At 39.2% G+C, this 61,940-nt stretch overlaps 2 protein-coding genes and 1 long non-coding RNA gene across 4 annotated transcripts in view; 1 reads left to right on the forward strand and 2 right to left on the reverse strand.

Annotated features, from left to right (window-relative positions):
* Art4 (ADP-ribosyltransferase 4 (Dombrock blood group)) overlaps window positions 1-13,300 on the reverse strand; it is a 16,137-nt gene extending 2,837 nt beyond the window's left edge. Inside the window, exons 1-2 of the mRNA XM_010638429.3 lie at window positions 12,769-13,300; window positions 10,111-10,819 (exon numbers count right to left, since the gene is read on the reverse strand). Of these exons, the coding sequence (XP_010636731.1) occupies window positions 10,111-10,819; window positions 12,769-12,951 (892 nt within the window). The 5' untranslated portion in view covers window positions 12,952-13,300. The remainder of the gene's footprint in view (window positions 1-10,110; window positions 10,820-12,768) is intronic.
* Window positions 13,301-25,252: 11,952 nt separating this feature from the next.
* Window positions 25,253-58,556, forward strand: LOC104872249. 2 transcript variants are annotated; one of them, XR_004518143.1, is made up of 3 exons: window positions 25,253-25,337; window positions 57,409-57,480; window positions 58,062-58,556. It is a non-coding gene; the product is annotated as an uncharacterized LOC104872249 (long non-coding RNA). The 2 variants fall into 2 exon arrangements; XR_783102.3 differs by lacking the exon at window positions 25,253-25,337 and adding an exon at window positions 37,684-37,877.
* On the reverse strand, window positions 37,390-40,772 carry Mgp (matrix Gla protein). The gene is made up of 4 exons (XM_010638430.2): window positions 40,630-40,772; window positions 39,211-39,243; window positions 38,161-38,236; window positions 37,390-37,754 (listed from the first exon to the last, which is right to left on the reverse strand). Exons 1-4 carry the CDS (start codon window positions 40,688-40,690, stop codon window positions 37,613-37,615), a joined length of 312 nt encoding a protein of 103 aa, XP_010636732.1. The 5' UTR covers window positions 40,691-40,772; the 3' UTR covers window positions 37,390-37,612.
* Window positions 58,557-61,940: the final 3,384 nt, after the last annotated feature.

Below are 61,940 nucleotides of genomic sequence, written 5' to 3' on the forward strand. Positions count from 1 at the left end.
TATTTCTGTTTGTTTTACAAATGTGTATTTTCTTTGAGTTTCATGGAAATTCTAATTGGAAAAAATATATGCCAAGAGTGTCTGCCTGTCTATCTATCTATCACCTATCTATATGTATACCTGCCTGCCTGTCTTTCTACCTCAGCAGTAACGTTAAGCTCTAGTTATTGCCATTAATAGCAGGCAAAGAAAATAAATAATATGTATACACCCACCTTTTTAAACTTTTGTGAAAGTTCGTGTTAATCTGGAACCCCACAGACAGGAATAATTAATACCACTTCAGCAGATCAATAATTAGAAGGGTTCTCAAACATTTTTTGTTTTGTTTTTTCAACATTGAGGCTAAAGATCACAAGGATGCCCAACCCAATGCTTTTCCACATTCCAATGAACAAGACAGTTGTTAAGTAATTCTAAATAATACTGCTTAGCAGTATAGCAGTGTAACAGAAAGATGATGGCTTTTGGAGATGATTAGCTTCTGTGTTGAAGCCCGTTTGACCTTGGCGATGTTAATTACTTTCATGAAGCCTCACTTTTGTCAACTGTAAAATGAGGGTTATCTCAAGGATTTTGGAAATATTATTATCCCTATCCCCAATACTTGTAGTATTTCTACCATCACCACCACTGGTAAGACTTACACAACTTTACTTGTGCATCGTATATGGTACCCTGACCAAAGTATCCTCCTAATAACCTCAATAGATTGATGCCATCGTTTCTCATTTGTAGATCAGGAAAGTGAGACAGGAGGGTTTAACCATTTCTGAGAGACTGCACAGTCACCAGCGGAGCCAGTATTTAACCTAGAAAATCTGATCCAAGAGATCATACATTGAAGTTCCTGAAGCATAAATCCTCAGCTCTCATTCTACTTACCATAGCTGCTGACCCCCTTTTCCTTGGTACCTGATCATGCTTCTGGGACACTAATTCTATTAGTTTTCTCCTTTCTCACCAGCCATTACTTCTTAGGCTTTTGTTATTTTTTTCATCTTGTCCTTTTAGATTGGAATGTGGTCCCCTCTTTATAAATTTCTGTGGAGAGCTCATCCTGTATTATCATTTTATGTAATACTGTTATCCCATTAACTCCAAATATGTGTCTCCAGCCTGGTCACAACCCTGGATTTTAGACCCATATAAAATGGACCTTTGAATTACAACCAGCTCAACATATGAACAACTTGGGTTATGACCAGAATTTTAGTTTTAACTTAAGAACAAAGTCTTAAGTTACAACCAGAACGCCAGCCTCTTGTGCTTCCAGATGGCCTCAGACACAGACTTAACTCTTAAAGAGTTCTGGGAGGAACATGACAGCATCCTTTCCTGTGTGGGGTTCATTGAGAAGTCCTGGGCCAGGGCCTCTTTAAGGACACTGAGATCTGCCTGTGCACAGGAGAGAGACTTTGAAGGGTGTGTAGAGGAGCCTGAGCCTTCACTGACCAATTCGAGTTACAACCACCCCCATGAACAAATTGAGTATGTAAGTAAAGGGTCCTCCGTATCCAGCTGTCAGTTTGACATCTTAACCTGGCTGGCTATTTCACATCTCAGATATAACATGTGAAACCCTTGCTCCTTATGCCCAGATCTACTCTACCCACAGGCTTCTTCATCTCGGTTAATTTCAACTCCATCCTTTTAGTTACTCAAGCCAAAACCTGGAATTGTCCTTCACTCTTCTTTTTTTCTCACTCTTCATGTCCGGTGTCGGAAATCCTCCTGCTCCGATCTTCACAATTTGTCCAGAATGTGATCAAATAAAACCTCCTCCACTGCTACCAGTACCATTTTTCATCTGGATGATTGAAATAGCCTCCCGACTAGTTTCTCCCTTACAACCTTGCCATACGACACAGTATATTTTCAACTGAACCTTCAGGTCAATTCTATTAAAATGCAAGTTAAATCTTCTATGGTTACTGCCCCAGATTGTTCACTGGTTTCCCATCTGACTAAGAGAAAAATATTACAAGTGCCTTTAGGGTCCAAAATCATTCCCATCTTCACTTCCTATTGCTCCCTCAGTCCTTTCCATACACTGGTTTCCTTGCTACTGCTCCTGACTCTGGACCTTTGCATCTGCTGTTTCCTCTTCTTGGAATGCTCTTCCCTCAAATACAAGAATAGCAGTTATTTTTCAAATTGTGGTTGTGGTCCATTAATGAGCTATGACATCAGATTAGAATGTCACAGATATTAATGTTTGATAATGCAATAAAAATTGTTATAACAGAAATTACAAAAACTGTACTGCATTTATGAAATAACTATTGACATTATATAAGATTGTGTGTTTTGTATTTATGTGTATGTGAACCAAGTTATAAATAGTCACAGTCGATAGGCTTGAAACTAATGGTCACTTCAAAGTAACATTTGCAGGACAAATGAATCTCCTGAAACGAGTTTGTAGAGAAAATTGTCCTGGAATTCTCATTAGAATACATGGGAAAGGAACCTACCTACTTCCATCATTTATTTTTTTTATTTTTTGGTACCAGGGATTGAACTCGGGTCCTTGTGCTTGCTAGGTAGGCCACCAAACTGCTGAGCTAAATCCCCAGCCCTACTTCCAACATTTAAAAACTGTATGAATAATTTTATGCAAACCACTTTACCCTTTTTGAATCTGTGTTCACATCTGCATAGTAGGGTCAACAACCCAATCTGTAGGGTGGTTGTGAGAATTAAATAGATAATATGTATGAAAACATTTTGTAAACTAAACCACTATAGAAATATCACTTTGGAGAACCAAGACCTGTCATGTAAAGGTACAAGATCCCAATAATGAATATAACTGTACTGTATACCTAAAATGTACCAATAAACTCAATTAAAAAATAATTTTAAAAAATCACTTTGCTAGTGAATATTAACCTAATTTTGTCATTTTAGCCTTAGGGCATAGAGCCCAGAAGGAATGAATAATTATTATAACTCATTTCATGAAGGATAAATCTGAATTACATCATACTGTTGAGAAATGAATATCCATGCTCTTGAAAGAAGCAGAAAGGGTAAAGTTGACATGGAGAATATCTAGTTAATATACTGTTTGAGGCAAATGCTATCCATAGCTGCTACCTGTCAAAATGTAGAGTGCTTCTTATTAATCTTTTAGATTATTATCTAGCAAAAAGTAGACACTCAAAAATAGCAAGCATTGCTTCTGCCATCTCCTTGTTCTCTTTTCACTGGGGCACACATTCGTCCCATCAAGTCATTCTGTCTTTGGCATGTGGATGCTACTCTTGGGTCCTCAGTGGTATCTGAGAGTGCGAAGAGATGAACAGATGCCAGCTGCTGTCACAACATTTCCACGAAGCAAGCATTAGTTCGCTTTATACATGGGGTAAGAAGTTCAGAGGTGAAGTCACTTACACAACAAGGCCACACAGCTGCTAACACATGCCTGGGTCTTTCTGGCTGGAAAGCCTATTCGTGTTTTACCATGCCTTGTGGTCTCTCAGATCCATTCATTTGCTTGTTCTTTCATCCATTCATCTGAGACAGGAAGTACAGGACAAGGCCAAATAGGGACAACTAATTAGGTGATTGAAGCCCAGAGTAGAATAAAACAGGAAAGAAGCAGGAAGTTAGCCAATTAAGCGTAAGGGTTAACAGTAGTTAACAAGTTCTGAGTGCTATTATATATGCAATATGTGCTAAGAGCCTTTTCAATACATTAATTCATTTTTTCCTCACCAGAATCTTAAAAGGAAGGTTTAAAAAAGGTCCTATTTTATATGCAAAAAAACCGAGGCACAGAAAGATTGAGCCATGGGTAAGTATTCATGTTATCACTATTTGTTTCTGGCAAAGTTTACATACAAAATGAGGCTACTACCAACAATTGGCTATATTTTTCCAGAAACATGTTAAGAATTTTGATTATGTAAAACATTTTATCAAATAATCCCTCTTCTTTGTGAATCCAATGATACAGAACAGAGAATGTATTTATGTGTCTGAAGATTTTTGGCACAGATTATGTTTCTGAGAGAAGAAGTATTCAAGGGCAAATAGCTAATTAACATCCTGTTAACGTATTTTGAGTCTTTCAGTAAGCATGAAGACATGTTTCCATAGTAACCAGAAGAGGTCATGTGAGAGGTGGTAGAAGAATTAGGGGAAAGAATTAGCTTGAAGAATTAGCTGTTAGTTTAGAATAACTTAAACAATTCCTCTTTTGAGATGTACTCTCCTTAGCGTGTTATGCTACTAACCTGACCTCTTGACTCTCTGAAGGCAGCAGATTCCTGGGAACTCTTTGGACTTGACTTGCAAGTCAAAGAGACCAATTTTAATATAAATTAAAAAAACTAGGGAAGCCATGCTCTTTATGGTAGTACCTCTTCTTTGGGGGGCGGTTATAGAAGCCCAGCTCATTAATTTCAGGCATCCTTATTTCATCTTTCAGATTAAGAGGAGCAGGAATGGTTTCACTGGGATCACAGGGACTTTTTGGAATACACAACAGCATGTAGCTTTTGTTAATAAAGAAAAAAACGGAAGGGAGGAAGGGTCAGAGTAAGATAGAGACCAGAGAGAATGAGAAAGGGCCTCCTGAGAGGGCTTGAGTTCAGGAGGAATTGGTTCTTAGTCCTTCAGAACACCATCTGTGAATTCCCTAGGCTAGCGTTAGAGTGAGAAATGAAGAGGGCCAGAGCAACTATTCTCAAATCCAGGTCTGGGAGTCTCGCGACCTCACTCCTTCTGAGTGAAGGACCCTCAGACATGAAAGACCCACCACCTCCCTCCTCCTGTCATTCATGTATACATCGGTCCAGTACTTCTGCAGGAAGCTTGGGGTAAGTGGAATACTACTTATTAACTAATAGAAGTAATTTAAGGATTATTTAAAATGGCCCTAAGCTTATGATTGAAGATGAAGGAGAAGGAGAAGGAGAAGGAGAAGGAGAAGAAGAAGAGGAAGAGGAAAAAGCACTGTAGTGAAAACATTTTTAAAAAATCCATAGAGATAAGTGGATGCTGATTGTATCCAATCCAAAACTATATAGTTTTTCATTTTTGTTTTGTTTTTTGTCCTAAACTAAAGTGACTGTGCTAGCAACCAAGCCATGGCAGATGAGGATCAGGCAGGTAAGATCCAAGGAAAGGAAGAGCTAGGCTTCTCACTTCCTCAGGGTCCAGGCTCAAGGGAAAGAAGGCACCATTGTAGCTGAAGCTTACTCCTCTCCCACTTTCTCCCTCCCAGATTGGTTCATGGCTGTAGTGCTTGGAACAATGAGTCAATTCCAGCTTTGGTTGCTGCTCACGTAATGCCCTCTGACACGTCTCTCTTCATTTTAATTTACAAAGAAAATATCACATTGTATACCCATGGCATTTTATTCTGCCACTGAGAAGCTTTCTTCCTAAGGCTTTGCAGGTTTCTAATTGATAAATTTCTTTAGCTATGGTTACATTGCAAGTGATGACATTATAAATTAGTCATTTTATGACAACATGTTCTTACTCGATGAGGGGCAGAACTTTCTATAATGTTTTTCTTCTCTAGGTCTTCAAATATTGGAAGTTGCATTAAGTGGTCCTATAACCCAAGGCCAAGGTCACTTAGAGGTGTGATAGAGAATACTTCATTCATTCACCATTGTTCATCCACTCACTCAGCAAACACGAATGAGCATCTCTGTACCTGCAGACTAAAGTTAATGGCTAACCCTAACTGATCATTTATTATTATGTGCTATAAAATATATAGATGTTTATAATTTTATTTAATCCTAAGAAAAGCCCCATGAGGTTCTGTTATGATGTGAACGTGTAGACAAAGAAGCAGAATTTAAGCAACTTGACCAAGAACCTGTAGGTAATACGTAGCACACATTGGATATGAATCCAGTTGGGGTGGATCTGGGGTCAAATTGCCTGGATTACATATTTACACCTTAAATACTATGGTAGTCCTGTTCACAAGGAGCTTATAGAAAATGCAAGACTGATGATTCTGTGATTTCAAATATCTACTTAAGACCAACCAAACTTCCAGAATCTAGTAATATATGTGGCTATCACAGCCAAGCCTTAACTCAAAACTCAGTTAAAGTTGTATTTGCATAATGTCACCACTGGAAAGCCAAGGTCATTAGTTTGTGTGTGTGTGTGTTTGTGGAGGGGTTGAAACATTTTTCTCTGACATCAGTAGAGTGGCAGAACATGGGCACTGTTTCTGTTATATACCACTCTCCCTCAGTTTCACACTTATTAACACATTCTATGATTTCTTTCATTGAATAGATTTTATGGTTCTCATTATCTTAGTGGAAAAATTGTATGTCCCAAAGCCATGATGAGAAAGAAGGAAGTAATAGGCAGGTATAGTTTTAAAGTATCCTAGAACCTGGCTGTGAATGTTCTCATTTATTATCAGTATCTCTTTATTTTCTTCATATTCTACCGTCAGTTTTCCTCTTCTACCAACATTATTCTCCTGGGTCTGTAGGGAGATACTCATTCCAATAGTCTGGTTGCCATGCTACCAAGGTGAGAGGGAAGGGAATGAAAGTATTAGCAATTCACCTAGACCTCAAAGGGAATGCCAGTGTGAAGATCTTTACAGCCCCAAGATACTGAGAGATACTGAGCCTGAATTATAAACAGAAATAACGAGGGCACAGAGACAGATTTAAGCATATTTCAAAAGTAGATTCATCTCAACTGCAGTTAACTATGAATATGAATGATTTTCCATCTAGAGAAAGACATTCTTCCTCCTGGATAAAAAAGGCTCTAGAATAGCCCCTCAGTGAAACAAGTAGGTATCGACAATATAAAAAGGTAAAACAGAATCAGCTCCTTTCCCTTTTAAGAAACAGTTTAACAGCTTTTTTTTTTTGGTATTATAATATCTATAATTTCTCCTGATTCAGGTCACTTTTCACAAAATCCTTAGAGCTCTTTCATTTATTCATTCATTCATTTTGTGATGTTCCTTTACTTAAAGGCGCCTAATGACATCTTATTGCCTATAGCATGAAGTTCAAAAGTATTTTGCATGGCCTTGTACAATCAGGCCCCATATACCTCTCCTCCCCATATAAATTACCTATTCCCTTTCTTCTCCTACCCACTTCTTACATCCTCTCCATCCTATACTCCAGCCACCCAGAATGTCTGAGCTCCTGGAGAGACAAGCTGTTTGAAACCCCTGTGATTTAGTATGTGGTGTTCTCCGCTCGGAATGATGCTTCTCTCTTACTGAAAACTTCCATGTCCACTGCAAGCCCCAGAGGGTCCTTTACTGGAAAGCTTTCTTTAGTTTCTCCAGAGAGAATGAATAGCTCCCTGCACAGAACAGCCATGATTCATTGCTCAGAGATCTGGTACAACACTTCGAACTTCCAAGCTTCTACACCTGTTCATATTCTCAGCTCTTGTCAGACTAAAATTGCTTCCAGGATACTGATTTTGCTTTAATTCAATCTGTTTTGTTAGGGTCTCCTATCGTGTAAAAGAATGGTTAATAAACAGAAAATACATAAATCTTACTTCCTCTTTTTTGATTTTAGAACCCCTTATGCAAGTAATAACTATGACAACAAGGAAAACAAAGCAAAAGTGACTTTTTTTTTTTAGTATAGACTGCTGTTCTTTCTTTTTTTTTTCCCCCTCATGAGTTTATTGGTACATTTTAGGGATACAGTACAGTTATATTCATTATTGGGATCTAGTACCTTTACATGACAGGTCTTGGTTCTCATTTTTTCCCCGTGTCCCTGCCTTCCCTTCACTCCCTCCTCCCCTGCCTGTTTACAAACACTTCATTTCCATTTTTTCATTTTCTTATATTTTTTTCTTTTCCTTTATTAGCTTTCCCTTACCCTTCCCACTTTCCCCACACCTTTAGTCCCTTTCTTCCTATTTTACATTGTAAATTATATCATTAGGATCTTATGTACTGTTATAGTTTATTCACACCAGAGAAACTATTCGGTATTTACACATGTGTGACTTATTTATTTCACTTAGGAGTATATCCTCAATATGTATCCATTTTCCTATGAATGAATCTAATTTATCATTCTTTATGGCTGAGTCATATTCCATTTTATAGAAAAACAACATGCTCTTTATCAAGTTTCCAACTGATGGGCAAATGGGCTGTTTCCAAGTTTTAGCTATTACAAAATGTGCTGCTATAAACATAGGTGTGCATATATCTCTGTGATATGATTCTTTAAATTCTTTTGGAAAGATACTCAGCAGAGGGATGGCTGGGTCAAATGGAACTTCTAGTCCCAGCGCTCTGAGGTATCTCTATATTGATTTCCATAGTGGTTGCACCAGTCTGCACTCCCACCAACAATGGAGAAGGGTTCCTTTCTCCCACAACCCCGTCAACATTTGTTATTGTTTGATTTCTTGGTTGCAGCCATTCTTTGTGGGGTGAGGTGTAATCTCAGTGTAGTTTTCATCTGCATCTCTCGAATGACCAGTGATGTGGAACATTTTTTCATATATTTACTTGCTGCTTTTACTTCTTTGTCTGAGAAATGTCTGTTCATTTCAGATGCCCATTTTTGAATTGGGTCTTTATATTTGGGGGAGCTGATTGTTTTAAGTTCTTTCTATATTCTAGATAATAGTCCTTCGTCTGACCATCCTCAGTGGAGGAAAGATAGCCTCTTTAGTAAATGGTGTTGGAAAAACCGGATCTCAACCTGCCAGAGACTAAAACTGGACCCTTATCTTTCACCATGCACTAAATTAAAATCCAAGTGGATCAAAGATCTAAATATTAAAACAGAAACACTAAACTTGCTGGAAGATAAGTCAGGCAGAACTCTTGAAGACATTGGCATAGGAAAAGATTTTATGAACAAATCCTCAGTAGCACAGGAACTAGCAGAAAGAATCAACAACTAGGATTTCATCTTCTTAAAAAACTTTATTTTGCAGAAGCACTGCAAAATAAACCATCAACAGAACTAAGAGACAACCTACAATATGGGAAAAAATTTTTAGCAGCTGCTCCTCAAGCAAAAGTGACTTTGAAAGAGAAGGTGAGAAATGCAATATTTTATGTGCAATCTTTTCTGTCTAAAATTTCCCATATAGCATGGTAATCACCCCTTATGCACAGTTTTGTTTTCTGCAATACATTATCCACAATCATTTATGATCTGAGTTTATCTTATTGTGTTTTTAAGCATTTGAGACAAGATCTTGCTAAGTTGCCCAGACTGGCTTTGTGCTCACAATGCTCCCGGCTCCCCTTCCTGAGCAACTAGATTTACACATATGTCACCATTCCCCGCATCCTGAAGACGTCAAGTGGAAAATTCCAGAAAGAAATAATTTATAATATTTGAATTACGTATTATTCTAAGTAGCACCATGAAATTTCATGCCATCCTTCTCTCTTGCACTTGGGATGTGCTCCATCCCTTTTCAGCATTTCCACCCTCCACATGCTCCCTGCCCATCCGACACTCTGTGGCTGTCCCAGCTATCAGACAGGCTGTCGGCATCGCAGTCGTTGTATTTGAGAGGCCTCTGTGTAGTAGCCTAGCGCTGCATCACAACGCTTCACTGTTTGTTTCACCTCATCTCATGTAGCCACTATAGCCTCTCACACAATCCTAAGTGAAGGATGAGTGTAGCACACAGGTATTCTGAGAGAGAACTATTCCCACAACTTTTATTAGTGTATGTTGTTGTAATTGTACTGTTTTACTAATAGTTATTGTTGATTTCTTACTGTATCTAATTTAAAAATTAAATTTTATCACAAATATAGATACATAGGAAATATAGTATATGTGTAGGATTTGGTACGCTTGACATTTTCAACACATCTATGGAGGTTTCGGGACATATCCTGCACAGATAAGAGAATACCGTAGTACTGTTTCAGGAAGTGATTTTTCTAGAGTTAGTTGAAGAAAAAGAGGATAGGAGAAACCAATAAATAATGCTGTTTTTCTCTAATCTGTCAGTTCTACTGTTATTGGTGCACAATTCCCATGTTTTTGCCTTCCTCCAAGCCCATACAGCAAAAATAAGTTTTATAAGAGAGTAGTGATCTGTGATTCTGATAAAAATGGATCCAAACTGGACCAAAATTACCTTTTAGCAGTTGGCAGTTGTATGTGCTCAGGTTCCCGGCTGACCGCAATTGCAACCAATTTCCGTTTGGGTGGTAGCTTGTGTTTACAACTTCAAACAACTCATAGGGAGGGATCAGGACTTCCTTCTGGAGGGAGAAGTCTTGCACAGGGGCACCCAGGCAGCTAAATATGGTAAATAGCGTTTGTTCCCCCAACTTCTGTGCCTCTTCTCTTAGGAGGGAGGTGGAGATGAACTGGCCAAATCGGACAGTGTCACCTACGTTGGCTACAAAGTGGGCATCCTTCGCGGCATGGTGTACCTCATGGCACAGAGTGCGACTCTTAGTGCTGAGCTCCGTCCTCAGCAGCTGGATCGCTGAGGTCAGGTAGTAGTGTAGATATTTGAAATGGAATGAACTCTTGTACTTCTGCGGAGGCCTGGCAGCACTGGCCATGGCCCTGGCTAAGTCAGAGCGCACCTGGTTACTTGATGTGTAAACCAAGAGAGCCACAGCATGGGTGACTGTCATGTTCGCGGGGAGAGCTTTTTCTCGGCCCAGCCAGGATAAGTGGGCTTTTTGCCAGGCCCCGAAGTAATGTTTATGGGCATCTATTTCCTCTGTGAAATAATCTCCTTGACTTAGCTCCTCCATGACCTGTTTGCTACAGCATTGGTACTGATCATCAAAGGAGTTTGGGGCCAAATCAAAGTCGACTTTAATCGCAACCTATAAGTAAGAAAAGAAAAAGCTTGATTTGAATTATTCAAATCAAATGACAAATGTGGTAGCAGATTTTCTGCTTTCTATAGAACCGGGTCTTTCTCTTAGAACCAATATTTGTTGACATTTTACTCAAAACCATTTCTACATCAGTGACCTGTGCCTGAATTTAGTTTCATGTATAACTGAAAGCTGAAAAAACTCATCTTCCCAGGGAGGAAATAAACTTTTTTGCATCATTAGTGTTTTTGTATGCTGTCTAGTAGAAAGAAAAAATTAATAACCTTATAGTTTAATTATACTTTCTATTTCTCCTGCTACCCCTTTGTACTCTCTCAGGGATGTCATTGTGAGTGTCTCTTTTCTCAATGACGAAAATGTATGTTAAATCTTTGAACTCAATTGGGTAAAAGCATTGAAGTGATGGGTAATATATGGTTCTCCAAGGGGGACTCCATTAAATAACAATATTCATGTCTACCCTGATTCTGAAAAAAAATAAAATGAAGGTTGGAACATCTCTCTTCTTTGCTCTTTAGGTCTGCTGGTAATTAGCATGATAAGAACACATTGCAAAGTGAGGCTGGCATGCTCACTCAGTTGCAAGCAGTTGTGGACCCCAGAGAAGGTTCTTACCACGGAAGACCAGAAAATTCATTCCCTTTGCCATGGACTGACTCCCAGGAGGAAAGGCAGGGACCAACTCAGCATACTCAAGAATTTTTCCCATTGTTACCAATGAAGTAATCTGTCCATGTCTAGGGGAGGAGGGCAAAGGAAAGTTTGGACAGTGATCAGGAATGTGCCTAGGAAAGTCCCTCTTCTGGAGAAAAGATAAGCTTTTTTTTTTTTTTTTTTTTTTTTTTTTTAAAGGGAAGCCATTGAATATGACTGTTTGGCATCTAGTCTGTGTGAAATTGAAGATAGAGGTTTACTGGGTGTCATCAGTTCATTATTTAACTATTTGAAAATCGAAATAGGGGTTTCTTGGTAAAAACAATGCCTTTCTAAGAAACGGTGTTCATTAAAAGGCAAGATTTCTCTCCAATGTGAAAGATATTGGGACTGGAACTTAAAAACATTCATTTGGTACTTTTGCTACGTGATTTATAGTGACACGTCATCTGGTTTTGTGCTAACCACAGTTTAAAAGTAGGTCTCAGAATCTATGTAAGCCAAACCAAACCAAACCAAAAATCTGATTTTGTCAAATTTATAAGGATCTTCAAAACTTTGTTAAAATATTCCTAGCTCTCAAATATGTACTGTTATCTCTTAACGTTAGATTATTTTCAATATATAGACTTTTAAATTAAAATGCTTATAAATGAAGTTGGTCCATCTAATACAGATTAAAGTCAAATAGACTTAGTTTATTTTACATTATGTGTCTTGTAGAATCAGTATTTATAGTTATTATGAAGAATCAAGAAAGTGGGCTGGGGATTTAGCTCAGTGGTGCTGCTGCCTGCCTCAAAAGCACAAGGACCTGAGTTCATTCCCGGGTACCAAACAAACAAACAGACAAACAAAAAATCAAGGAAGTAATTCTATGCTATTATTTTCCATAAATTGATAAATTATAAAGAATTTTAGAGTTTTAGTGGTTGTCTGATAAGTCACTAACATTATTTGCCAAAATGTTTGAATTGAATTGGATCCTTAATGGCCTAGGGTTTGGGTCAGTGATGCTGAACCTTTTAGAGACCGAGTGTCCAAACTGTGACCCCCAAACCCACTCATTTTATCGCCAAGTGCCAACACCACACTTAAACCGGAAGACTGCAGTTTTAGTTTAGAACAAAACAACTCGTAGATTACCATTTTTGTCTTAAAAGAAGAACAAATAGCGTGCACACCATAGGTTCACCACCACCGGTTTGGGCCATTTGGAAGTTGTCACCAGGGGAACATCCTAGTAAATCAAGGGTCAGGGCTTCTCCATTGCCCCCTACCTCAGCGCGCCCCGAGGGTGTCTGCAGGCCACAGAGCAGCAGCAGGAGCGCCAGCTGCCCTCCTCGGAGCCTCATTCTCATCCCTGGACCCGCAGCAGCTGGGAGAAGAAGACTCTTGCCTCCGTAGATCCATGGATAACCTTTGTTGGTGTTAAAAGTCCTCTTCTTCCCTTGAAGCTTCATCCTGAAAGGAGCCCTCAGACTTCTCCTTCGGGGTTTTCTCTGAGTGGGTCTCAGTGCGAACCTTCTTCGTGCCTGTCTGTGCTGAGACTTCTGTTGACTGACGATCGGCGACTAAGAGCATTCCAAAAGGCAGAAATCAGCTCTGGGTTTCATCAAGTAGAAATTTCTCGGAGATAGCCAATGCATGCACCCGATAAGAGTTTACACAGTGAACCAAGTTAGCTTCCAATTAGAAAAAAAAAAATCCTTAATCTGTTCTGTAGAGAAGGTAATGCCAAAGGCATGTTCAGGGTCAGGCTCTGCAGTTCAGCTCTGATGTTTCCAGAAAGTCAGGAAGAGGCATGCTCTCTACCGTGTTTGGGGCCAAGTGACATTATCTGCAGCCCCAGGCTTGCATCATGAGTTATAAGACTGGCTCCTGCAGGGCGGCTGGGTGGTGCCATCCCAAGGTGGGCCTGCCTCAACTCGTCTGGTGCTGCTGATAGCGTCTGCTTGGAATGGGCTGCTACAAAACAACAGGACTTTTGGTGCTATAGGCAAAAAGAAATCTCTTTTCGCTGCTTTTCCCTGGCCTATTTGCCACTCTCCACTTCAGGGACTGTAGCTGCTTGGTTCAAAGTGCTCCTCATTTTCTCTTCTGAAAACATCAGACCCTGTATCTACTCTATTTCTGCCTGCAGTCAATCCTAATGATTGCCAGAAAACTGCCTACTTAGAGAGGGCATAAATCCAAATTAGGATTCAGTGTACAAAGTTATCCTTACATCTAGCACAAGTGTTCTATTACACACTCTCTTTCAGGAACCTCCCTTTCTAGTATAAATAGTCTTCCTCTATTTACAATCCTTGGGATAATAGGATTTTATTTTGCAAATATTTCCCATTTATAATTCCCAATTCATTATCTAACTGTTAAGGGAAACTAAATGCTGTTCTTGAAGATTCTGTTACTGATTTTATTACAATACCCTGTATACTTTTTTAGGTTAAATTTTCTAAGGATTGCAATAGTTTTGTCTCATTAGTAAAAGTTCAGGATATCTAAGAAAACATAAGGGATAAAACAAGATTACTTATAACCCATTGTTGGGGGAAAGCCATTATTTAGATTTAATTTTGGTTTTGCATACACATACATTTCAGAACCCAAACAATATAATATGTAGTTTTATACTGCTTTTTTCTCCTAACATTTTAATGTAAGGATGTTCCCATATTTTTCATACTTATTGAACGTAATTTTCCCTCCCTCCCTCCCTCCTTCCTTCCTTCCTTCCTTCCTTTTTGAGACAGGGTTTTGCTATGGAGTTCAGGCTGGCATCGAACTTGCAGCTGTCTTCCTGCCTCAGCCTCCTGAGGAACATAATTTTCTTGTGGTAGTATAGTAGAGAAACATGGACTGCACTCTCTCAGAAGTAATGATGGGAACATAACTCTTGAGAAAGCTATTTTGACTCAGTCCCTGGCCCTCCTACTTCCTTAACAACTGATTTTGGGTAAGCTATTTAACATCACTGTTCCTCAGTTTCTTCATTTTACACATCTCCCTAATCACATTTGAAGTGAGGTATTCCTCTGCCTTTTGGGGGGGTACTGGGGATTGAACTTGGGACCTTGTGCCTGCAAGGCAGATGTCGGCACCACTGAGCTAAATCCCTGGCCCTCTTCAGGTTCCTCATATGTTAAATGGTGACAGTGACTGTATTGCCAATGACAGTGCCTCACTGAAGTGCTTCTAATCTTTAGAACAGCAACTGAAACCCAGAGATTGTTTAATAAATGAAAACAATTTGTATTACTTCTGACCAAATTTATTTAATAACCATCTTATATTTAGAGTGTTTTCACCTTCATACTATAACACTTAACAATACATGAATATGTTTTGAACATAAATCTTTGTGTGTTTCTCACAATTTTTAAGGCACAATTCTAAAGATGTGATCATGGACCAATGGAATGCATACGTGTAGATTTAATAGCAACCAATAGCAATGCACTAGCCTTTTAAGACTAAAAATTATTAACATCTCTCACTATCAGCTGTTACTTTGGCAAATAAGGTATCATGGTCTGAATATCTGGCTTGTGGCTCTTGTTTTATTTATAATGCTGGGTGGATTAACTTAAAAATGAGTAATTTGTGTTGAGCCACAGTTTCCTTAACCTTATAGGGTTGGATAAATTAAATAAGGTAGCAATTTTCTTCTACTGTTTCAGGATCCTTTTTTATATTTTCCCAAATTTTTTTTTACTGTTTCAGGATCCCTATTTATATTTTCTCAATTTATGAGACAACCATGAAGAGACATTTTAACCTTCACTTTACAGATGTGGTTACTGAGGGCCTTGTGAAAGTAACCAGCTTCTCAGTAATCATACACACTTTTCTCTCCCTTAGATCCCACTGTCACCAAAACCTCTAAAGGAGTGTGCCATGTTATCACTGTCTGTACAGTTTAAACATTTCTTACCATGACCACTTCCAGGGTAAGGCCACTAGAAGGCAGCAGGAACATTTGCAACCTTTTAATGTCACTCCTTTGGAAAGAACAGGAGGGGAAGGAGCAGGGAAAGGGTTTATATTTGATGTGTATGCAGATGAAAAACATCATTTTTCTGACAATATTTATTATCGTTAAAAAGAGCATTTGAGGAATAAAAAACTCATAGAAAATCCATTACAGAAACTGGGCTTTTTAATAACTTCTTTAGGTAGCTGTTTAAGAAGTTTTGCTAATTTTTAGACCTATTTTCTGGGGATTCAACAATAATTAACCAGATAGGATCGCAGCTCCTGAGCTTAGGTATTGTAGATTAGTTTTCTTTCTTTTTTTTAAAAAAATTTTCTTTTTAATTGAGTTTATTGGTACATTCTAGGTATACAGTACAGCTACATTCATTACTGGGATCTTGCACCTTTAAATGACAGGCATGGTTCTCATTTTTTCCCCTTGTCCCTACCCTCCCTTCACCCCTCCTCCCCTCCCCATTTACAAACACTTTAATTCCATTTTTTCATTTTCTCATATTTTTTCTTTCCCCTTATTCCCCTTCCTCTATCCTTCCCACTTTCCCTACACCTTTAGCCCTTTTCTTCCTATTTCACATAGATTAGTTTTCTAAAGTCACCTTCTGAGGTTCTGAGCATGGGGTGAAGCAGTTATCAGAGGGTCTTACTGAGGAAGGAAATGTGTCTTTCTCCATTAGCCTGCAGGCTTGGCAGCGGCTTTTAGGAGCCCTTGTTGGGATCTTGTACTCCTTTGGGTCAGTGTCAACATTATAGGATGATTGAATTGCCTTGTTAGTCACTGAACGGCAATGATAGATGCCTTACAATCTGGTGATAAGGACAGTTTGGAATTATCTGCCTTTTAGTATATGCGCTGCTGAAATGAGCATTGAATTATCTGCATTTTAACTTGTCAGTCTTTTTTTTTTCCTCATTGAGTTTATTGGTACATTTTAGGGATACAATACAGTGACATTCATCATTGGGATCTTGTACCTTTACATGACAGGTCTTGGTTCTCATTTTTTCCCTTTGTCCCTGCCAATTTGTCAGTCTTTGTTTACTCCCAATAAGTTATGGAGTGAGCAAAGCTCCCTTAGTTATTTTATGTATTGTTATCACCATAGATCTCCCCCTCAACCTTGTTGACAGAACAACTTATGCTGCCTGCACCACACACAAAGCTTTGGACATTCAGTAAGTGTTTGTTGAGTGAATGAATGAATGAATGTTTCTAGATTTCAGTAACTGAACATTACTCATCACCTAAGGAAGTCCATTCATTCGGGGGCAGATAGGACAGAACTCCTCTTGTCCATAAGAGGTTCCAAGGCCCAAATTTATAGGCAGACATTTTTCCAAGGACCAGGACTGGGTCTGTCCATGGTTCTGGACATAATGGGCAGCAGAAGATCCAGTGTAACTTTAGGACCCTTTCATTGCTCCACTGGAGCAAGTGACGGAGAATACCTGACAAAGCAGTAACCATTTGTCACGATCTATTTTCTGAGGCTGTAACTGAACACTGAAACACTGAATAATTTATAAAGAATAGAGATTGATGTAGTTCATGGTTCTAGAAACTGGGAAGTCCCAGAGCATGTACAGGTGTCTACTAAGGACTTTCTTGCTACATCATAATGTGGCAGAGGGCATCCTGTGGTGAGACAAAGCTAGACTGCTGACTCTGGCCTCTTTTCTTTTCTTCTACAGCCACCAGTGCTGTCACAGGGGTCCCAGCCCTATCATCTCATTTCACCCCAGCTACCTTCCAAAGACCCTACCTTCAAATACCACTGGTACCACTAATATATAAGTACAGACATTAATTTTCTAAGGCTAATTTTTTGGAAGACGCATTCAAGCCCCAGCGCCATTTATTTGTGTAGTTTTACATTCCGGTTTTGCAATGAGCTGTGGGTCCAACTCTGGGGATTCAACAGTAATCAGCCAGGTAGGATCCCAGCTCCTGAGCTTAGATCTCAGCAATCTTGAAGGTCAGCTATCAGGGGTACAATATTTACGAAGAGATGCTGGTAAAAACTCCATTTTCTAAAACAAATGTGAAAAGAGAACACTAATCAGATTCATTAGCTAAAGAATGGGGATTAGAATTAAGCCATAGTCCTAAAACTGATGAAGATGAAAGCTTTGAAACTTGACATAGGCCTGGGAGCATTGAAAGTTACATATAATTCTAGGAAGGGGCTGTGATCCCAGATAAATCAGAGACCATGTTCCAGAATGGAGCAAACAGCAAGTGAGGACCCAACATCCAACACTGGATCCCTCTGAGGCTCTCATGTGAGACCGCATAAGAGGCAGTCTGGACAAAGGGCATGAGTGAGGCTCCTGAAGATGGAATGAATTAGTGTGCCCAGCCAGGGTGAAGCAGGATGGCCAAAACATGGGTGACAGGAGAGCAGTATTATCATATGAACACCCCTCCATCTCACACCAGTGAGGTAAGCTAAATCTCTAGGTTCTGGTTTTTAAAAAGTGTGTGTGTGCGTGCGTGTGTGTGTGTGTGTGTGTGTGTGTGTGTGTTATGCATATGATGGTTATTGTGGTCAGGATTTGCAAGGGCATAGATTTAATACAGGACGCATAATTTAATGGATTCATTTATAATATTCACCCAAAAAGCCAAATGCAGAGGAGTGCAAGAGATCTGTCCATACACTAGAGACCCAAAGAATCCAATAGAAGGTCTGGATCCCATGGCAATGTCCACACAAGTCCAGCTGAAAGCCTAAAGCCCAAGGCAACATCCTCCAGCCAGAGGCCCAGAGCCCACAGCAATGTCTCATGCAAGTCTGTATTGAGGACCTGCACCAGAAAGGCCCAAAGGACAGGAGTGGGAGCTAGAGAGCCTGCACTGGCAGGGGAAGGATCTGCGCCACCAGGCTGAGGGATCTGCTCTGGAGCCAGAACTGATGCTCACGGTGAAGATCAGGGTTTCCCGATGAGAACAGCAGTCATCCTGGGGAGTACCAGAGCTCCTCCCCAAGGAGAACAGCCACATAAGAGTCGGGAAACCAGCCTCAGCAAGCCTCCCCAGGCAAATCAAGAGCATACAATATTTTCTCCTCCAGTTCTCTTATTATGGCCATTGGCAACACTCCCTGGGTGGGTCTTCCACTCCCAGAACCACCTGGGCATTCCAGGTGGACCATTAGTTAATCCACTACATGGTATACAGATGGTATTTTGGAGGCAAGTAGCGCTTCACAATCGAGGCAGTCACAGGCAAGTAGGACTTTCTATCGTACTGTGTTCCTGCATTTTTCCCACTTTGCTATTTGGCTTAAAGCCCTGGTTGTATTTCACATGCCCTGAGCTTGTGAAGTAGATTGAGCCTTCTCATTAGCAACAGCAATTCCTTGTGTTCTGTGGATTAGTGGCTGTGTATTCAGTTACACACTTCTTGGTATAAAGGTTTCATATTCAGTAATCCCTTATAGATTTCTATTTTATGCATTAAGGGAAGATGAACTGGAAGGCCATCCTTTTTTAAAAATCAGGCTTATATCACACCTTGTGCAGTCAGTTCCTTCCTTCTTCTTTCTCCATGGAGTTCTTTGCTACTCTAGGCAGAGTAGTAGAATTCAGCAGGTTGAGTCTTACTTTCTTCTTGATGAAGCACAGTCAGTGAATGTTTTGGTGGCTCAGAAGTCGGCCCCCTGAAGCTTTCTTTTAACCCATTACTCTGTTGAAGAAAGCAGCTCTCATCTGTCTCCTAGATTCCTGGAACCACAAACTACTTCTGAGAAACAGCTACCTTCTAGTATCCTCATTCGTGGCTGTGTCTTGAACAATCTGTAGCTTCTCTTCACTAGTAAAACTTAGTCTTCTTCCTCCATGAGGCATTACTTCTGCGGCTGTTTCCGAGAGGTGGGGAGAAGGAGCCATCTTTCCTGGATGGAGTGGGAAGAAGGGATAATGAAGGGGTCTAAGCTTGTGACGTGGCTGTTTTCCTCTCAGGTTCTGAGTATCTAAAGTCAAATCTGTTCCAATAATTTAAAGATTAATTTTTTTCAAAAACTTATTTGCTTGAGATCATAATAGTCTATTCATAAATACAATATCGGTCTTATCTCTATATACTTCACCACCCTTCCTGCTCTGTGTTAACAGAGATTTTGCTTGTCCCTTGCTCTGAGACACGCTACAGTTCTTCTTATCTTGACTAACAATAAGCACCACAGACATAAATATGTTTTCTTTCTTTTTGTTTTGCTTTTTTGAGACAGGATCTCACTATGTAGTTGAGACTGACCTGGAACTCACTATGTAGCCCAGGCTGGTCTCAAACTTACAGCGATCCTCCTGCCTCAGCCTTCCGAGTGCTGGGATTACAGGCATGCATCACCATGCCCGGACATAAACACATTGTCTAATTAACACATTTTTTTCCCACTCACCAAAGGGAAAATGTTTCCATCCACATTATCCTCAAAGTGATAACATTAAGTAATATGGATCGTATTGGTTTCACCTAGTTCCAACTCATTCACTGTTGTTAATAACTAATCTTTGGAGGCCACTTCCCCACGCTGCTCTTTTCTGAAGTTTGAGGGTGCTGTCTGTCCTGTTTTCCCTTCCCAGACTCATATTCTGACACCATCATTCCCCCGAGGACACAGTGGTCAGACTTTCTGTCATCCTGGCCGTTGTCTACTCTCTGAATTCCAGTAAGGCAGTGACCCTTGCGAAATGTGGCCCAGGACACTGTGCAGGTGCCCAGCCTGTCATACCACAGGCCTCCTTTGTTTTGAAGCTCTCCTGCCACTGATGTAAGCTAAGGCAAAACAGCTTTTTTAGGTAATTACGTCATTCTTTGACTCACCGAATTACCACCTATTAGAAATCATAACTTATTCCTGGATGAACTTCAGTTATGAAATCGGATCTCACCAAAATCAGATCTCACAGATGGTTTAGAATCCTTTGGAGACACAGATCCAAAGAGAGTAGACATTCATTCTCAATCTCTTTTCAGTGAGTATTCATTAAAAAAAACTTTTGGACACAGATCCAAAGAGAGTAGACATTCATTCTCAATCTCTTTTCAGTGAGTATTCATTAAAAAGATTGAGGACAGGGCAAGAGAATAGAGAGATGCCTCCTTGGGGATGAAAGACAGATACAAATGACCATTCTATTCGCCCTGACTCTGCTCTCAATTTAAAGCAGGAGCATGTCGCTTTGGCTGGGGCAGGGACAACACGATCTGGTTCAGGAGGCTGCAATGAAACATAACAGAGGTTTGCTACCACTGAGGAAGGAGCCGGAAACTCTTCACCCAAGAGACCTCGTGTGAATGTGAGCTGCAGTTTGGTGGAGAGATCAGCAAGGAAGATGGAGAAACCAGTGGACCCGTGAAGAAACCCATTTCCAGGGCCCAGGCACAAATCTTTCCCAAGCTTGAGTCTGCAGCAGGAGGACCCAGAACCTCTTGCTCCATCCCACAATTCTAGCAGTGAATATCAGGCAGGCCACATCAGACAGCGGCTGAGAAAGGACCCGGCTGTGGACATGATCCCTGCCTCTGCAGGGCAGGTATACAGGGGCTGCTGAGAGCTGAGAGAATAGAAACACAGAGAACAGCACTCAACACCTTGCTAGGCACAAGGCAGCAGCAGCAGCTAGCAGCTGGAGGAATTTGAAATTGTGTTGTCAAAGTACTAGAGCAAACTAACCCTGACCCAGCTCAACTGCTAACCAGAGTGACTCAGTCCCCCACAGTAACTGCCCCATGGTTTCTGCACTAATTACTTGAGTCTTTACTGTTTTTCTACACACAACATCAAGCATCTGATCACAAACCATCACACACACACACACACACACACACCACCCATCAATCCATTGTTAAGAGTTGGAGCAATTCACAGAACCGTATTCAGAGCTGACGTAGAACCTGGAGCTATCAGATTTAGACACATACCCATCCCATGATTTCCATATTCTCTGGTTTCTTATGCTCTGTGTTTGTTTAATTTTCCCAAAACTTCTAGGTTCTAAAACTGCTAAAATTTCCTTCTGATCCCTGTTGTTTTTCCTTGTGGATATTGCAGCTATCCTTATGGGTCATGTTCTGTACGAATTGTAGTTCTATCATTTCAATATACTTATCTTGTTCTAGAATTTTACTCATTTTATTGTTAAAGTTTAGGTTCTATGAAGCTGGGTAGAGAGAATAACTTTTGTTTTAGATGAGCCTTTTGGGCTTCCCTGGTGATCTCAAGAGATCTCTTACTAAGTTCTTTATACGTTTGGTAGCTAATTGTATCAGGGGTCAATCATATCTTTATTTAAGTACATAGATCTCTGGAAGAAATTGGTAGTCTGTTTAGGGTTCATGCCTTGGTCTTGTTAGCTCAATGGATTTCTATTTAGTTTGTTATTGTTATTCTTGAACACCTTTTTCTAATGTGCAAATATAATTTTACTGATCCACCACCTATCGACAGGTTGTGTTTTGAGGGCTAAGGTGACTCTTGTGCTATTTTCTGTCCTGAACAGTAATGCATAGCCTTGTTTGCTTCATCTCCTTTGCTTCAGTTTTTAGTCAGTTCTACTCATTTATTTCTAATAGCAAGACTCATGGGTAACAATCCTGAGAAAATCACATTACCATTCCGATTCAAAATGCAGTGCAGATCAAATACTTCAATGGGATTCTCAGAGCATGAACTGAGAGGGCAGAAACTGTATCTTTTATTTGCTGCTCTGTCACTTCTGTTTATTTTTTATTTTATAGGACCGGTCATCAGGTCAGGTCCTCTTATTGTTGTCGAATATTTATTTTTTCATGTGTATTAGATATCTTTTTACCATGGTGAAAAAATACTGAGAAAGTCAGATTAAAGGAAGGAACATTTATTTTGGCTCGTGGCTTTAGTCCACGGTTGGCAGGCCTCCTCGGTACGGGCCTGTGGGCAGGCAGAATATCATGGTGCAAGGGTGCAGTGAGGAAAGCTCATCTCATGGTGGACAGGAGACAAAGAGAGACAGAGGAAGAGGGAGTGACCGGGAACAAGATACACCCTCCGAGGGCGAGTCCAGCGATTCACTTCCTCCAGTTGGGCTCTCCACCACCTCCCATTAATCCCAACAGATGATAGATTGTTAAATGAATCAATCCCCTGACAAGGTCAGCGTCCTTGCCATCCAATCCCTTCTCAAAAGCCCCACCTCTGAATGTTGCTGCACTGGGGCGAAGCTTTGGGGGACATTTCAGATCCAAACCATAAATATGCGTGCCAGTGAATCTAGGCCTGACGAGTACTCTGCTGGTCACTTTCTAACACAGTCTCTCATGATTCCAATTACTTTGCGAGTGTGAATTAATCCCATTTTTATAGATGAGCACCTTTAGTCTCAGATGGATAAAGCTTCCTTTCTCAACTTTGCCTAGGTAATACAGTACAAAGCGAATAGTAGGCTCAAACCAGGTCTTCTGACTCCCGGACATTGACTATTTGCACTACACCACACTGTATTAGAAAGTTGTAGGCAATCTTCTAAAACAAAAACTAATAATAGTTGCTAATATATATTAAGTACTTCTCATATCAGATATTGTGCTAAATATTATAGGCGGTATGACTGGAAAATACAGTGAATGTTTAAATTTAAAAATGTATCACAGCAAAAGACAAATTTCCATTAGTCACACTTAAAATCCTTCCCCCTTGCTTCGAATGCACACATGCCATCCTTTTTGCCCCTTTGTGAAGCAGTGCTGGAAGTCTCTTCTTGTGTTTGTAGTTGTCCTGTCCTGGCTGCTTTGATGCCCCAAGTTTATTAAAAACATCTGGAGTTCGTGGTTACTTTGATGGTGGAGAAGAGTCGGAAGTCACACAGTGCCAGATCCAACGAATACGATGGAAGAGGACGCTCGGTAACGTTTTCATGAGTCTGCTTTTCCATTGGTCGGCACTCGGCAGGAGTGTTCACCGTGAGCTCTATCTTGCTGAGTAAAGGTATTCAGGAAAGAGCACTTTCGGAACTGCTTCCGGAAGTGGCGAGAATGAAGGATAAGTGTGTTCGAAGTGAAGGGGTTTTGAGGAAGATCTGGCTGTTGGTTTTGTTCTCAATCTCCTGATCTATGACCCCTTCCCTGAAGTAGTGGCACTGGCCTGTTTCTTACTTATTTAGCAAACTTCTCTATGTTCAATTCTTGTCCATATGTAACTATAGCACCTAGTGGCTTCTTTCTGGCTCAGTTTACTTCTTTGAACTTGACAGTGTTACCAAGTTCACAGGGTTATTAAGTCCACAGGCTCTAATTTACAGGTTTAACAGTTCTCTGTTCTAGTCTCCAAATGTGATAAGAATGCAGTGAATATTTACATTAAAAATTTATCACAGTAAAAGACACATCACCATTGATCCCACTCAAAATACTTGCCACGAACACTCTTATCCCATTATGTTTGCCACTTGCTGAAGCAGTTCTAAAAGAATTGTGCAATTCCTCTTTCATGTTTTGAGTTGAGTGTCTCTATGTCCTGAACTGATTCAAAAATGTGTCCTTTTTGTGATCATTTTGACTTTGGGGAAGAGCGCAATTTGGCATGGTGCTAGATCCAGTAAATAAGGTGAGTGGGGATACACACCATAATGCTTTTCGGAGTCTGGCTTGCCAGTGGACGGCACTTCATAGTAACACTCACCGTATTTTGTTTCCACACCTCATGAGGACACAGAAGAGGACTTCCAGAACTATTTCAGAAAGCAGCAAGAATGATGCGATTTGTGTTTGAAGGAAGGTGAATATTTTGAGGAAAGTAATGGCAATGTGTCTTTTACTGTAATAATTTCTAAAAAAATTAAACATTCACTAAATGTTTTGATTACCCCTTGTATATGAATTCTAGGTGCAGTTTCAGCATTATGTTTAATTCTCAGTGCCAATATCTTTTTCAAGTCCCTGTATGGCCATACAGTTCTTTAAGAGAGGCAGACCTGGGTTACGATTCTTTTTTGTACTTCTTCTAGTCTAGTGACTCTGACTGTATTTCTTAATCTTATTGAGCCTCAGCTTACTGGCGATAATACTGTTTAATCTCAAATGGTCAGTATTAGGACTGGATGGACAAAGTATAAAGTGTTTAGAACAATGTCTATTACATAGGGAATGCTCAGATTACTGTTATTTTTACTATGAATACGAATAGTTTGGCTAGACTTAAATTGGTGCATTTAATCTTAGTACCATAAACTAATTATTTGATCAAACTAATTCCAAACATGTATTTGCCTAATAGTTTCTTGACAAACGAACCTCACTTTTCACTTGTGCATATTTTCAGTTTTATTCAATCAGCAGATGTCTGCTTAACAAAGAACTAGGGGAAAAAGTGATTAAACATCATGTAGGAAGTTGTTATTGATTTTTAAAATTTTAAATTATATAATTCCTGGAGATGGCATCCATTCAGCATTTTTTATTACTAATTTTTTTCTTTTTGAAAAAATAGTACTGGATGTTTTAGGAACTACTTTTTTTCTCATAGAGGGAAATATCTATAACATGTCTTGTATGTTTTGCAAATAGAGGCTTTGTGAATTCAATGCTCAATTAATTAAATGTATAAATGTAAAAATGTTGACTGAAAGCACAGTGTTATTGTACCCATGGAGAGAACAGTAAGAACCATACTTTAGCTGAAATGTACCATAAATTTTCTGGACTCACTGTATACTTTCATTGCTTCATTAATAGTATTTTTTTTCTTAATTTAAAAAATATGCTTCTAAATGTTGTTTCAGGCTGGGAGATCTTTGAGTAAAACCCTAATTGCTGTCAAGGAAAACATCATTTTCCAGCCAATGTACTATAACCACACAGTTCTACATTCATGTAAGTTGTGTACAAAATTGTACTGTAATATTGAGAAAGGAAAGTTTTGGTCAAGCTGGTGCCTCTGGATTTTGACTGTAGTTACATAAACATTGACATTTTGTGATTAATGGCCAGGAAAACAGCTATTCACAGCAGAAGTCGAACTTTAACATGGTTCATATACTGGCGTAGCAGACCAATTTTTTAAATGATTTTGATTTTAAATTTCTAGAGCCAGTGAGGGGAGAGGGAGAAAATGACACACATGGTCTTTTCTATTTTCTCACTGTTCCTAACTTTACTCAAATTCTTTAAAATAGGAGCTAGGCTTTCAGGCCACTGGTACAGATGAATCTTAAAAGGCACTTATCTATGAAAAAGATCATGGACTGGATTTCATGGGTCTGATTGCAGATTATTTACCAAGGGCAGATTTATAAGAAGGGCTATGAGAGGATGGAGCTGGTACAGGAATGCACTTTACCAAGAAGGAAGGAATGGCGGTGAAAAGCTGAGGGAAAGGGAGATGAGAGACACCAAAGAAACACGACTCTTCTGTTATTTTACATTGAATTGTTCTTTTATATAATAAATTTATTCATCAGACTTAGTTTAAAAGTACTGGATTTTTTTAGAAAGTGCAGAGATACATAAATTGGTACATTTTTACATTTCTATATGTAGTAGTTAAGAATCTACTATTTTAGGGCTGGGGATTTAGTTCAGCGGTTCGGTGGCCTGCCTTGCAAGCACAAGGACCCGAGTTTAATCCCCAGTACCCCCCAAAAAAGAATTTACTATTTTAAAGACTGATGTTAGAAGTTAAAACAAAACAAGAAAAAGAAATGATTTATGACCTAACAGTGGTTGACATGTTTACTTTTACAAATTCTATATATAGAAGTATGTAACAGTACAGATAAAAACATCTAACCTAGCTTAGGAATTCTTCTGCATGTTTTCCTCCTTTATACTAAATGTGCACTTAGTAGTTTAACAGTTCTTGTTATTCGATTCAGTCGTCATAATACTTAAGGTAGGTAAAACAGGTGTAATTATCTCTATTTTCCAGATATAGAAACTGAGGACAATAGGCTACGTGACTTTGCTAAGCAACACATAACTGTATCCCTCACCCTTGTTTTTGCGTGGAAACATGGTGCATAACCCAGTCTTTGTTGTGCATGGAAGAAGGCAGACAGCTGGCTTTATAGACAGACATATTGGCTCCATTCCTCTCCTTTCAGTATAGATAAAAATAATAGGATTTTAAGATTTGAAGTTTCATCTGCGTTGACATTTCAATAATTCTCTTTTCTTTGACTCTGCCAAATGTATCGTTCTAGGCTTAAACATATCTTGTAATGAGAAGCTTACTGTGGTACTCATTTTCAAATCTGAACTTCTTCCTTTGATTTTACATTCATTGGATCAAAAATCTTTCTTCTGGTTTGTTTTGTCCTTTTTTCTTTTAAGGATTTGTTTTCCTTTTCACACGTTAGACCTTTGCATGTTCATACCCATAAGTCACATACCTACTCCACTCCAAATCCAACAATATTCATTTCTTAAGTCATTGGTCACCGAGACTAGTGTCAGGTTCCTTTTCTTTCTGAGTTTATTCTATATACAGTGCGTTAATCTCCAGAACCCGTCTCAGGGTTGTAAGGGAGGGTCCTGAAGTGAACAAGATATAGACAGCCATTCTGACTTAAGGGACTCATGCCCTTGAGCTTCCTAGGGAGGGGTGGGTAGATTTGTGAGACTAAGGCATGAGGAGAGGTAAAGCCAATGAAGGGGTCTACTGAAAAATTTGGCCTTTTTTGTTTGGTTCCAGAGACTGGGGTATTAGGAGATACACGAAAAGGAAAACTACTGAAACTAAGCCCCAGTTAGGCTGAGGGAACTACAGATAGGAGTGAAGGTGATTTGTATTTCATACCCTTTCAGGAAGAAGTAAGCCTTTCAACCTGTCCTTCCTGAAAGCTGCGAGTCCTAACACATCAGCCAATGATGAGCAGTGAGCGCAAGAGAATAATGCGACCACTAGGTGGAGAACATCCTGAAGCCTCCATTTTAGTGCGTCACTCATTTCCTAATTTCCCTTGCCATTGAGGCCTCAAAGAAGGCATTTCAAAGAAGTAGTTTGATAATTCTCTTTGAAAGCCTAGGTTTATGGCTACCAGCATTAGCAGAGCCAGGGAAGATTCGTTGGTAGATAATCTAACTATGCTGTGGTGTGGCCAAGAGAAACCTGCAGGCTTCTGCAAATGGATACTGGAACAACTTTGTAGAACATGTAGGGCCCATTCTAGAGCTTGAATATCTAAAAATCTTAGTGTATCCTGTCAAGTTCTTATTTAGCCTCCACATGTTTGCTTTTAACATGAAGGAAACAAATCATTACATTGTTTGAAAGTATGTTTGTGTGCAGTAGGCAGGCACCAATCTGAATTATGACTTTGAACCTTTCTAACTGCAACATTTGCAAATTCAGTTCAGCTTGTGGAAAATTAGAGATGTATTTTGGTTTGGCTTAGGGCCTTGTTTTCATCTTCCAGGTCACTGAGTGCAAAGAAAAATAAAACCTAAATATTTTTGAAGCACTGGTTTATTTTTCCCTTTTGCAAAATTATTTGATTTTATCCAAGAGATCTAGTTAGGTCTAGGCAAGAGACTGGTTCCCTATCACTAAAAAAATACTTTTCAGATTCCTTTTAAACATGTGACATTATGATTCCCAAGAAAGTCTTATCAGAAAGAGAAAGGTGGCTACAGAGAGGATTTTCATTTTGAACACTTTCCCTAGCATTAGGCTGGGTCTTCTCTTTTCTGCATCGTGGTTTATTGTTGTTGTTTGGTACTGTCCATTGAACTCAGGGCCCTGTGCTTGCCAGGTAGCTGTGGTTTCAATGAGTCACATCGCTGGCCCTCTTTTCTATATTGTGGAAAGTCTGGTCACTTTGCATATATTCTTGTCCATTTGTGGTCTTCTCTTTGTGAAAAGACTCTCTAAGCTTCTCACCTGTAGTGGCTAAGGGGATATTTCGGTATTAAAAATTGAGTCTTAGTGCTCATTTGTTTTTGTGTCACCTGTGACTTACTTATGTTCACTTTTCACATCTCTTTGCTGTGGGTAATAGCACCTGCTTTGCCTACTAGATGCTGTTACAATGGAAGAAAATCATGTATATATGTAAAAGCACTTGAGTAAATACATTTATTAAAACATGAAACATTAATACCATATATCCAGAACTTCTAGAGCAAAGGTAAGAGAACTTGACAGGTATGAACTGGGTTTGCGCTGAGCTGAGTCAGAGGAAGGCTTGTACTATACTGAGATCGCATATTCAATTCAGCTTGTGAAAAATCAGAGATATATTTTGATTTGGCTCAGGGCCTTGTCTTCACCTTCATTTACCACACACACACACACACACACACACACACACACACACACTTCTATCCTAGGTCCACATCTGCAGCTGACATTTTAGAGGGTGGGCCTAGTGTAATCTTCCATCAGACAAGTTCTAACCTCTTGTAGATATTATGCAAGGTGTGAGCTTCAGAAACTTGTAATTCCAGGGGATCCAGATACACTTCAGGTTTCTCCTCATCTAGAGAATCTCTCAGAGCCCAGGTTGGTCTAGAGCACCTATTTTTTCCCTACACTTGATTCTTTCCACGAGAAACCTGGCTAGATGCTCAACTGGCAAAGAAGAGCCTCTTTATGCAGCAGCAGAGTGAAGTGCTACTCTATAATGTAACTCAAGAGGAACTCAGGGGGCCATGCCTTGTTCGAGGGCTCGCCTTGCTTCCTTGAAGGACACACACCTTTTTATCATTACACACTGCTGTCCAAATTCCTTTTTAAAGTTCGGACATCTACTTCAGAAGACTAGGGTAACTTGTTTGGGTCGGTAGGGGGTAGATTGACAAAGAAAAACAGCAACAAAACAAAAATCATAGAAGCATAATATTTCTTTTGTTGTCATAGTTCTGTCTCAGACTGAATTAGTTTGGATCGTCCTGCCAGAGCGCTTCTGAGTATCTACCTAACATGGATTTAAAGCTCTGAGGTGGAAAAAGTGAGTAAGATTTGTCATTGGGAAATGCTTTAAATAGCATTTCATACAGGAGACTGCATCTGATTCATCATAAACTTTGAATGAACTTTCTTCTGCCTTCTATCGTCATGGTCCAGTGGGCTGGATTTGCCCTGGGTTATAGATTAGCTAATTATTATGTAACCCAGTAACTCAGGCATTTGAGTGATAGGGAAGCAAAGATGGCAAGGCCACGTGACTGATCACAGAGAGCTATGTAACAAATTTGCTGGCTTTCTAACTCTGCCTTGGGACCTCTGGGATAGCAGACTGGACAAATGGGGGTGCATATGAAACAATGGTGAACACAGTATTTGAAGTGAATTTTGATGCTAAGCTTTGAAATCCCTCCTTGGTCCTGCAATCACAGTCCTTCCCTCACCCTGCCCTTCCCTTACCCTACTCCCTTTTGGCTTTTTCCTCCTCATGTACTAATCTCTACTGGTCAACATATTTTACTGAAAAATAGAGGAGGAGCTATTCTCATTAAACTTTGGGAGATTCATATCCCTAAAAATAGCTATTAAAAGGAATGACAAAATGATCATAACTATTGAATTCAATAGGATGATACTCAGAATGGGATAAAGGTACTTTGCATTTAGATTATAAAATGCAGTCACAAAGACAGGGTGGAAACAATTTGACTTGCCTGTAATTTATACTAAAAAATACCTGAAAGGTTTAGCAGGCTGATACAGTGAGAAGCCACCATAAAAGGTGGGGGAGGAGCAGGCTTTGTCTCCCTGTGGGTACATGGCTTGGGTCACAAACATTCACAATCAGTTTCCTAGGACTATCAGACAATGTGTTTCACACTGGGTCCTGCAGGACAGACACTAATAAACAAAATATGTTCAGAAAAAGCTGCACAGAAGGCATTCAACCAACATATCAAATGTAGAAGACTGGAAAGAAGAAAAGAGAAATGAATTAGTAGAATAGTCTCACTTTCTTTTGTTTGAGAGAAAGCTCAGGCCAAAATGTTCAAATTGATCCAAAGTAAGAAAAAGAGGGCATTTCGTGACCAAGAGAACTTCGTGCACTAGAGTTTTTAAGTACAAACCAAATGGTTTGGACATACAGCATTGTGTAGCTTAGAGTAGATATATGATAAATATATATGATAAATTATTACAGATATATGATAAATTATTGACTCATGCTAGGTGTGCTATAGAAAGAGTTAGAAGTTAGGTTTGGCTAGTGGTTCTAGTGTTCTGCGAATGGGGAACACATTCAAATATATGACTTTCTAAGAGGAAAATTTAACGATGACAGAACTTGTCTGAATACACAACAACTTCTACCAGGAGCCTCACTGGCAAACTGCCCTTTAGAATACTCTTTTGGGAAATATTGACAGAATTTATTCTATATTATCTTTTTCCATTTCTGAATTGCCTTTCATGTTTTCAAAGAGACAAGTTCAAATTGTTCACATATTCCTCTTAGGCATTATGGTTCTTGTCCAATTTTCCTGGTTACTGTGGCCATTCTGCAAAATGGTATTTGCCAGTATAATGAAAAAATTATATCCTCTTTCTCAGCTATGTAAAAATCTAAATTCTAGAAGTTAAATCATGATTTTCTTTCAATGATTTTATTAACTCATTATCTTTTAGGAACTTTTCCAAGCCTTCTTGTAAGGAGGAAAATTTTCTCTCTGAATACTTAAAAACATCTCTCCAAATGTATGCAGATTATTTTCTTTCTTTATTTGTGGTTAGAAGGAATAGTCATTATTCTTAGATGAAAGAGGTAGAGACAAATTTTGTGTATTACTCTAACCAAAGTAAAGGCACCAGAGGGTTTCTGGGCAAACACCATAAAAAATCTCCTGTGTTAACTAAGTGAGCAAAGAGCACATTTCTTGAACAGTATTTTTCAAAGCTTAACCTTATGTTTTAACAACCCCAGATGACTCAAGTTTCTGGCTTTCTTATTTGCTAGTTAGCTTTCAATGCCTGGATTCAGAAAAACGAAAGATGGAAAAAACCTCCCCAAGGTCACCCAGTTCATTTCTCTGAAGGAATTAACAGATGAATCTCATAGTATCATCCCTGTATGAGTCAACAGTGGACTCCATTTCCAAATCAGAAATACTGAGGCCTATTTAAATCCTAGGATGAATTTAGAGACTATCAAGACAGGTTTCCATATTTTAGTTCTGCCGTCCTATTACTCAATATATAAAGTCACAAACTGAGCGATTAGGCCATAATACATCTGCTCTTACACTGGAGCTACAAGGGGAGAAGAGATAAGAGGCAGTCATAAGACTGAAAAATGCTAGTATCAGGGTCTTTATACCACTGCATTCACTAGGTTTGGAGTATGGGATGGTTCTGGAAAGGGATAGAGTTGGAGCAAAAAGACTCTTCAGCTGAAAGCAGTTTCAGGAGAGGGATTGAAACAGTGCAAAGCCCTCAGCTACAGCCAACTAAGAGGTCATGTGCCTCAGCCTTGGAGCAGAGCACACGCCACCAAATAAGCACATCATCCAATACAGTCTATATGTGCACTAGCTTCTGACAAAATGTTCTAGGAATGATTACTCCAGGATTCTGGTTGGACTCTTTTCCAGGAAAGAAAATTATTGCAGAGAGGTCCTTGTCATGCTTTCCTGGATGCTCTGGTTGTTTTATGGAAGTGTATTTTTGAGTTTAAGTGTAAGAACTCTCTTCCTTTCCCTAATTGTATAATTTCTCCTTTGGCATAGTCTCATGTTGGAGATCTAGCTCATGCCCGGGAACACTATGATCTCTGCTGCTGGAGTGGCTGGCCACTACTAATACATGTTCTCTTTCCCATAAAGACTACTCATCATGGACAACCCTCACTTTTAGCACCTATGGAAGTACTAGTGGCTGATTCAATAAGGGAGAAAAGAGGACCATTCCTGGGCATTGTGAGCACTTGGTTGCCATGTCCTTTTCAGACCATGGCTGATGGAATTTTCCACTTTCTATCATCTTGGGCAAAGAAGTATTAAGAAATGATTCTGTTTATTACTTTGGTATCAAATATATTTCCACTGCTTATTGTAGTGTGTAACAGAAACTTCACCTTCTTTTGATGAGCATGTTAATTACTCTACCCCTGATAGGAAAATTACTTCTTTATTTGCTAGCTGGTCTCCTAGCATGAAGACCCTGGAGTTTCTGAACAGCTTGCAGGGCTTAAATGGGACTGTTCTTATGGACACTTCTTGTGTCCCATAGTGAAAGTGTTTTCTGCAAATGAATGGGGCTCTTCAGATCTACAGATTAAAATTGCATAGATAGAAAATGTAAATTCCACGTATAGGTTACAAATGCTAAGCATAGGCACTCCTTTGTTCATACCTTTGTTTTTAGCCCATGAGTTCCACTTATTGGAGACACAGCACCACATGATGCTGGTGGTTTAGGGCAATAAAATGTCCTCGAAAAGGGTATCCAATTCTTACAGGTAAAATAGCATGGTCTGATCTGTTTTGCTTTAAGCCGATAGCCATGGCCAGGGATTCTTACTGGTGTGGCAGATCGAGTAATCACATGGTAGCTGACAATGTCAGAGTCCCAAAGGATGGCCTTCAAGGATGAAATAGTACCTCAGTTCATGAATAGACAACCAGAACCGGTGTCAGCAAGTTTCAGGGTTCTGAACCACAATGAATTAGGACAGAATTTATTCTCATTAGACTTTTATGTTGTGACAAAGACCTTGGGGGGCAAGAAGCATTAAGACTGAGGAACTGAGGGAAATACTATTATTGACTGGTAACTAAGCTACTTAAGAACTAACTCAGACTAGAGCAAGAGATTCTTAAAAGGTTCCGTTTGTGGGAAGGGTAAGATTAAGGACAAACATGGTGCTGGAAAAGAATTTAAAATTCAGCTCCACTCCCCTGTGGATTATTTTGGCTGCATAAACCTAGTTGAGCACAAAACTAAGATCATGGATTTTCTTTAAACCAAAATGAGCATATTTGGTTTAGTCTTTCATGAAACCGGACACTTGCTCAGGATCAGTAGATAAGGCTTGTTGGAGGAGAAAGGGAGCAGGGTAGGTACAAGCTGAGAGGAGCTGTCAGTCACAGTTGGCTGTAAATCCAGCTGGGTCCTCTCCGTAATCATTGGTGGTCACTCAGCATGTAAGTGAGAGTCCCCAAAGAGATACCGTCTTACCTATTCATATCCAGATTACAGCAATAATGCATTACTGTAGAAGGCAACAGTAGAAATAGCTAACATTCATTGAACACTTACTGTATGCCAAGCAGTGGTTTATGTAATATGTAATATATATATGTATATAAATTTATTTAATGTTGATGACCTTTATGAGGTAAGCACAAGCATAATCTTATTTTAAAGATAAGAAAATATAAGAGGAACAATGAGATTATTTACCTTGACCAAGATTAACACAGCTTCTGGTGAAGCTGGAATCAATAATTAGGGAGGTCTACCTTTAGGGCTTTATTCTTAAACATTCTTTTAAGAAGTTAAATGGCTTTTATGAAGCTGGCCACTCTGCTTGTGTTCAAACACTCTCTGTTTCTCTGAAAGGGCTACCCCATAAAAGGTCTCACTAAAAAGATGAAAGGGAAAAAATAAGACCCATGACATAGCTTCATGTGTCATGGTTCTGAAAAGCAAGGGTCATTAAAAAAATAAAAGTTATCATAGAACTGATAAAGTAGATAGACAACATTTTGACTGAGGTAGGAAGTACATTAAAAATAGCTTCATAGGGCCAGGGATTTAGCTCAAAAGCACAGCACCTGCCTGGCAAGTGTGAGGTTCTGAGTTCAATCCCCAGGACACACACACACACACACACACACACACACACACACGCACACACACAAAAATAGCTTCATAAGATTGGAAAGTGTGCCAATAAGAGGTTGGTAAAAATATATGGGCATTTTACCTGTATCTCCTTAGATTTTGTGAGGCCAGTGCAGGTATATTTCTATAGAGAGCAGAATTACCCATTCTGGGGAGACTAAGCCTCTTATTCTCAACTGTGAACTGCAGGGATGAGTCAGATGACTGAGGAACTCTTTGCCAACTCAAAAGGTGTAAATCTCATGCTGTCTGATGATAAAACAAGAGGTCTAAAGGTAGAAGACTCTGGTCCCACTACTTACCATCTGAAGGGCTATCAGAGATTTGGTTCCCTAGGAAGAAGACTCTTAGATCTGAGTATGCAGATGATTTATTGGGAATAGCATAGCAGGGGCTGAGGGAAGTAGAGGTAAGAAGAGTGACCACTTAGACTGTGGATATAATTGCAGTAAGTGTTTCAGGCAATTGTATGGGGAAACTGAAACTGAGATGTCCATCTAAAGTAGTTCTGCCTGATTTAATGGGCTTTTAGCCCAGACAGAGTCTCAGGGTTGGAATTTATCCTCCCTTCAGAAACTACTAAAGAAACAGGTACTACAAGGAAGAAATGGTTTTTAAGACACTAGACATCAAGCAAGGAAAGATGGCTTCCCCAGTGAGAAGAGAAATAAGCAGTGAGACCTCTGATTGCCCTTGTTTTGTACCTTAAGAGAGGTTTCAGGCCATGACTCAGGGAAAGGGAACTAAAGTGGAGCCCAGTGGACATTTTGAGTTGAGGTGGAACTGGGAATCTTGGGAGAATAAGGGGTGTATAGTCCACGTGGTGACATCCTAGAGATGGTAACTGCAGAGAAGTATCTTAGGGTGTCTGTGGAGGGCACCCTCATACCAAAGGAGCCCAATGGGCACAAGTACAGAGTGAAATGATCAGACAAGATGAAGAGAGGCAACACTAAATTTAGGTCTGGGATTATTCCCGTTTCCTCCCATCCAATCAGGGACACTGGGTGCAGTACTCAGAAGCAGAACTCAAGAATACTTACAGAAATACAAACATTTCCAGTATACAAGAAGATTAAATTTACCCTGCTTGGCATTAAGTAAAAAATGGCAAAAAATTCAGAAAGGCAGAAAATTTTGATTCATACAAATAGTATAATGAATCAATGAAGCCTAACCTAGAATTGACATAGATAATAGAATGAGAAAATGAGGAGATTAAAGTGGTCCTGGCAACCACACCAAAGATACTTAAAAGGGCAAGTGGAAACATGGAAGACAGAAAACAACCATGATTAAAAAACAAATGAGATGAAAAATAGCTAGATGAGATTAATAATAGAATGATATTGCCAAACAAAAGGCTAGTGAGCCTGATAATAGAGTAGTAGGAAGTCTCAAAAATAAAACCCAGAGAAAGAAAACAATTTTTTAAATAAAAATAATATCAGGGAGTTGAATTGCTGCTAATGGCCAAATATGCATATCATTGGAGCCTCCAAAAGAGTGAAAGAGTAGGAAAGGGAGAATATTTGAAGAACTAATGATGTGAAAATGTGTAAATTTAATGCAACCCAAGAAGCTCAATGAACTTCAAGTACAAGAAAAAGAAAGTCACACCAAGGTAACTTGTAATCCATTTTGTAAAGCCAATGATGGGAAGAAAAATCTTATTAGCAGCCAGAGACTATAGACAAGTGCAGAGGAACAAAAATACAACTGACAATAGATTCTATTATTAATTCATTAATTAATTAATTTTGTCTTTTTGAGACAAGGTCTCACTTTGTATTGCAGGGTGTCCCTACACTCACTATGCAGCCCAGGTTGGCCTTAGACTTTTGGCGGTCTTCTTGCCTCAGCCTCTCAAGTGCTGGGGTCATAGGTGTGTGCCATGTGGCCCAGCCAAAAATTGATTTTAGATCAGAAACAGTGCAACTCAGGAGATGGTGGAGTAATATGCAAAAGGAATCAAAAGCAAAACTGGCTATGTAGAATTTGATCTATACAGTGAACATATTTTTAAAAAATAAAGGTAAACTACAAAGCAGTCTTTCAGCCATAAAGAATAAATTCATATCATTCCCAGAAAAAATGAATGGGTCTTGAGATATAAGGTTAAATGAAATAAAACAGATATATAAATTTAAATATTGTGTGGTTTCCTCTTTCTCAAGAAATCCAAAATACAAATAGTAAAATAAAGACAGACATTTTGGAGATGGGGAAGGTTATGAGAGGCAAAGGAGAGGGTGAATGGTAGGGGTTAAGGGGCTTGAAAATGATAAAGATATAATATATATATGAATATTTCTCCAATGAATGTAAATACTATATATTGCAAGCACATACCAACAGAAAGGGGAGAAAATAAAGAATCCAGCAGATATATACTATAAAAATGTTAAAGCAAGTTCTTCAACCAGAGGGAAATAACACTGCATGGAAATCTGAATGTACACATACAAAAAAGAAGTGTGCTAGACATGGAAATTACATGAATCCATATATGTAATATTTCCCCTATTATTTAAATGGTTTAAAAAACAATTGACTATTTGAAACAGGAGTAATAAGTCTGTATGGTAAAATATACAACATATACAGAAGTAAACAAATGTTTTGTTTGGACTCTACACATAATGTGATTGTTATGGTTAGATTTAAATCTATTATCTTACCATTTGTTTTTTTTGTTTTTTAAAAATTTTCCTTTCACTCTTTTTTAGTTTCTACTAGGTTACCTTGACAACTGTAGTCACGTTTTACTTTGCTTTGTAAGAGACTAGAAACAAGTGAAGTAAGTGATCCCTGTAATTGCTGCTCTTATAATTAGAAAATCCTGGAAAATCCATAACAGGAATCATCATTCAACATAAAGGGAGCTCAGTAGTGGCGAACCTGTGGCACGCCTGCCACAGCAGGCTGCTTGTATCATTGAAATCTCCAAAAGGTTCGCCATCCCTGGCTAGATGAGTGACTTAAATTTCTTTCTTTCTATATAGTTATGTTTCTAATCAACACTCGGCACAGATTAACGGAATGTCCTAATCTTGGTTAGATGGGCCATAATTTAAGTATCTCATAATTTTCCCTGAAGAAATCACATCCACAAAATGAAAGTATTAAACTAAGAGTTTATTATGTAAAATCACACAACTTGACATATTGCACTTGTATTATTTAACAATCTGGGAGCAGGAAGGAGGGGTGCGCCCGGACAAGAGATTATGTAAGAAACAAGCATTGTATGGCGTCTACATATTTCAGTAATGCTGCTGCAAGGGGATACAAAACCAGGCTTCAGATTCCAGAACGAGAAACGATTTCTTCCCCTTTCTCATTTGGCCCCACGGCGCTGCCTGAAATAGCGGTTGTAGGCAGCGTTGTAACCATAAAGCATGGCATAACGTTCGCAAAGCTTGTAGTCATCGCAGGCTTCCCGACTGATCTCGTAGGCGGGCTTGCTGCGTTCTCGGACCCTAGAAAGGGGAAGAAAGACAGGCCAACATTGAGAAGCATAAAAAGAACGGAAAAGAGCAAAGAAGAGAAGAAAGTGAAGGCCCAAGGAGATACTGGAGAGAGTCCTTCCTGCCAATATCAAGGTATATCCGAAAACCAGGCTGGGGAAGGCAAACACTTTTTTGTCTGTTTTTAATGAAAGCAGACATTTTCTTTCTGTCTCCTTCCCGGGCTCCTTCCCTCTGCTTTTGGAGCCTTTCACAAGTTTTCTAAACATTCGGTTGCTTTCTGTACTAAGTTTTGAAATCCTTTGATTATAAGACACAATTAGAAACAGCCCATGATGAAACCCGTCCCTCTGTCCCTTCGGATCTGTGACCCTACGCTAGGGGACCCCACCCCTTAGTGGGAGGTTCTGTCACCCACCTCTCCAGGGCTTTAGCGCGCCATCTCTGCTGCGGGGACATGAAGGTGTTGGCATTTCTTCTATTAATGAAGGGACCTTAAAACAAAAAAACAAATAAATGCAATTTCAGGGAAACAAACAGCAGCTAAAAAAACATGTCAGTGAATATTCGCTTGCGCAAATGTATTTCATAGCTCATTAATTTGCTGTATTTTATGGAACCAGAGACAGGCAAAAATCAAAGAGCAAGCTGAGGCAGATTTTATATAATTTGCCTGTGAAAAATGAATGGGTAATCCATCGCCATGTCTCAGAGACATGGCATAGGCCACAGCAATTTTTGTTTGTTTTCATCTTCGGGCAATTGCTTAGCTTTTCTGTTTTAGTCACTCCTGCTTGTTGTGTTTTAGTTTCTCTGTCTTGAGAACTATAAAGCATAACTTAGAGTACCTGAGCAGTTTCAACACTACAGAGATCATCTACAGATTAAAAACAAGTGTGATATGCTGTTTCTTTTTTGTTGTTGTTTTTTGTTTGTTTGCTTGTACCGGGTCAAACTCGGGTCCTTGTGCTTGTGAGGCAGGCAGCAGAACCACTGAGGTAAATCCCAGTTTCTGATCTGCTCCTTCTTGCTATACTTGGTCTTTGTAATTTCCGAGACCCCACAGCCTTGCACTGGTTGCTGCCTGCTGCTGACCATGGTCTCCCTGCTGACTTCTGGCCTCTCCTTCTGGTTTCTGCCATGTGTGATTACTTCTCCTTTTCCATGTGTGCGGTGCCAGCTTCAGATTTCCAAATGAGACTTTATGGCTCCTAAGTATGTCGAATGTGTTTTAAATGTCATATTATACTGTTGAGAGCTTGAAGCATTGCTCATGTGGCGATTATTACAGTGACTGGATTTTTACATTGACTTTAGTTTTCCAAACACAGGCCCTTTCTGTTACATGTTTTGCCACTTAGTTTATTTTAAAATAAGGAGAGTGCTCGCTTCGGCAGCACATTTACTAAAATAGGGAGAGCTTCTTCAGTGCAAGAGGTTGAAATAAGGGAATCAAATATTCACTTACTAATTTCATAGGATTCCATGCTTTCGTGAGATTCTGGAATTAGAAAACAGAGATTGATTATATGTTTTTTTAATCATTACATGAGGCTATCATCTAAATAAGAAGGGTGGAAAGAGAAGAAAGAGTCAGAAATGTGAAGAATGTGTTTAGCAATCTGGTTATTACATATTTCAGGCATTTAGGACGTAGGAGTTTTTTCGTTTAGATTTTTTGGTGCTTGTTTATCTAATATAGAAGGAAGTAGTGTCGTCTTGACTAAAGTTTCCCAGTGTCTCTGAGGTCTTCAGACAAGTAAAAGCCAACATTTTAAATGCTGCTCAGAAGTCTCCAGGGAGCCTTTTGCTGTCTATTATTTGGGGCCCATTTGAGAGTAAGGTCAAGGAAGTTATGGTGGGCACAGAAACAGGTAGGCTTTTCCAGGTAGAGGGTTCTAGTGCTCAGCCAGGCTTGACAGAGGTGGGTTCCCAAGAGGGTTCCCAAAGCCTCTTAAGAATTCACCACAGAAACTACTGGCTCCAGCTGATGACTCCTTGGGCACAAGGCCAGTGCACCGAGGATGTCAAAGGAGGGTTTCTTCCCCTTTGCTCTCCTGAGCACAGAGGGTACAGTTGAGACTAAGAGGTGTATGTATGTAAGCAATTGAGTTTGCTTGGAAAAGGAGATGACAAAGGCAAATCCCCTTGTACAGAAAATTGGTGAATAATTTCAAGAGTGACAAACATAATACTTAGGGTGGTTAATGCAGTTCAGGCTGAAAAATGGCCAACATATCTGGACAATGAAGGTATAAAGGCAGAATCATGGAGATAATTTGACTTCAAATTTCATTTTATAACATTTGAAGAAATACAGATTCAACAACACACAAATGTCACAAATAATATTTTTGACAATATAGAAGTTATGAGATTGAATTCTAGGATGCGTTAAAATAAAACTTCTGAAATTCTTTAAAATAAAACTTCATTTTAAAATTAATCCACTGAAGTACTTTATGATCTCATCCTGTCCCTAGGAAGAATTATATTTAATACTTTTTATGAAAATTTAAAAGTATTTTCTTAAAAATAAGTGCTTCAGCAAATATCTTTAACCCACTGATACCAAGTTTAAATAAATATCCTAAATAAACTAAGAGTGCAGGGCTGGAGATAAAGAATCTTCTTTCTAAAACAGCTGTTTCTAGGAGCACAGGGATTTACCACTGAAAGGCCTGGCCCATTAAGTTGCTTACAAACACCTAGATATTTAGAATATAAAATAGGCTGCGCAGAAGTGGGCAGTGTCCACAGAGACCAGGTACAGACAGTTAAGTTCATAGACTCTGAGAGTCTAACAGAGAGAGGAAAAGCAGAAGTGAATGGAACTTTGAGGCAGAAAAGGAAAACCAGAGGAACTGCAGAGTGAAAGTTTTCTCACCGTAACACAGAGTCAGCACAGCTAGGGCAGCCAGGATGCTGAGAAGCAGCAGGCTCCTCATGGTGTCTGGGGGTCCGAGGCTGTGTCTTGTGTCTCAGGGGCAGGAGTAGGGAGAGGCTCCTACAGGCTGCTAGGGAAAGGCTGGGTTTTTATAAGAACCAGAGCAGCTGAAAGGGGAGGAACCAGTGGGAGGGGGCTGTAAAAGGTGGGGACGGGTTGGCACCAAACTAGCACTGGGACTTTTCCCAAATATTCATTCCTTCCAGATATTATCTACTCAGAGTGGGCAGTTTTCCCGCACTCCTGGATCTGCCTGCTACATCAGGATGTTACCGGGTACAGAAGTTGTGGCCACCCTGTGTTTGGGCCAGAGCTGTGGCAAAAGTCCACAGAAAGGGGAGTTACCACAGTACAAGTTTGCCTTTCTGGTCCCTTCTCTGTTCTAACTTCCTGGCTCTGACCAAAAGCCTTTTGGGTTTGATCACAGGCAGAGCCGTAAAATTGTTTGCTCCCCCGATGGAGGAGAGTTCTTGTGGGGAGAAAAGATCCCACTTCCTGTGCTGGTGACGATTTAGACATCTCTGCAGAGGGGTTGAATCATCAGCCATCAACTAATCAAGCATTTGTCTAGTGATATATATCTTTTGCAAAAATTTTCTCCAGGGTTCAGCAGGGTCCCATTCCCTTAGCTGGCTTCCTTGGAACTCACCGTCTGGTTTTGTGACATTAGTCCAGACCTGTGTCCTAATGCTTTCTCGGGCTGATTTCACGGATGGAGAAAGGCAGCAGGAAGTGGGTACTCATTCTCTGAAGGCTTGTCTTGCTAATTCACAAATCCAATAGGCTTTTAATGAGTGTCAGATGAGATGCCAGGTGCTGTGCTAGGTTCTGTGTGGGACACTTGGACAACATCCTTCCCCCAGGAGTGAGGAACAGCTCCTGACCATGCACTTGGTTCTTCAGCTATAATGTATCTTCACACACAGGTTTCCGGGAACATGCATTTTCACTATTCCCCGAGGCCCCAGAGCATGAAGACTTCAGTGTGATGCCTCTGTTTACCTGTAAAGATCCTCTGCTCTGCTTGGGCAGTCTGAAAACATATTCCACCCCGTACAGCTGTGTTGGTTGGGAACATGAGTCTTTGCAGACAAACAGATTTGAATCCCAGAGTAAGCAGTGGATTGCAGAGCAGCTACCACCTTAGGACCTCTGATTTCTGGGTAGATCAGTCCAGGGCCTGGGCTGTGGGTGGCCTGTACTTTCCAGTTCTGATTTAGTTGAAGGAATGATAGCGAATGTCTAGGTGGAGCCTGATGGCTCCTTCCTGTTTGACTGAGATAGAGTTTCCTTTCTTCTTCCTGCCCTGTGAAGAGGTTTTACAAATGTTGAAGGATTCTTTACTAGAATGAAATAACTTAATTGAGATTTGGAAGATTCCTTTGTGATAAAAATCTTAAGGAAGACCTTGGAAGAGGACCATGTATGTTTCTTTCCTGGCAAATTCACCCACCATGATTTCCACGTAGAAGATTGGTGGTAGTTTCTCTCTTAAATCATAAAATCTTAGAGTCACTTTTGTGTCTCTTTTCCAAGATAAATCACCCAAATCATTACATTATCAATAAATATTTAAAGGGCATAATACACGGTCAGTTTTAATGTTTCACTGTAAAATGAGTGGGCTACTCACATCTAATCTTTTGCCATAATTAAAAGTAATCTCTCTCCTTTTCCAGGTGTAAACATGTGCATCCTAAAAAAATTAAAATGTAATTAAAACACACTTTTTCCAAATTAAACTTTTCACCTTTTAATCAGAAGTCATTTTATTACTTTATTGCTTTGACTAGATTCCCTAAGCTTATCCCCCCGCTATTGTATATTAAGTATTAAGCTCAGGGCCTTTGTACTGAGCTACATCCCCAGATCTTTAAAAAAAAAAAGCAACAAAAGACAACCTTTTTGTTTTGTACCAGGCGTCAAACTCAAGACCTTGCACTTGCAAGGCAGGTGCAGTGCCTAAATTCTCAGCCCCCCCAAAAACCTTTAATACAGGGTCTTAGTAGGCTGGGTTGAACTTGCTATGTTGTTATTATTTCTGTGCAATGCTGGGAATCATACCCAGGGCCTCACGTATGCCAGGTAAGTGCTCTACCACTGAGCTATATTTCCACCACTAAGTCAGTTGTATGTTTTATAAAAAGCATTCGGGCCACTTCATGATGCAATGATGGGCTCTACATTGGACAGGGGCCAAGATCAACTCATCTGAATAAAGAGTGGAGAACAGAATGGAGCCAGAAGGAAAAGTGAAGAGGAGAAATGGAAACAGACTAGCAGATTTGGTTTGCTGGGTGAAGTTTTAGGTACAGTTTGAGTTATAGAGAGAAAAAGTTTGAGGTAGCTTTAGGATGTTAGAAGTATTAAAAGTGAGACGTAAGAAAAGACAAATAAGTGTTACTTTGACTATGCATAGGACTGAGATTATAAAACATTGAGAATTACCAGGAAATATTAGAGTCTTTAAAATGAATTTTTTTGGTATCAGGGATTGACCTCGGGACCTTGTGCTTGTGAAGCAGGTCGCAGAACCACTGAGCTAAATCCCCAGGCCTGAAATTAATTTTGGCTGCCAATTTTCATTTTCTTGATTAGGGTATGACGGAAGATTAGACTACATAATGCTCTAACCTGTATTAGGAATTAATTAGGATAATTACGAAAGATGTTTACAAAGCTAACGTTATTTAGTGGGGAGAATCATTGAGGACACTACCAGAAATGATAGTGAAGTTGTAAGACATTGATATGATTGCCAGTTTTTCAAATTTTACAGGAATGTGCTCAAGTGAAGTCATAGAGATGTTTAAGATCACGATACACTTGCTTTAAGGAGGAAATGAGAAAATGACCACATTTGCCAAGGCCAAAAGTAGCCTTATCCATCTGTTGCAGTCATCCACCCTCCATCAATCCATCCATCTACCCATCCACCCATCCACCCATCCACCCATCCGTCTATCCATCATATCAAGCACCTACTACATGACAATTGCAGTTGGAAATACAATGGAGAAAAATACTGTTCCTGTGCATTCTGTGTGCCCTTAGAATCCAGATTTAATTAGTGGCTCCTTTTAGCAGCTAACCAGCTTTCTCATTGGGCTGACTTTCCTGTGGCTAGTCAGGGAGCATTTCTGCTTCCAGAGCACTGAGAAAGGCTCTGAGGACGAGCTCAGGCAATTCTGAATTAAGAGGCAGAATGCATAAAAGGAAAGCTTGGCAGCGCTGCTAGGAATTGCTGTGGGGAGATATTTCTCAGAAAAACATATTTGCTGGATGATATACCAAAATGCTAGCTATCCCACTTCTATGTAGCGTTTCTGTGCCTAAAAAATGGCAAAGGAACAGTTTTAATATATTTCTCTGTCAATTCTACCTCTTCTCTCTGTGCTTGCTTATCTTTGTTCTTTTATCCCTCTTTTTCAAATGGGTAGGCATTTTGTATCTTTAAGGAATTTTCCTGGCTCTAGTCTTTTTTTCCATATACCCTGAGATTCAGCTTTATTTGCTGAATGTTGTTTTTATGAGTTCATATAAGTTTTTCTATTGGGAGCACCAAAACCCTTACCCTTTCCAGTAAAGGAAAAGGACAAACGGGAAAAGAGTTGGAAAGCAGCATCCCTGTAGATAAAGCCAGAAGTCACTTTCTAGGACATCAAAGAAAGATGGATTGAGAGACAGAAACCTGGCCCACTTCATGGCATAGTGTGACCTCTTCAGCTTATTCTTTTAAGGGAAGCTACTTGAACAGATTGTGTATATCCAGTTTCTTAATTCACAGAGAGTCCCAGGCACAGAATACCTCATTCCTTTTCTTAATTTGTCTTAGCTGAACTAAGTAAAAATAAAGGTTTGGCAAACTCAGACATGGATGTCATGGTCAGTAATTTTCAGGAAAGTTAAGGGAATGGAACTCCTGGTTGGGAACAGCTGTGATTTTTCTTTTCATCCTGCACAGATTATGTCATCCTTCCATTTTCTTCTCATTAAAAACCTTCAGTTTTTTTTTAAATAGTGCTATATTTGGATAGTATCACAGTAAGACCAATGTGTCAAAGGTTTGGTCTTCAGGGTGGTGCCCTATCTCTTTGTTTCCTGGCTTGTGAAATGGTTTCACTCAACCATGAATTCCCACTATAGTGTGTGGCCTTACCATAAGTTCAAAGCAACAGGACTAACTTATTAGGGGCTGGAACTTCTAAAACTGTGAGCCATGACAGACCTTTCCTCTTTCTAAGTTTATCATCCCAGGTATTCTGTTATAGTGATGGAAAGCCAACTCTCACAGATAGGAAATATCAAATAAGAATGATTCAAATGCCAAGTAATATCATTGTGTGTTAAGTGCTTGCTATATACTATTTGCTTTGTTAATCACTTTTTATCCAGTATGTTTACTTCTTATAAAAATCCCATAGAGTGTAACTACCCATAACTTATATATAAGAAAATGGAGACTCAGAGAGGTTCAATAGTTTATCCCCAGTCACACAGCAAATAAATGGCAAAGGTAGGATTCAAGCACAGGGACACTTGGTGTCAAAGAGCATGGTTGTGATCACTGGTACCCTAAGGCTCTGACGTCTGCAGAGGTAATTCTGTGATTGTGTCCATAGGGTTCCTTGACGCCCCAGGTTCAGGACTAAAGTTCCCCCTGTACAAAGACACACATATTTTAAACGATAATTTCTTCATTATCCTTTAAAGCAGGTCAATAGGAATCAAAGGTTTGCTTACATATTGCCAGTTAAATCCAGAAAGTGAAAGGACTTATAAAAACAGAGAAAAGGTTGAATCTGGCACTTCTAGCCCCCCATTTCCCTATTCAGTATTGAGCACATTATGCTGTCTCCAAAAATATGCTCCAGCTCAAATATGTTACTTTCCAAAAACCTTTCAGCTAACTTCAGGAATCACCAAGTTTCATCCTAGCCTATGAGCTCATGGTTGCTGCCTGTCATGTAACACTCATTCTGGATTGGTGTCTTAAGAATGTCATCTCCTACTGCCTATAAAGTCAATTTCTGCAGTTACTGAGACCACCCGTAAAAAGGGAAATCTAGGCTTAATTTACAAAAAGCCCCTTCAACTCAAGGCAAGGTAGAGAGCAGGTTCTATGTCTCCAGTCTTGGCTATCGATGATGTTAGGAAAGGCTGTTAACTCATCAGATGGTAGCTGCCTTTTTTTTTTCAGGATGAGATGTGCTACAGATGAAGGCTGGGGAATTTCTCCTGCGGCACCTGGTCCCGGGTGGATAGAAAGAAACCTCTTACATCTGTTTGACTGTCACTCCGCATTTTGCCACTTACTTGTAGTCTCATTGCTCAAAGTCACTGAGATAAAGAATTGCCTTCCTATACTCAGACAATTTCCAACACCAAGGAATGGAGCCAAGTAACCTGTAGGAATTGGGAGAGATATTGGTGACTGGTAGGAGCAGAACTGTTAAAGTGGGATAGGTAAGGAGAGGGACAGGGGGAGGATGTTTGATGTCTCTGTGAGCGAGTTGGAGGCAGAATGGGAGTGTGTTTGTCACTTGTGAAGACAGGAAGGAGAGAGAGAGAGAGAGAGAGGGAGGGAGGGAGGGAATGAGAGCTCTGCTCACAGATCGTAGCAACTGAGAACTCGAGATCATGGATGTAAGTTGTAAGAAGCTCTTTCAGGGAAGGTAGAAATAACACTTTAAACAAGTGAGTGGTTGAAGGAAATCTAAGAAAATACAATGAGAAAACATTAACTATTAAAAGATATTCACATAGTTGGTGACTTTGAAGATGAAAAATGGTGATAGGGATTTAGCTCAGTGGCACCGCACCTGCCTGGTGAGCACAAGGTCCTGAGTTCAATCCCCAGTACCGGGGGGTGGGGTGGGAGAGATGAGAGATGAAACTTCGTCCTTTTTGGCATCCTTCAGTCGTAGGTATATATCTCAGTGGAACGTGTGTCTCATCTCATCTCATCCAAGTGTAATTCTTTAAATAAAAATGTAAATTTCCCTTAAAGTGATTTTTACCTTTAGCTAATAGACTAACTGGAAGAAAATCTTGTGGTTGCACAAATCACATCTTCCAAATTTTTTTTGTCCTCCAGCCTAAACTCATTTCACCTGTTCTTTGACTGCTCTTACAAACCCAAATGAAAAGTAAATTAGGAGAGCATCCCCCAGCTTCACTCCATCTTGGTATTCTCTGAATACTTTTGGTACCTTCTGAGACAAAGTCGGGGCTTAAGCTGGGTTGGACTTTGAAGACAGGCTCTGTAAAGGTGAATAGGAAGTGGTTTTTGGAAGAAGAAAGTCTAAGTTTGAATGTGCTCCACCACCTACTACTTGTGTGATATCGAACAAGGTAAATTCCTGACCCTCATGTTTCTCAGTGGTACAATTGGGAGAGATAACTCTTCCCACCCCAGCTCGGGTTATCAAACTCAGGCCCTAGCGCACACTCAGGCAGACCCTCTCCCGCTGATCTGCATGCCAGACATAATTAGGGATCCCAAAAATAAATTTAGGAGACTGCTGGATTAATGAAATAAGACAGTACCTGTTGAGCTCCCAGCTTAATAACGAGCACGTCACACCATAGAACACTCTCCCATTGGCTTAATGTTCCTTCTCCCCTTTTCTCCCACCAGTATTTGGGACCACTGTGGCTAGTGATAACCAAAGCTGAGGAGAAATGAAAAAGCAAAGAGCAAAAAGCAGGAGAGATTGAATCAGTGGCCACTCATCCAAGGAGAACAAAAGACAAAAGTGGAATCTAACACTACCATCACTCAGTGGGTGTGTTAGTGTAGAGTGAGTTGTTCATGTTTTTAAACAAAAAACTTGGAATAGACCTTTGCAGTTTTGTGTTTCTAAATGATTCATCCTTGGAGTGGATAAACAAGATAGAGAAATTATTATATAAGCCAGCATTTGAAGGAACACTCTGGTCTGGATGTCCACACCTAGGCCTGCAAACCACTTACGAGATGCCTTGCAAAAGCTCCATTCAGATCTGGCCTTACCAGCAAGCCCTGTCTGCCGAGACTTCCCAGTTGTAGACAAATAACTTCATTCATTCAAATTGGCTGTCCATATGCTTTGAAGTCCTGGGAGCAAGAAAAGCAATCTTTCTAGCCAGGGTTTGGTCAGTGAGAGAAAAACCTCCGTATGGAGGAGATCTGAAACTCTGCAGTCCTCTCCGTGGTTTCATCCTCTAGTTATTGCAAGCTAAGAGATGAACTGAAATTTAAAAAAAGGAAGTTTAGAGAAGACACAAAGGAAACATTTCCCCGTTAGTGTCAGGGAAAGTAGAATGCAGGGCATGCCTTGGCTGATGAATCTGAGAAGTGAACAGGCCATGAAACAAGAAGTTGCTTCCATAACCAATCTCTTCCTGATTGAATTATGATGGGGTGAAATGCAGTGAAATGAGGTTGGGCTGACCCGGGGAGATTTATTTCAGCCCTGCCCTCCGGTGTTTACTTAAACTGTTTTATAATCAGTATTTGAATCTTTGTGTCCTTGCCCAGAACTCTAGTTCTTCTAATTTATCATTCTCTGTGTTTTTTGTTTTTCTCACAAGCCTACATCATTTCTTTCTGGCCATTGTGGAATTTTGAAAGGAACCTCTATTGTGTTGAAAGAAGAAAAGGAAAGTTTTCACTGAGATACGTTCTCAGACTTTTGGTAGGAACTGCATGAGTGGGAGGAAGAATGGGACCACAGGAAGGGAAGGAGGGGAAGATAAACTGAAGGGAACAAGATGTGATTTTATTTGTCGTGTTCCGTTTTGAGACAGTGCTAGTGACAGTGCAGGTGAAATGGATATGGGCTGGGATAAGGGGTCAGTGAGGATGAGAATCCAAAGTGAACATTTGTTTATCTTGCTTCTCCACCAGACTGCGAGCTCTTTTGAGGTTAACTTCCAGACCTTACTCAATCTTTAAAAGACAGAACACACCGCCTGCCTTGCAAGAGCAAGGTCCCAAGTCCAATCCCCGGTACCAAAACAAAACAAAACAAAACAAAAACAAAAACAAAAAACAGAACAGCCTCTGATACTTACTGAATTAAGCCCACATCACTCTCTTCCATGCACCCCCAATTCTCTGATGGCCCTACGGAGAGAGTGGAAAAGAGCCAGGGTCCCTCTCTCATGCTCCTTTTGTATGTAAGACATTGTCAGATATGTAAGATTTGTAAGAGCAGGTAAGAGCATGTCATAAGAGCGTGTGAGGAACTAGCCAGCACAGTGCTGGTGTTCAGTAAATATTCCATGAGATTAGCCACTAATGTTATTTCTAACTAGTTTTATAAGCCCGGATAGGTCATTTCCTCATTGTAACAAGTGAGTGACAACTGTTTGATGTATTGTTGTAAAGGTTTAATGAGATAAACCTTGTGAAATACCCAACATAGGAGGTGCTCATTGAACGGTAGTTTCCCTTCCCTCTATTCCCAGCTGTCTTTCCCATTTTTTCTCTCTCTCACAATTTCTTTCCATAAACCTAATCCTGCAGGCAACTGGGGTGACTTATAGCCCAAAAGGTTCCTCAGTGTTGCCACAGATTTGCTCATTTTATGATATCTTCTTTTTTCTGCTTTCCTATTTCTGGCTATCACAACCATGGACATCTTTTAAAGCTCAGCTCAAATATTACCTGCTACATGATGTCTTAATGATGCCTCTCAACCGAGTATAGTTTCACTTCCCTTGAAAACTCCCTTGACACTTTTCTCTTTCTTTACCAGCCATTGCTTTCTCTTTTTGAATTACAGGCGCTTCTGTTTCACCCATGACCTCTTCCCAGGTATCAGTGGTATGACCCCTCATCTCCTTTGCTTTCTTCCCCCCATACATATTTATGCTCTAGACTCTGACTCATTATTAGGAAACTGTCATCTGTAAAATTTGTTCTTGCTTAAAGAAGGAAGAATTCTTTTACTGAATTTGCATAATGGCTTACATGCTCTTGTGAATTTTCCCAGTGACCCTCGGACACTTTTTCACAGGTCTTACGTTATCTCGTGGCAGAGCACTAAAACTGCCTGCTTACTTACCTGCGTACCTGAAAACCTAGTACAGTGCTTAAACCCCACAAAAGCTAGATGAAGTTGGATTTAACAATTTTTTATAGCAGTTGTACAACTTTAATGAAAAACATTCCTCCTTTTTCATTCAACTATACATTCAGTTTTTTTTTGTAAAGGTAGGAAATGACTGACTGTAATTAGAAATACTAAATAGAGTAAATATAATAAGGGAAATAAGGGGAAATGCTATTTCACTCATTTTTTCTACCTTTGGCTTATGTAGAAAACTTAATTTAATTATCTTTTTCATATGAAATAACAAAATTCCTGAAAAGTTTCCAGATTAAATTAGCATGTACAGTCTTGCTTTAAGAAAAACCTCAGTGAAACCTTTTGAATAGCAAGAATTCCAAGAGAGTAAAATAAAAAGGTTCTATTACTATGTTTAGAATATAAAATTTCCTTCTTTTTGTTTTTCTTTATGTACAGGGTTTTGTTTTTTTTTTTGTTTTGAGACAAATTTTGCTATGTAATTCAGGCTGACCTTGAACTCACTACGTAGCACAGGTAGGCCTGGAACTCGAAGCAATCCTCCTGCCTCAGCTTCCCAAGTGCTGCAGTTACAGCCTTGTGCCAGTATGCCTAGTTTTATATATGGACTTTTGCACTTTGTTTACTGGAGTGGACTTCTGTATGTCATATGTGATTGCAAGGAGAAATCAACTCCTAACTTTGGTGGGTTATGAATATAAGAAGATCAGTGGAAAGAGAAAAAAAATATATGAAAGATGGAAAAAGGGCAGAATTCATTTAATTCACTACTTCCCCTTTAACACAAATAATTTGTTTATTAAGAAGTGTTTCATTTCCAATGTTTTCTAGTCCATCAAAACCAGTCTCTCAGTTATGCCAAATAGTTTGAAACAAAGCCTAACTTTTAGGTTGAAAAGAAAAAAATAATGAAAGTAATATCTATAAGTAGCACCCAAAACGTTAATTCATTAAAAAAAAAGAACATGGCTCTCCCAAAGTTTCTCCTTTCTGTATGTGGGCAAATTTTGCACATTCATGGAACGTTTGTTCAACGTCTGAGAGGCAGAAAGCTTTGTCTCATTTTCCCTTTTCCAAGCAGCTGGGCTGTGTTTGTTGGAATGGGTCTCAAGGTTTCCTTCTCATCCTCTATGATGATGCCCTATGAACTTTCTCACAAGTCAGCTGCCGGAGCTGGAGGGTTTCTGGGGCTACGTGCGTGCAGGCAAAGGGGTCTCGAGAACAAATCGGACCCCAGACACAGGCCCTGGAGGTCTCGAGCAAAGCAGCATTCCACTGCTTCACAATATTGTTGCCAGAAATAAATCACAAGGACAACCATGCAAGACTGAAAATGTTCCTGGAACAACTGGAGGACGCTTTTGACCTCGTTTAGCCCGGGAGCTTGACTTGGATTTTTTCGGAGCCCACTTTTGATGTTTGCACTGCTCTTTGTGCTTGGCCTCACCTCTGGGAGGGTCAGGCACAGTTCATCTGACTGGGAGTTTTCCTGTGCAGACCCAAAGATAAGCGAAAACCTGGCTCACGGCTCATCTCGGGTTTTGTGTCGCACAGAGAAAGCTGCAGTAGGGCTGCCTTGAGCAGGGCCGGCAAGGCTGCTTCGCAGAGATGGTTTCCATATGGGGTAAGACGAGACGAATTGCTCAAGCACAGGGCAGTGAAAGAATCCCGAGGCTCTTCGAGAGACCTGAAATAAATATCCAGAAGTCACAACATATTAAAACACTTCCCTGGTTCTCTAAATAAATTGATATCAGCCTTGGCATAAGACCTAGTCTTTACGTAAGTCTCAGGCGATACTTTAATGAAAAAATTCCCACTGAGTATGCACCAATATCTAAAAAATAAAACAAGTGTAAAAGTTGGCAATTTTTATAATTCTTATATTAGATATGAGCATCTTTAATGAGATCCAGGAATAAAAAGTAGGACAGCAACTGAAGAAATCTGTAATTTTAGTCTCTTAGGGTTCATATAGTACAAGATTTCTAAAATCAAGGCTTATCTAGATACAAATAATACAACCTATTTTTTTTTTTATGAAGTCCTTATAGGGAAACAGACTCAGAGCTGTCCCTGACTCTGTCCAAAGGGACACCAGGGTCTTTCATGGGGGGACTCTGTCTGACTTCGAATAGTTCCCTATGCGTATGTTTAATGTGTGTACATCATTTGTAGTATATTACATAGCATTTAAATTAGATTGTAGATATCTAAATAGTGAGGATTATATTCAACTCATGTCTGTGTTCCCATGTAACATTGCTTAGCAAATAGTGAGCACCTAACAATTATTTGCTAAATTGAATTTACATACCCGAGAAAGGGCACTTTCTGTGCATAGTAATGATATTTTATTCACTTGCCCACTTACTCACAAATCATATATTGTGCACCAGATAATGTGTTAGAGTTCACATCTTTGCCTGTGAAAGTTGCATTACATTGTCTGAGAAAGTATTTATTTGTCCAGAAAACATTATGTTGTTGAAATGGAGTATGTTTAACATTGGAAAACCCAGCAAGGTAACAGAAAAATAGATAAATATGAATGTACCTAACATTTTAACATGTGTGTCCGTAGCCTTGTAAACTACAAATGTATCAAGCAACAAACTACAGCTGAGGATAAAGAAATTTTCAAATCAGATATTTGAATATGCTTTCCTTTGACACTCAGAAACTGCACACCAAATGAAGAATATTTACTTTTCTACACATTTTCAAGAATATTCTATATCATGACACAAAGGAATAATAATATAATAAGGAATAATAATTACAATGCATCATATCACATAGCCTGCATTTTTCTGATGAAAAGGCAATAAAATTAGATGTTAATGTCATAAGAATAATTTAAAAATCCCAAGCATTTTGAAATTAAATATTACTAAGTAATTCTTAGGATAAAGTAAAATGAAGTACAGAAAAGAAAAGGAAATAAAAGAATGCTTAGGCATTCAAGTATTGTTTTTTAAAATCACCAAGGGTGTTGAATTACATTGAATCCTGTCTTTTTTATGAGTTATCACTGGTTTTCTACCCACTGATGTCTCAGTATGGTGAATATTCAAAGATGTTCTAATGTTTAACCACCTTTATGAAATGCACTAATGATCTATCAATCTTTGTTGCAAAATTTTTTTTGCTGAAGTCTTGCTAACATTTAATTTAGACTTTTATATCTGAGTTTGCAAATGAGGTGGCCCTCTGAATCTCCTTTATTATATACTTCTTGCCCATTTTGAAGTAAAATTACTCTAGACTTGTAATATGAATTGCATATTCTCCTTTAAAAAAACCCTCTTGCATAATTTATATAAAATAGGAATTTTAAAACTTTTAAATATTTCAAGTATTATTTCTATTTTGAGTTATAAATTAGTATGCTTAAAATTTGCTAAACACACAGGTTTAAAAATGTTTTGATGTCAGTTTCTAGTTTTATTCCATGTTGGTAGAGAATATGGTCTCTGTGACATTTATTCTTTGATTTTTTTTTTTTTTTTTTTTTTTTTTTTTTTTTCTGGTACCGGGTATTGAACTCGGGTCCTTGTGCTTGCCAGGCAGGCCATCTTTGATAATTTTTAAGACCTTCTCTTTTGGCCTAATACACGATCAATTTTAACAAACATTTTTTATTTGCCTAAGAATTGGTCTATTAATTCTTGGATGCAGGGTTGTATAGATACTTATTCTAGCAAGCTTGTTAGTGATTGTATTATTCAAAACTTTTTTGACCTTATTAAATTGTTGGGTTTCTTGCTTACTTATTAATGATTGAAATGTGCAGTTCTAATTTTGAATTTCACAAACCTCTTCTTCATTCAATTTTTGCATTATATGTTCTGAAAATGTATTTTAGGCACTACCTAAAGTTGATAATTTTCACAGATTGCCAGTGATTGTGTTTCAATTATCATTCAGTGTGTCTCTTTGTTTTTTAACAGCATTTTCTACCTTAAAATTTATTTATATTAATTTGAGTATTACAATGTTCTTTAGGTAAGCATTTGGTTGGTGTCATTTCTTCTATGGCTTTTCTTTATATATTGATACATGCTCATGTTTTGTTTATCTGTCTCATTAATACATATTGACACAGTTTAAAGATTGCATGTGTTGTCATTACTGAAATATTGCTATTTATCTGTAAGATATTATTTAATGCTTTTATTTGTTAAGCCTTTTGTGCAGATTTTTAAAAATTTACTTAATCCCCTTATTGGCTTATGTGACAAGTCTTTATTCCATTTTATCCTTTTATTAATTTTAAAATTTTATATATTATATTTAAACTTTGAGTAGATTTCCTTGACTATTAACACATATTTAATTCAACATAATGCAACATTGGTCAATACTTCTACATATCTTTTGAACCATGCAAGCAAACAGAAGGTTTTACAACTGGTTACAGTATTCCCATCATCCATCACTTTTATCAATGTTTCATGTGGTCACTATTTGTTTTGTTTACATGTATCTTCACCAGTCCCTTAGCATTCATTTTTTTCTATCTTTGTACAATTTTCTGAAGTAGATCTTCTATCAACAGGGATTTGTGAGCAATTACATTATTTGTCTAAAATATATTCATTTTATGTTTCTTCTGTAATAATACCTAGGAATAAATTTTAGTTGAAGGTTGTTTTCCTTCATACTTTGAAGATGTCTTTTTTCATCATTTTCTAGCTCTTTCTCATGTTGTTGTAGAATGTTTTCTCATCGGTGATTTTAAGATGTTTTGACTCTTTGGCATTGTGTTGCACTATAATGTGGATGGATGTGGTTATATTTTTATTCACATGGCTCATCACTGGGTGTCTAATCTGATAATTTATGTCTTCCTTCAGTTCAGGATAACAAGACATTGTCTCTTCTAATATTGCCTCTACTGTGCTTAATTTAGTGCCTTCTCTCTCCTTTGTGTTAGAGCTTCTCATTCTCATTTTATCCTTCACGCTGTCGGTTTCTATACCTCTGTGGTGAATTATGAGTGGTTTGCTATAAATCTTTCCTCTTGTTCACTTGCTTTCTCTTCTTATTTTTATGATTCCTCATTCATGATCAAGATGGCTGGTTTTCTCTGTATTTTATAATTTGGGGTTAAGGGCTTTATCTGGTTTGGACTGTTATTTATGAGACTCCTAAGAAATGAAGTCTGGATTATCTTTTCTTCTGTCTTTAGGGCAGAATTTTATATTAATTTACCAACTTGGAAATTCTTGAACACAAAGATGCTACACCTGTAGACCTCAAAGTTGCCTGCACAGCAGGTCTAATGTTTCAATTCTCAAGTGAGACTCCCCCACACCAAAATACCAAGAAGCAGCCATGAAAGCTTTGTTCTGGCAGATGCATGTTTTTCCTGGGCATTTACTACTTCTTTTATTCAGCACTGTTTACTGCATATTAATCTTGTGCCACATACCATAGTGAGTGCTGGCTGCTTTCAATACCAAGATGTGTCTGACTCAGACCTCCTGTTTCACTGTGTGTAACAGCTCATTCTGTTCTCAGGTGCAAAAATGTAGAGGCTTCAGATTCTTGAGGCATAGAACCTCCTCAGGGGTTATTTACAAAACCTCAGTTAGTGCCAGGGTCTGTGGTAAGCACTTCCTTCTTCAGACTCCAGAGTCAGAAAGTGTTTGTGTGTTTTCATACACAGGTATGAAAAATTAGCACAAATAACCCTGGCCTACCTGTGGGCATTACTGAAAAGACCTGTAAGTAGCTCAAACTACCCTAGAATAGTGGCCTCAGCTCCTTTCTCTTTGTTCACAAGTCTGTCATAGTGCAGTTTCAAAATTTCGGCTGCTTAGAATGTAAAAGAATGTGGAACCCTTACTACAGGCTACTCTTCACTGGAAGTGGTTATATGTGGTAAGTGCAAGAAAGTAAGGAAGTGTATTAATTGGTGCCTTTCTCTCTGGCCAATAATGATGATAATAGAGGAGATTTACAAGGAAGCACTGAACCCTAGTAATACAGCCACACAACTTACAGCCACTTGCTAGATATCCACTGCTGCTATAAAGTGGCTTTTCTCATCTCCAATTTCAATTATATATATTATTCTTAAGCACTGACCACCCTCACAAATTTATATTGATTTATAATTACAGATACCACTTTCCTTTCCTGGAGTACAAACTCATTTTTCGGATAAGAGCTATTTCTCTCAAATTGATTCTTTAGAATCTTCCTTTTCATTTTAAGAGAACATTCACTTTCATTCATTTTTTAAAGCTTCTCGCTGTGTACGGGGAGTGGTCTAGGCAGCGAGGCTATTGCACAAAGCAGGCCAAAGCTCTACTCATAGAGATTAATGCTAGGAGAGGAGGCAAACAATAACGGAACACAAATAAGCAAATCATTCCGTGTGAGATGCCAGTAAATGCTAAGGGGGAACAGAAAGGCCAGAGGGACGACTTTGCAAGTCGGCATCTGGTTCCCTGTGTTCTTCAATTTACTTCTTCACATTTGAATACTCTTGGGTTGGTTCGCCCTCACCTGCACCTCTAGAGATGTCCGTCAATGAGCTGTTAGGCTAAGCAGCAAGATAGCTACCCTGGGGACAGCGCAGAGAGTTTTGTGGAAATGAAATGATCACAAAAATACATGATTTTAATACTTTGATAAAACTGATTAAGGAAACATATGGTTAAGAAAACATGACAGAGGGTCCAGATTTAGTTTAAGGGTTGGAAAATAATTTTTTTCCATTGCTCAGATGGGGAATCTTTATTTTTAGTATAATAAGGTTATGTACTGGGCAGGAAGTAGGAGAAACAGCCCTCCCACACTGTGCCATTGAGAGAGGAATGAAGACAGGCTCCATGGGAAATGTTACTGTACCCTGCATTCGAATTCCTAAGTTTGTCAGATACTTCAGGGTTTGTTCTAGAAGTTGCACTGTTAATTTCAGCCTGCCTTTATAACAACCATTGACTGAATGGGAGAGGGAAAACAATCTCTTTAAGAAGGTTTGACAAGCAATTTCAGGTAGAGGTGGGAGTTACGTGGACACCGAGGGCAGGAAAGGTAGGAAGAGAAGAGAGGCTTACAGACTAACGGGATGGTAGCTATACAGGTTAATAGGTGGCACGAGGCTTGCACTAGTTAAACTTGCAAGGTTATGGTGGGGAAATAGGCAGGACCATGTGAAAGTGCAAAAGCTGTGTTTAAAAAATAAAAGCAAATCTTAAAGGAAATTGGAAGCCATTGAAGACTGTAAGGAGGGAAAGAGACACAATCAGATTGTGGTTTCTGTAGATGAGTCAGGTTCATGCCAGGAGATCGGGTGGGATGAGGCATTGTAGTAGCCCAGGTTCAGATGATGCAGCTCAGATTATAGGCTTTGAAGCAATATGACGTTTATTTAGGAGGTGATGGTGAGAGTGAAGGACGGCTCCTTCATTTCTGGATTACATTGGTAGTGCTAAAGTAGTTCATAGTTTGCAGGGAGAAATAAAAATGGGAATAATGCAACATTTTGGGGATACTTAGAAATATAGAATAAGTGATTGGGGTTTATTATCTGATCTGAACTGGAGATACAGATTTGGGAGTCATCAGCAATAAAACATTTATATTTATTTTCAACATAAGCAGAAATACCTTTTCCCATAAATAGGTTCCTGCTTACATCTTCCTCCACGGAACCAACTAAGTAATTGGGATGGAAGGACAGGATGAATCCTAAGGAGTAAGTGATTATTGTTTTTTTTTTTTTTTACTTTTCATAAGTCATAATAATAAAGCCAAACAATATGTTGCACAATTTCAAGAAAATTGAGTTAAATATAGAGAATTTAAACCGCATGAATCCAGGATGATTTGTATAGAGTAGGCGATTAATACACATTTGTTGTTTGGCCAAGTCCTACTAAAAGTATTGCTAAATCTCTTGGTTGTAATTGGATTTGTTTTAAGAAACACATCCATGACCATAAATACCTCTATGCTCCCCTTTAAGAAGAGGAGAGAAAACCCTTCTCATCTTAAAGGCTGAGTTTGGTTGCATAAACCGTTCAGTACCCTGGCAAAACTTCAGACCCAATGTTGCAGTCTGTCACTCAGCCTTTGGTGGCCATCGGCCTTCTTGGCTAATATAATTTGACAAATACAAAGTGTTTTATGATGGAGGCCATGTGGAAAGAATTCTGCAATTTTGCAAAAGATTTTGCCAATGTTTTTAACTACTCACCTTCCCAAATACTCTGCTCCTGGCAAGCTAACTTACAAATATCTTCTCTTTTCCGTGTCTTTTTCCATTCCCCTCTCTAGGGACCAAGGACTTGGCATGAACACCAACCCCAATAGCTTCATGGGATCAGGGCTGAGTCATCCAGAGGGACCAGAAACAGACACAATTTGAAAAGCAAGTTCAAATTATTATCAAAGAAGGAACCAAGGGGTAGAACCAGAGGAACAGTAGTAATGTTGGATCTTAGGGTAGAGGGTAAGGCTACAGATGGAAAATTCGGTGGAAAGTCAAGAAGTGAGATCAGCAATAGGTCTCTGAGCCCAGCACATGGATACCAGAAATGGGAAAAAATTATCAAAGGTAGCTGTGAATAAGCAAGGGTATCTAGAGTTTCTTCCGGTGGGGCTGGGAAGGTAGAGGGTGATGTGTAAAGGTACAGGACTATCTCAGACATGTGGTCTTTTGCTTCACATCACTGTGCTCCTTCAAAATGCTGGCCTTTCCATTTCACCACCTGAATCATCTCTATTTTCTGTGGACCAGCTTGAGCCCTATTTTTGAGTGGCCACTGGTAAAGTATTTGTCTTCAGGAAAATTTGAGTAAAAATGTATTTCTTATTCAAAATGTCAAGTCCTTTTAGTGTGTTTGTTTTAGGAGGCAACTTTCTTTTATAAGTGTTAAGCATGTGGCTGTCTTTCCTCAATAATTTTTATCTTTTTTCTTTTGAAAAGTCCCTATTAATTTTTTAGAAGAAATAATTATCTGAGATGTTTAGTTGTATTTTAAATTTAAATGCATCACATGTTCTTTGCTTATGAACCTACTTGAGATTAGGGATCATGTCTTACATAGTTTTATATACTTTATAATGGAAATCATAATAATAATAGTTATTGCTTCTTAAGCTTCTTGAGCCACTACATTCCAGATACCTTACTTATTTGTACTTCTCATAGAAAATCTTCCAGGTATGGATTTTTTTTCCATTTTGGGCTTAGAAAGCTCAATCTGTTCAGAGACTGAGCCAGTAAATATTGGGGTTGTGATCAGAAGCCAGACATGAGTTTTTCCTCTACCTCAAGATTGTCATTGAGTTGATTAATCTGAATTGTTGGTGACCCAATTTACTGACTTCATTTACTAGAGCTTCTGTAACCAATTCTAGAACCCAGCTACACAGTACAGAGAAGGAGGGGCTAGGGAGGTGGAGATCAAACATTTTGTGCCTCTGTATTTTACAAGGGAAAAAAAGCTTTGGTTTCTCATTTTTATCTCTCTTCTATGTTACCTTTATTATTCTTGATCCTTTCTCTTGTTCATAAACACATGTATAAAAATTTATTTTTTACATCACGCATTAACCCTTCCTTTCCCCTCCCTGAGGTACTTTTTTATAAGTAAATGTTTACCCTGACCTATGCTTATAATTTATCTGAAAATTCCTTAGGTAATTACCTATATGCCAAAAAGTTAATTTGACCAGAGGAGGCTAATTTGTATGGGCTTCCTCAGAAACTCACACGGGTGCACACACACACACACACACACACACACACACACACACACACATATTTCTTTTTTCTCCCATTAACTATTTAAAGCAAACAATACAGTTGCATTTATCAGGGGATCTTGTACTTTTCCATGATGTATCTTGGTTCTTATTTTTTCCCCATCCCGTGCCCTCCCTTCACCCTCTTCACCCTTCCATATTTACAAAGACTTTGTTTCCATTTTTAAACATTTTTTCTTTTCCCTTATTTCCTTTCCCCTCCCTTTCCCACTTCCCCTTTAGCCATTTTCTTCCTATTTCACACTATCAGTTAGACCATTTGAACCTTATTTACGCTTTTAGTTTTTCACACCAGAGTATCTATTTGGTATTTACTCAAGTGTGTCCTATTTATAATCACTTGAGTATGGCCTCAATGTGCATCCATTTAGCTATACATTTCTGTAATTTCTCATTCTTTATGGCTGAATAGTACTCCATTTTATAGAAAAACCCCATTTTCTTTATCCAGTCTCCAGTTGATGGACATTTGGCTTGTTTCCAAGTTTTAGCTACTACAAACTGTGCTGCTATACAAATAGAACACACACATTTCTTGAAAGAGAAAACCAGCAGGTTCTAGCAAATTCATTCTTAGGAGTAACCAGGGTAATAGTCTGACCTAAAAAGATAGTCTCTATTCAGTCCCCTGAACTATCACATTCCATCCTGAGGCTCAAGTTGCTACTTTCTGTCCTCCATATCCATGCTCAAAGATCTCTGTGTCCCCTGCAGCTCCACGCCTTGTGATGGATCACCGTCCTGTGGTCACATATTTCCAGAATGAGCATCGATAAGACAGTAGAAAAACTACTAAAATCAGGTGCTCAGATATATCCCAGAGATATGTATTGCAACTGGGTACTGAATTACTAATATGTGTTATATACTTTAAAACATATACAGATACATACATTAATAGTGCTAGTCAGATTCGAAGGAAGCTGTAATGGTCAGGTGTATTACTGTGCACTTTTGGGGATGCTCAGTGGCCTGGGGTAGGCTCCAGAGAGACTTATTTGGGTTAGGGTGGGCTGGAAACTGATGAGCCTGCAGCTCTGCACACATCAGGAAAAAAAGGGAAAAACTAATAAAGTTTGTGAGGAGTGTGATGTCTGGCTATTTTGGGGTGTTCCTCCAGTAAAATACTTGATGATCCATCTATGCCAGTGATGTTCCAGATGATTAATCTGTAATGTCTCCTGAAAACTTCCCAATCAACTTTTGAGGTTAGTTCTGTTAATATTGCCACTTGACATTGTAGAAGCTGAGGCACATTAAAGTTAGGAAATTTGTGAAAGCTCACACAGTAAGTAGTAGAACGGAGCTCTCTGATACCAGGTCCTGCATCCCCAGTCACCATCTTATTTTGCCTCTTCACATGCTCTTCCAAATGTTTTGTTTGTTGGAGAACAAGAGATATTTATTAATGTGTGTATTTGTGCCTGTCTCTTGTGTACTTCACTAATCAGAAGCGTTTGTAGTTTAACAGCATTCCAACCCTTAAAGAGAAAAGGAAAAGGCAGACTTCAAAGGGAAATCTTGAAAGGGGGAAGGATGAAAATTGAAAACAGTTGACTCTGGATTTAGTTACAGACCAGGATACTCTGTTGGGACAGGAAGTGATAGAGCCCACCATTCCTGAATTAAAACTAGGACAGTGAGTTTGAAAAAACAAGAATGTAAGACTCAGACAAAAATGTGTCTGATACACTGGGATCAACATGTCAGCTTTTATAAAGGAAGATAAAAGATCTACCAGGTTCAAACAGCTAATTTGTGGTGACATTAAACTTACAGTACGGTAAACTGACCTGGTGGGGTTGTGGGGAGAAAGGAACCCTTTTCCATTGTTGGTGGGAGTGCAGACTGGTGCAACCACTGTGGAAATCAGTATGGAGATACCTCAAAGAGCTGGGACTAGAGGTTCCATTTGACTCAGCCATCCCTCTGCTGGGTATCTTCCCAAAAGAATTAAAAGAATCATACCACAGTGATATATGTTCACCCATGTTTATAGCGGCATAGTTTGTACTGGCTAAAAACTTGGAAACAACCCAACTGCCCATCAATTAGAGACTGGATAAAGAAAATGGGGTTTTTCTATAAAATGAAATGCTACTCAGCCATAAAGAAACTAGAGTCATTCATAGGAAAATGGATGCATATTGAGGCCATACTCTTAAGTGAAATAAATAAGATACCTGTAAATACCAAATAATTTCTGAAAAGTGTAAATAAGATCCAAATTGTATAACTGACAATGTGAAACAGGAAGAAAAGGGCTAAAGGTGTAGGGGAAGTGGGAAGGGTAGAAGAAAGGAAATAAGGGACAAGAAAAAATATGAGAAAAAGAAAAAATAGAAACAAAGTCTTTGTAAATAGGGGAGTGTGGAGGGGGTGAAG

This window comes from Fukomys damarensis, unplaced genomic scaffold (assembly GCF_012274545.1).
Source record: "Fukomys damarensis isolate Sample0158 unplaced genomic scaffold, DMR_v1.0_HiC HiC_scaffold_19, whole genome shotgun sequence".
Classification (NCBI taxonomy): Eukaryota; Metazoa; Chordata; class Mammalia; order Rodentia; family Bathyergidae; genus Fukomys; species Fukomys damarensis.

Coding starts and splice junctions, on each gene's coding strand:
- Mgp (XM_010638430.2), bottom strand. CDS start 40,690: ATGAGGAGCCTGCTGCTTCTCAGCATCCTGGCTGCCCTAGCTGTGCTG. Junction 39,244..40,629: donor TGTGCTGACTCTGTGTTACG/GTGAGAAAACTT, acceptor TTCTAATTCCAG/AATCTCACGAAAGCATGGAA. Junction 38,237..39,210: donor CATGGAATCCTATGAAATTA/GTAAGTGAATAT, acceptor TTTTGTTTTAAG/GTCCCTTCATTAATAGAAGA.